Source organism: Engystomops pustulosus, chromosome 7 (genome assembly GCF_040894005.1).
Source record: "Engystomops pustulosus chromosome 7, aEngPut4.maternal, whole genome shotgun sequence".
NCBI lineage: Eukaryota > Metazoa > Chordata > Amphibia > Anura > Leptodactylidae > Engystomops > Engystomops pustulosus.
In genome coordinates this window covers 180782529-180854617 of record NC_092417.1, presented here as the reverse complement: position 1 = coordinate 180854617, position 72089 = coordinate 180782529, and the positions used below count along the sequence as shown (strand labels likewise).

General features: G+C 49.3%; 1 protein-coding gene across 1 annotated transcript; it reads left to right on the top strand.

Annotated features, from left to right (window-relative positions):
* Positions 1-30455: 30455 nt before the first annotated feature.
* Positions 30456-51120, top strand: LOC140070287 (vomeronasal type-2 receptor 26-like). The gene is made up of 4 exons (XM_072116640.1): positions 30456-30899; positions 33572-33766; positions 42362-42485; positions 50056-51120. The coding sequence occupies exons 1-4, from the start codon at positions 30456-30458 to the stop codon at positions 50973-50975; spliced, it is 1683 nt and encodes a 560-aa protein (XP_071972741.1). The 3' UTR covers positions 50976-51120.
* The last annotated feature ends 20969 nt before the right edge of the window (positions 51121-72089 follow it).

The following is a 72089-nucleotide window of genomic DNA, read 5'->3' as shown; positions in this document are numbered from 1 at the left end:
GAGGAGGAGGCATAGTAGGCCTGAAACACCTGGACCGAGGTAGGCCCCGCAATCCTCGGCGTCGGCAGTATATGAGCAGCCCCAGGGTCAGACTCGGTCCCAGCCTCCACCAAGTTAACCCAATGTGCCGTCAGCGATATATAGTGGCCCTGCCCGGCAGCACTCGTCCACGTGTCCGTGGTCAGGTGGACCTTGTCAGAAACGGCGTTGGTCAGGGCACGGATGATGTTGTCTGACACGTGCTGGTGCAGGGCTGGGACGGCACATCGGGAAAAGTAGTGGCGGCTGGGGACCGAATACCGAGGGGCGGCCGCCGCCATGAGGTTGCGAAAGGCCTCGGTCTCTACTAGCCTATAGGGCAGCATCTCCAGGCTAAGCAATCTGGAGATGTGCACATTAAGGGCTTGGGCGTGCGGGTGGGTTGCACTATATTTGCGTTTCCGCTCCAGCGTCTGGGGTATGGAGAGCTGAACGCTGGTGGATGCTGTGGAGGATCGTGGAGGCGACGATGGGGTTTTTGTGGCAGGGTCCTGGGCAGGGGGCTGACTAGCAGCTGACACAGGGGAAGGAGCAGTGGTGTGCACGGCCGGAGGTGAACGGGCTTGTTGCCACTGAGTGGGGTGCTTAGCATTCATATGCCTGCGCATACTGGTGGTAGTTAAGCTAGTAGTGGTGGAACCCCTGCTGAGCCTGGTTTGGCAAATGTTGCACACCACAGTCCGTCGGTCATCCGGTGTTTCCTTAAAGAACCTCCACACTTCTGAAGATCTAGCCCTCGCCGCAAGAGCCCTCACCACGGGAGCTTCACTAGTTGACAGTGGCGCTGATGCACCAGCTCTGGCCCTGCCTCTCCGTCTGGCCCCACCACTGCCTCTTCCAACCTGTTCAGGTCGAGGACTCTCCTCCGTCTCAGAAGCACTGTGTTCACCCGGCCTCTCAACCCAGCTTGGGTCTGTCACCTCATCATCCTCCGATCCCTCAGTCTGCTCCCCCCTCGGACTTCCTGCCCTGACAACAACTTCCCCACTGTCTGACAACCGTGTCTCCTCATCGTCGGACACCTCTTTACACACTTCCACTACGTCAAGAAGGTCATCATCACCCACAGACTGTGACTGGTGGAAAACCTGGGCATCGGAAAATTGCTCAGCAGCAACCGGACAAGTGGTTTGTGACTGTGGGAAGGGTCCAGAAAACAGTTCCTCAGAGTATGCCGGTTCAAATGGCAAATTTTCCTGGGAGGGGGCAGACTGGGGGGGAGGAGGCTGAGGTGCAGGAGCTGGAGGAGTGGGGATTTCGGTGACATGGGTGGACTGCGTGGAAGACTGACTGGTGGTGGACAAATTGCTCGAAGCATTGTCAGCAATCCACGACATCACCTGTTCGCACTGTTCTGGCCTCAACAGTGCTCTACCACGAGTCCCAGTAACTTCAGACATGAACCTAGGGAGTGTAGCTCTGCGGCGTTCCCCTGCTCCCTCATCAGCAGGTGGTGTCTCACCCCGCCCAGGACCACGGCCTCTGACCCCTGCAGTAGTTGGACGCCCACGTCCCCGCCCTCGTCCTCTACCCCTAGCCCTGGGGTTAAACATTTTTAAAATGAGAGTTATAACTTTTTTTTTTTTTTTACTTTTTTTTTTTTTTTGTTTGTGTTTTTTTGTGTTTTTTGTTTTTTTTTGTGTTTTTTGTTTTTACTAGCTTAACTACTAGCTTAACTACCACCAGTATGCGCAGGCATATGAATGCTAAACACCCCACTCAGTGGCAACAAGCCCGTTCACCTCCGGCCGTGCACACCACTGCTCCTTCCCCTGTGTCAGCTGCTAGTCAGCCCCCTGCCCAGGACCCTGCCACAAAAACCCCATCGTCGCCTCCACGATCCTCCACAGCATCCACCAGCGTTCAGCTCTCCATACCCCAGACGCTGGAGCGGAAACGCAAATATAGTGCAACCCACCCGCACGCCCAAGCCCTTAATGTGCACATCTCCAGATTGCTTAGCCTGGAGATGCTGCCCTATAGGCTAGTAGAGACCGAGGCCTTTCGCAACCTCATGGCGGCGGCCGCCCCTCGGTATTCGGTCCCCAGCCGCCACTACTTTTCCCGATGTGCCGTCCCAGCCCTGCACCAGCACGTGTCAGACAACATCATCCGTGCCCTGACCAACGCCGTTTCTGACAAGGTCCACCTGACCACGGACACGTGGACGAGTGCTGCCGGGCAGGGCCACTATATATCGCTGACGGCACATTGGGTTAACTTGGTGGAGGCTGGGACCGAGTCTGACCCTGGGGCTGCTCATATACTGCCGACGCCGAGGATTGCGGGGCCTACCTCGGTCCAGGTGTTTCAGGCCTACTATGCCTCCTCCTCCTCCCACCCCTCCTCCACCTCCTCCTCCGAACTACCATCCGTGGGCACGGCGCCATCAGTCGGTAGCTCTAGGCACAGCAGCAGTGCCGTCGCTAAGCGACAGCAGGCGGTGCTCAAACTGCTGAGCCTAGGCGACAAAAGGCACACCGCCCAAGAGCTATTACAGGGCATCACGGCGCAGACTGATCTGTGGCTGGCACCGCTGAACCTCAAGCCGGGAATGGTTGTGTGTGACAACGGCCATAACCTGGTGGCGGCTCTGCAACTCGGCAGACTGACACATGTGCCATGCCTGGCCCATGTGTTAAATCTGATAGTGCAGCGTTTCCTCAAGACATACCCCAATCTGTCTGATTTGCTCACGAAGGTGCGCCGCATCTGTGCGCATTTCAGGAAGTCCAGCCCAGATGCTGCCACTCTCAGGGCAGCGCAGCGCCGCCTCCAACTGCCCGCTCACCGACTGTTGTGCGACGTGCCCACGAGGTGGAATTCAACACTGACCATGTTATCCAGAGTTTACCAGCAGCGCAGAGCGATTGTAGACTGCCAGATGTCAACTTCCACCAGAACTGGTAGTCAGGTCAGTCAGCTTCCTCAAGTCTACAATGAGGAGTGGACGTGGATGTCTGATATCTGTCAGGTGCTGAGTAACTTTGAGGAGTCAACACAGATGGTCAGTGGCGATGCCGCCATCATCAGCCTCACCATCCCGCTGCTTGGCCTGTTGAAAAACTCTCTGGTCAGCATGAAGTCGGAAGCTTTGCGCTCGTCACAAGAGACGGGGGAAGAATATTCCCTTGTTGATAGCCAAAGCACCCTGAGGTCTGTTTCTCAGCGCATATCGGAGGAGGTGGAGGTGGAGGAGGATGAGGAGGAAGAGGAGGAGAATGTTGGCGAGACACAAGAGGGGACCATTGTTGAGTCCTTCACTGTTCAGCGTGTATGGGCAGAAGAAGAGGAGTTGGAGCAGTTGGAGGAGGAGGAAATGGACAGTCAGGCCAGTGAGGGGAGTGAATTCTTACGCGTTGGTACTCTGGCGCATATGGCAGATTTCATGCTAGGCTGCCTATCCCGTGACCCTCGCGTTCAAAGAATTTATTCCAGCACCGATTACTGGGTGTTCACTCTCCTGGACCCACGGTACAAGCAAAATCTTTCCACTCTCATCCCTGCAGAGGAAAGGAGTGTGAGAATGCATGAATACCAGCAGGCCCTGGTGCACAAGCTGAAACAGTATTTCCCTTCTGACAGCGCTAGCGGCAGAGTGCGTAGTTCTGCGGGACAAGTAGCGAGGGAGAGTAGGCGAGCAGGCAGCTTGTCCAGCACTGGCAAGGGTACGCTTTACAAGGCTTTTGCCAGCTTTATGTCACCCCAGCAAGACACTGTCACCTGTCCCCAGTCTCGGCAGAGTAGGGCTGATCTTTACAGAAAGATGGTGAGGGAGTACGTAGCTGACCATACCATCGTCCTAAATGATCACACAGCTCCCTACAACTACTGGGTTTCAAAGCTGGACATGTGGCACGAACTGGCGCTGTACGCCTTGGAGGTTCTTGCCTGCCCTGCCGCTAGCGTCTTGTCCGAGCGGGTTTTCAGTGCAGCTGGTGGCATCATCACCGATAAGCGTACACGCCTGTCGACTGACAGCGCTGACAGGCTGACGCTTATTAAAATGAATAAAGGCTGGATTTCTCAGAATTTCCAATCTCCACCAGGTGAAGGAAGCTCAACCTGAATAATTGATCCACTCCTCCTCCTCCTCCTCATTTTCCTCCTTCTCCTCCTCTTTGTACAGTAAAGCAGAGGAAAATGGCTATTTTTTGACAGGGCCCACTGGCTCTTGCTATAGTACTTCATGCATTTAATTTTTCTGGAGGGCCACCTACCCGGTCCTCTGTTTGAAACAATTTTTGTGAGTGCCACATACAGGCACTCAATCTATTCCATTTTTCTGGAGGGCCACCTACCCGGTCCTCTGTTTTAAAAAATTTTTGGGACTGCCACATACAGGCACTCAATCTATTCCATTTTACTGGAGGGCCACCTACCTGCTCCTCTGGTTTGAAGAATTTTTGGGACTGCCACATACAGGCACTCAATCTATTCCATTTTACTGGAGGGCCACCTACCTGCTCCTCTGGTTTGAAACATTTTTGGGACTGCCACATACAGGCACTCAATCTATTCCATTTTACTGGAGGGCCACCTACCTGCTCCTCTGGTTTGAAACATTTTTGGGACTGCCACATACAGGCACTCAATCTATTCCATTTTACTGCAGGGCCACCTACCTGCTCCTCTGGTTTGAACAATTTTTGGGACTGCCACATACAGGCACTCAATCTATTCCATTTTACTGGAGGGCCACCTACCTGCTCCTCTGGTTTGAAACATTTTTGGGACTGCCACATACAGGCACTCAATCTATTCCATTTTACTGCAGGGCCACCTACCTGCTCCTCTGGTTTGAACAATTTTTGGGACTGCCACATACAGGCACTCAATCTATTCCATTTTACTGGAGGGCCACCTACCTGCTCCTCTGGTTTGAAACGTTTTTGGGACTGCCACATACAGGCACTCAATCTATTCCATTTTACTGCAGGGCCACCTACCTGCTCCTCTGGTTTGAAGAATTTTTGGGACTGCCACATACAGGCACTCAATCTATTCCATTTTACTGGAGGGCCACCTACCTGCTCCTCTGGTTTGAAACATTTTTGGGACTGCCACATACAGGCACTCAATCTATTCCATTTTACTGGAGGGCCACCTACCTGCTCCTCTGGTTTGAAAAATGTTTGGGACTGCCACATACAGGCACTATCCAAATTAAATTGTCTCCATAGCAGCCTCCACACGTTGTCTCCATTGCTACCTCCAAAAGTCGTCCATATAGCTGCCTCCATACATCGTCCCTTTATCAAACGAGGTGTGTCAGGCAGAAATTTGGGTTGTTTTCATGGATTCCACATCAAAGTTGTTAACTTTGTCGCCACCCTGCTGTGTTATCCACAAAATATACTGGCAAACTTTTACCATTTAGGGATATTATTTCAGCGCTTCTTGCGCATCTGTTTACATTCCCCTCACCCGCCATATCCTAAACTTATAAGAACGCTACTACACTTGATCTTATACAAAAGGTTCTTAGAAGTGCTGTTTGGGGAGTAGCCTAGAGACAGGGGCTTGGATTGGCGAAAGCTCGCCTGGCAGCGGAGCGCCAGCTCCATGCGCATCATGCGCTTCTTGCGCATCTGTTTACATTCCCCTCACCCGCCATATCCCAAACTTATAAGAACGCTACTACACTTAACTTGGTGCAGGCTGGGACCGAGTCTGACCCTGGGGCTGCTCATATACTGGCGACGCAGAGAATTGCGGGGCCTACCTCGGTCCAGGTCTCAAAGGCCTACTATACCTCCTCCCACCCCTCCTCCACCTCCTCCTCCTCCGAATTACCATCCGTGGGCATGGCGCCATCAGTCGGTAGCTCTAGGCACAGCAGCAGTGCCGTCGCTAAGCGACAGCAGGCGGTGCTCAAACTGCTGAGCCTAGGCGATAAAAGGCACACCGCCCAAGAGCTATTACAGGGCATTCCACATCAAAGTTGTTAACTTTGTCGCCACTCTGCTGTGTAATCCACAAAATATACTGGCAAACTTTTACCATTTAGGGATATTATTTCAGCGCTTCTTGCGCATCTGTTTACATTCCCCTCACCCGGCATATCCTAAACTTATAAGAACGCTACTACACTTGATCTTATACAAAAGGTTCTTAGAAGTGCTGTTTGGGGAGTAGCCTAGAAACAGGGGCTTGGATTGGCGAAAGCTCGCCTGGCTGCAGAGCGCCAGCTCCATCACAAGATCCAACTAACATAGTTGCAGCACCTTTAATCTACTACTAGTTCACTGCCTCCATAATAATAATAATCTTTATTTATATAGCGTCATCATATTCTGCAGCGCTTTACAAATCATAGGAAACAAATACAAATGTAATGTAACAGAGCACAACATTTGTATGGAACAACAGGAGTGAGGTCCCTGCTCGCCAGAGCTTACGGTTTATGAAGATGATGGGGTAACACGAGGTAAAAGAATATTTAATGGTCAAGCCATTCTTCTTAGGGAATAGAACAAAATATAATAAATGGATTTGCTGTCGCTTGAACCACTCAGCCGTCATCTTATATACCAGGTCCAGGGTGAATGGGACTGCAGAGAAGTCTGGTGCCTGTTGGTTGCTGGATAACAGATGGGAGGACGACACAGGACGGGTTAGTAGAAGAGTTAAAACTTCATGCAGTTAATGAGTGTTATAGGCTTGCCTAAAGAAATGGGTTTTAAGAGCACGTTTGAAACTTTGGAGGTTAGGTATTAGTCTGATGATAGTCCGGGGCAGAGCATTCCATAGAATTGGTGCAGCTCTAGAGAAGTCTTGGAGACGCGAGTGGGAGGTCCGCACTAGGGTAGAGGTTAATCTAAGATCACTGGCGGATCTAAGAGCACGGGTTGGGCGATAGACTGAGATAAGAGAGGAGAGGTAGGGGGGTGCAGCATTATACAGAGCTTTATGGATGAGGGTTATTATTATTTTAAACTGTATTCGAAAGGAGACTGGCAGCCAGTGCAGCGACTGGCATGAACTGTAAGCATACATGGTCCCCTTATCAAACGAGCTGTGTCAGGCAGAATTTTGGGTTGTTTTCATGGCTTCCACAACAAACTTGTTAACTTTGTCGCCACCCTGCTGTGTAATCCACAAAATATACTGGCAAACTTTTATCATGTACCGATATTATTTGAGCGCTTCTTGCTCACCTCCTTTGGTTCCTCTCTGCCACCCATTGGTTTGAAGCCTGAGTCCATTTAGGGTATGTCGCCATGACACTCTCTAGCCTGCTGCCGCTGCCTCTGCATGCCGTCCCCTATAGTGTCAGGGTCAATTATTAGATGTTTTAGATGCTATCTAGCTTCATTCTGTCACTCTGTCATGGCCATGCTGTTGCCCATAATTTTGGCATAATGGTGCGATTAAGCAGCCTCAGAGGCATCCATGCATGCTGCCCCTGCTGTTTCCTGTCCATTTCCGTGGTGTTTCCATCCTTTTCTGAGGTTCCCAGGTGTTTGGCCAAGCTTCCCTGTGCAGAGCCTTGGTCCCCTTGAAAAATGCTCGAGTCTCCCATTGACTTCAATGGGGTTCGTTATTCGAGACGAGCACTCGAGCATCGGGAAAAGTTCGTCTCGAATAACGAGTACCCGAGCATTTTAGTGTTCGCTCATCTCTAGTTATAGGGTTTTATTCATCATCTCTCCAATAGGTGATCAATATCCGATTGGAAAACCTCCAAAACATCCACCAATTAACTGATTATAGCCAGAGCCAGTACTCAAAGGAGTGATGGGGATTTCTCCCTGTAGATCCTGATGTGGATGTGTGTAAACTTTATTCCATTAGTCTCTGCACCTTAGCTGCTTTCATGGCCTGGTACCTACAATCTCACACCTCTGTGTGTCACTTAGGCCCTTTGCTGCTAGATCCATTCCTGGTGGATAACCAAAGAGTTTAAAGTGTCTCTCTGAGCCGCCCCGTTTCTATACCCTGATAGCGCCGTAAAAGGGATATCCTCACAAAGACAAGATTCCTAAATGTACTCAGGATAACAAAATAACATATTCCCTAATTCACTGTTATTAACAAAAATACAGCAATTCACAGATATAAGTCCAACCTGTCTCTTTCAGTCCTGGGGCACACAATTTTGGTTGCTCCTGGACCCGACCCTGTATCTTCTGAGTTTAGAGTGAGTACACATTTCTCTGCTGTCTTACTCTTAACTGAGCTGCTCTCTGCCTCTAGCCCTTTCCTCTGCATTCCAGGATGAGCTCAGACAGACACTGACTTCCTGCTGGCAAACAACAGCAGCATCATGAGGAGAGTAAAGCTACAGGCAGATAAGATCTTTATCCAGGGGAGGGGGAGGGAGGCACATCAGATCTGACAGTGTGCAGCTGAGATGTAGCAGAGCTAAGAATGTTATGGACATCTCATGGATCTCATCATCTCATCTCTGATCTGTCTCATCTCTCTTTCTATGTGTCAGATGTGTCAGGAGCTCACCCATGCTCCTCTGTACAAGCCAGTGCGGCGCTCGCACTGCTTACCTCTCCCCACTCCTGGTCCTTGGCCCACCCTAGGGGATGGCCATTTCCCAGAAATCTATATAAACCTGCCTCTCCCTGCACACCCTGCCGGATCTTCATGCCTTGAGCCCTGAAGAAAGTTGTATTCCATGCCCTTTGCTGGTTTTGTGTGATTTCCCATTGTGACCCTGGTTCCTTTCCTGCCTACGCTCCTGCCTTGCCTGCCTTGACCTATTGCTACGTCCCCAACTCATATCCCTCCTTTTCTAAGTTGTGGACTCTGCACCCTTCAGAGGTGACTTGTGCCACAGCAAGATGGAAAGTTCCAAGCCAAATTTTTTTTTTCCAGAAAGGCAGTGCCAGCCCTTCACAAATATGTGAGGTGGGCCAGTCCTTGAGTTTCAACCAAGGTGCACGGCGCAGACCTGTGGAGCTGTAACAATGGTCAGGGCCAGTACATGTCCTTTACGGCCCACTGGGTGAATGTGCTTCCCGCCCAGCCACACCAACAACTTGAACAAAAGACGCCGCTTTCTCCTCCACATTGTCAAACTGCTGCTCATACGCCAGTGCCTGCCTCCTCTTCCTTCTCCACCACCACCTCAGCCTCCACAAGTGCTGCTCCATCATACCACATGTGCAGGGCACAGCGGTGTCACACAGTTCTGCAACTGGTTTGCTTGGGCGAACGAAGTCACACAGGGGAGGAAATGGTCCTCGTCATGCAACAAGAAATCAATGTGTGGCTTTCTCCACAACAACTCTAAATCAGAAACCATGCTAACAGACAATAGGAGCAACATGGTGTCCGCGCTGCACTGAGGAGGGATGGTCCACGCGCCCTGCAAGGCGCACATGTTCAATCTGGTAGATAACAAGTTCCTGAAGTCTTCCACCCATCTGCAAGACATTCTAAAAATGGCCAGGACACTGTGCACGCACTTCAGCCATTCTTACAAAGCCAAGCACACCCTCCTCGAGTTGCAGAGGCAGAACGGCCTCCCCCAACATAGTCTGATATGCGATGTTTCCACCCGTTGGAATTCCAGCCTCCATATGTTAGACCGCCTGTATGAACAGAGAAAAGCCATTAATGATTTTTGGATGATGCAAGCGGACCGTAGTACTCCCCTGTGTAACTTTGATGTCAGCCACTGGCAGCTCATGCGTGACACCTGCCGTTTGCTCAGGCCCTTTGAAGAGGCCACGTTATTTGTCAGTCTCCAGGACTGCGGGATGAATAACGTCATTCCACTGCTTCATGTCCTGGAACTGATTCTGCAAAATCTGTCTGGTCAGGGCACTGGAGAAGTGGCGACTACATCTCATGGCCACATGAGTCCGGTGGGGGCTGAACTGGAGGAGGAAGACATTGGAGCACAAGCAGAGTCTAGTGAAATCAGTAATTTTTCTACTCAGGTGATAAGAGAGGAGGAGCAGGAGCACCCGGAGGAGGTAGAAGATGAGGCAGATGACCCAGAAGCACCGTGGCAGTGGAAATGTAGGCCGGGAGTTCCTCAGAGTTACTTGCACAGATGGCCTGCAGCATGCTGCTTTGCTTAACTAGTGACAGCCGAATAGTCAACACCCGACATAGGAATGACTTTTGGCTCTCCACCCTCTTGGACCCTTGCTACAAAAATGGGTGACTTTTTTCCAGCTGCCAAGAGTGAGGAACAACTGGCGTACTATAGAGAAATATTGTGTAGAGAGTTGGCCGCCCCCATTGTCCATCCTCTGTCTGACCAGGGGATTGCTGGCAGTGATTGCTCACGTACTAGTGCCACGGCTGCTGTGGGGAGCTGGGGGGGGGGGAGCAGTAGCAGCTTCATCAGCAGTAGCTTAAGTCTGGAGTCCTTAATGAGCAACTTCCTTCACCCGCCTAATGGGGAGGGTGGCTGCCACCACCAGCAGCAGGACATGGAGCAGACCCTGAACCAGCAGGTGGTTCAGCACTTTACAGCACTTTACCACCCCAGGTAGAGGATACCCTGGACTACTGGGCAGCCAATCTTGATGCGTGGCTGCAACTTGTGGAGTTTGCAGTAGAAAAGCTGTCCTGCCCGGCCAGTGGTGTGGCATCAGATCGGGTGTTCAGTGTGGCGGGGGCCATCGTTACCCCAAGGAGAACCAGCTTGTCCACCTGTAATGTGGAGAGGCTGACCTTTGTCAAGATGAATCAGGCTTGGATCGGCCAGGATTTCAACACACCAATGCCTAATGCATCAGATTAGATCAGTTATGACACATCCCCCAAATGTTGAGAAATGAGTCTAGATTCTAACTACCTACCTCAGCCACTAGTCTGATGCTGCCACCCGCCTGATGCCACACATCTGCTGCCAGTTGCTCCATCTGTCCTCCACCATATTTACCAGGGACTGGAATTGTCCACCACCTCCACACTCTATCATTGTGCCATGCTGTGACTTACCAGGTTGCTGCCACCTCCACACTCTACCATTGTAGCAATCTATGTGCTCCTGTTGTTGCTGACACCACCTCAACACTTTATCATTGTGCCACTCTGTGGCTTTCCATGTTGCTGCCACCTCCACACTCTATCATTGTGACTCTCTGTGGGCTCCTGCTGCTGACGCCACCTCCACACTCTATTATTGTGCTACTCCGTGGCTTTCCATGTTGCTGACACCTCCACACTCTGTCATTGTGACACTCTGTGGCTTTCCATATTGCTGCCACCTCCACAATCTGTCATTGTGACAATCTGTGGGCTCCTGCTGCTGACGCCACCTCCATACTCTTATCATTATGCCACTCTGTGGCCTACCATGTTCCTGCCACCTCCACACTCTGTCATTGTGACACTCTGTGGGCTCCTTCTGCTGCTGACGCCATCTCAACACTCTGTCCTTGTGCCACTCTCTGACCTCATTCTGCTGCCGCCACCTCCACACTCTGTCATTGATCCACTCTGTGGTCTACCATGTGGCCGCCACCTCCATACTGTCATTAAGCCACTCTGTGGCCTACCAAGTTATTGCCACCTCCACTCTTTGTCATTGTGCCACTCTGTGGCCTCCTGCTGCTGCTGCCAACACCTCCACACTCTGTCATTGTCCAATTCTGTAGCCTAAAAGATTGCTGCCACCTCCACACCCAGTCTTTTTGCCACTCTGTGGCCTACCATGTTGCTGCCACCTCTACTCTGTCATTGTGCCACTCTGTGGCCTACCATGTTGCTTCCACCTCTACTGTGTCATTGTGCCACTTCCTGACCTCTTTCTGCTACTGCCACCTCCACACTTATGTTTCCACCGACTCCATACTGTCGTTGTGCCACTCTGTGGCCTACCATGTTGCTGCCACCTCCACACTGTGTCATTGTGCTACTCTGTGGCCTACCATGTTGCTGCCACCTCCGCTCTGTCATTGTGCCACTTTCTGACCTCCTGCTGCTGCTGGCACCTCCACACTCTGTCATTCTGCCATTCTGTGGCCTACCAGGTTGCTGCCACCTCCACACTCTGTCATTGTGCCACTCTGTGGCCTCTTGCTGCTGCTGCTGACGCCACCTCCGCACTCTGTCCTTGTGCCACTCTGTAGCTTAAAAGGTTGCTGCAACCTCCACACCCTGTAATTCTGCCACTCTGCGGCATACCATGTTGCTGCCACCTCCACACTATGTCATTGGGGCAGATTTACTTACCCGGTCCATTCACGATCCAGCGGCGCGTTCTCTGCGCTGGATTCGGTCCGGCTGGGATTTATTAAGGTAGTTCCTCTGCCATCCACCAGGTGGCGCTGCTGCGCTGAAAAGCATCGGAACGAGCTGGAGTTCACCGGCTCGGGCTGAGTGAAGGTAAGTGCAAGCTTTTTCCGAATCCGTCGGGTTTTCGTTCGGGAATCCGTCGGGTTTTCCGCCGGCACCGATGCGCCAAAATCCGATCACGTGCGCCAAAATCCCGGGGCAATTCAGGGGAAATCGGCGCAAATCGGAAATATTCGGGTAACACGTCGGGAAAACGTGAATCGGACCCTTAGTAAATGACGCCCAATGTGTCACTCTGTGGCCTACCATGTTTTCGCCACTTCCATAATTTGTCATTGTGCCACTCTGCAGACTACTCATGCTGCTGCCAACTTACCGCTGTCTCCCTGGAACACCCTGTGATTTCCATACTGCTGTTTTCACACTCCATCGCTCTATGACATTGCCACTATGTTTGGTTTTCCCCTTCATTTCATCTGTCAGAAGGAATGAAAAACCTCAGGATTGATAACCAAAAGCAGCAGGGGATACAGAACACAGAGGACATGCAAGTATCCCATTTACTGGTCATCTCTCTTTTGGATCCTATCCTGTTTGTTTTTGGCTTTAGCAATACTGATGGATTATTGATGGATGAAAAGAAGGGCAAAATAATCAGTGACGTCAATGCAAAATTACTGCCGACCCCCTCTCCACTCTTTTGGGGGGTTTCTAAATGTATCCGCGTTTAACAGAACAGGTTCTGTCTTTATCTATGGAATCATCTGATGTCAGTGTAGAAAAAGTGCACTCTCTGATGTTATAGTGGGATCTTGGCCCTCCGTTCAGTCCTTCAAGCTGGCACAGGCATTGGGGCACATTCACTAAGGGTCTGTCAGACGCATTTCCCTCGGGTTTAGAGTTTTTTTCCGATTTGCCTTGAATTTCCCCGGATTTCTGGCGCACACAATCAGATTGTGGCACATCGGCGCCGGCTTGCATGCGACACAAATCGGGGGGCATGGACGTCAGACAACCCGACTGATTCGGACGAACCGCGGAATTTAAAAACCAAATTGTGTCCCAAGATCAGCACTCACATGCACCGGGAAGAAGAAGGTGAACTCCAGCGGACCTCAGCGGGGGAAGCGACACAAGCAGGAAATTGGACACACGATCTTAGTGACTCGCAGCAGCTTCGACTCCTCGTCGGACATTCCGGATCAGCTGCGTCAACGGGACGGGTAAGTAAATGTGGCCCATTACCTTGTCAGGCTGCGTTCCTGCTTCGCTTTTTTGGTGAAGTTGGCCTCTGTAAGTGCACATGGAAGTAAAGAATGAAGCGATTCTAAGATCGGCATTAGAGATGGGCGAATTTGTTAAAATTTGTTTCGTCCCGATTCGAATTTAAAGAATCACGTTAAAAAACAGGCATTTCCTGGCTGCAGAGAGCCTGTAGGGTGTGGTAGAAGGTTGTGCCATGCTTAAATATGCATAGGGAGCGTGGTTTGCTCTTCAAACAATGCTGTGTGTTAGTATGACACGCACATGACAGCCGCGGCTCTTAGAATCGCTTCACTTTACACTTCCATGTGCACTTACATAGGCCAACTTCCCCAAATAAGCGAAGCGGGAACGCAGCCTGACAAGGTAACGTCTGTGCCAGCTCTAAAGGACCGAGCTGAGGGCCAAGATCCCACTGTAACATCACAGAGTGCACTCTTTTTACATCAGATGAATCCATAGATTACGACAGAACCTGTTCTGTTAAACGCGGATACGTGTAGAAACCCCACAAAAGAGTGCAGAGGATGTCTGCAGTAATATTGCATTGACATCACTGATCATTTTGCCCTTCTTTTCACTCGTCAGTGTCCTCTTTCAATTGGTCAATAATCCATCAGTATTGCTAAAGCCAAATTCAAACAGGAATTGATCCAGAATAGAGATAAGCAGCAAATGTAATACTTGCATGTCCTCTGTGTTCTGTATCCCCTGCTGCTTTTGGCTATCGATCCTGAAGCTTTTCATCCTTCTGACAGATGAAATGAAGGGTAAAACCAAACATAGTGGAAACTTCATAGAGTGATGGAGGGTGAAAACAGCATTATGGAAATCACAAGGTGTTCCAGGGAGACAGCGGTCAGTTGGCAGCAGCATGAGTAGGCTGCAGAGTGGCACAATGACAAATTATGGAGGTGTCGGAAACATGGTAGGCCACAAAGTGGCACAATGATAAGAGTGTGGAGGTGGCGGCAGCAGAACAGCAGCAGGAGCCCACAGGTGGCAGCAACATGGTGGCAGCAACAGGGATAGCCACAGAGTGGCACAATGATTTAGTGTGGAGGTGTCATCAGCAGCAGGATCCCACAGGTGGCAGCAACATGGTGGCAGCAACAGTGAAAGCCACAGAGTGGCACAATCATATAGTGTGGAGGGGGCATCAGCAGCAGCAGCAGCAGCAACAGGAGGCCGCAAAGTGGCACAATGATATAGTGTGAAGGTGGCATCAGAAGCAGCAGGAGCCCGCAGTGTGGCACAATGATATAGTGTGAAGCTGGCATCAGTAGCAGCAGCAGCAGGAGTAGCACAATGATATAGTGTGAAGGTGGCATCAGAAGCAGCAGGAGCCTGCTGAGTGGCACAATGATATAGTGTGAAGCTGGCATTAGTAGCAAAAGCAGCAGCAGGAGCCCACAGAGTGGCACAATAATAAAGTGTGAAGCTGGCATCAGTAGCAGCAGCAGCAGGAGCCCGCAGAGTGGCACAATGATATAGTGTGAAGGTAGCATTAGTAGCAAAAGCAGCAGCAGGAGCCCACAGAGTGGCACAATCATAAAGTGTGAAGGTGGCATCAGATGCAGCAGGAGCCCGCAAAGTGGCACAATGATATAGTGTGAAGGTGGCATCAGAAGCAGCAGTAGCCCGCAGTGTGGCACAATGATATAGTGTGAAGGTGGCATCAGTAGCAGCAGGAGTAGCACAATGATATAGTATGAAGGTGGCATCAGAAGCAGCAGCAACAGGAGCCCAAAGAATGGCACAATGATATAGTATGAAGGTGGCATTAGTAGCAAAAGCAGCAGCAGGAGCCCACGGAGTGGCACAATGATATAGTGTGTTGGTGGCATCAGAAGCAGCAGGAGCCCGCAGAGTGGCACAATGATATAATGTGAAGGTGGCATCAGAAGCAGCAGCAGGAGCGGCAGAGTGGCACAATGATATAGTGTGGAGGTGGCATCAAAAGCAGCAGCAGGAACCCGCAGAGTGGCACAATGATATAGTGTGAAGGTGGCATCAGAAGCAGCAGCAGGAACCCGCAGAGTGGCACAATGATATAGTGTGAAGGTGGCATCAGAAGCAGCAGCAGCAGGAGCCCGCAGAGTGACACAATGATATAGTGTGATGGTGGCATCAGAAGCAGCAGCAGGAACCCGCAGAGTGGCACAATGATATAGTGTGAAGGTGGCATCAGTAGCAGCAGCAGCAGGAGGAGCCCACAGAGTGGCACAATGATATAGTGTGTAGGAGGCATCAGAAGCAGCAGCAGCAGGAGCCCGCAGAGTGGCACAATAATATAGTGTGAAGGCGGCATCAGAAGCAGCAGCAACAGGAGCCCGCAGAGTGGCACAATGATTTAGTGTGAAGGTGGCATCACAAGCAACAGGAGCCCGCAGAGTGGCACAATGATTTAGTGTGAAGGTGGCATCACAAGCAGCAGGAGCCTGCAGAGTGGCACCATGATATAGTGTGGAGGTGGCAGACAATTCCAGTCCCTGGTAAAGATGGTAGGAGGCACATGGTGCAACTAGCAGCACATGTGTGCCATCAAGCGGGTGGCAGCATCAGAATAGTAGCTGAGGCAGGTTAGAACCCTGACTCATTTCTCAACATTTGGAGGAGGCATCATGGCTGATCTAATCTGATGCATTAGGCATTGGTGAGTTGAAATCCTGGTCGATCCAAGCCTGATTCATCTTGACAAAGGTCATTCTCTCCACATTACGGGTGGACAAGCGGGTTCTCCTTGGGGTAACGATGGCCCCCGCTGCACTGAACACCCGCTCTGATACCACACTACTGTCCGGGCAGGACAGCTTCTCTACTGCAAACTCCGCAAGTTGCGGCCACGATTATATAGTGTGGAGGGGGCATCAGCAGCAGCAGCAACAGGAGGCCGCAAAGTGGCACAATGATATAGTGTGAAGGCGGCATCAGAAGCAGCAGGAGCCCGCAGTGTGGCACAATGATATAGTGTGAAGCTGGCATCAGTAGCAGCAGCAGCAGGAGTAGCACAATGATATAGTATGAAGGTGGCATCAGAAGCAGCAGGAGCCCGCAGAGTGGCACAATGATATAGTGTGAAGGTGGCATCAGAAGCAGCAGGAGCAGGAGCCCGCAGAGTGGCACAATGATAAAGTGTGAAGGTGGCATTAGTAGCAAAAGCAGCAGCAGGAGCCCACTGAGTGGCACAATCATAAAGTGTGAAGGTGGCATCAGATGCAGCAGGAGCCCGCAGAGTGGCACAATGATATAGTGTGAAGGTGGCATCAGTAGCAGCAGCAGCAGGAGCCCGCAGAGTGGCACAATGATATAGTGTGAAGGTGGCATTAGTAGCAAAAGCAGCAGCAGGAGCCCACAGAGTGGCACAATCATAAAGTGTGAAGGTGGCATCAGATGCAGCAGGAGCCCGCAAAGTGGCACAATGATATAGTGTGAAGGTGGCATCAGAAGCAGCAGTAGCCCGCAGTGTGGCACAATGATATAGTGTGAAGGTGGCATCAGTAGCAGCAGCAGCAGGAGTAGCACAATGATAAAGTATGAAGGTGGCATCAGAAGCAGCAGCAACAGGAGCCCGCAGAGTGGCACAATGATATAGTGTGAAGGTATCATCAGTAGCAGCAGTAGCAGGAGGAGCCCACAGAGTGGCACAATGATATAGTGTGTTGGTGGCATCAGAAGCAGCAGGAGCCCGCAGAGTGGCACAATGATATAATGTGAAGGTGGCATCAGAAGCAGCAGCAAGAGCGGCAGAGTGGCACAATGATATAGTGTGGAGGAGGCATCAGAAGCAGCAGCAGGAACCCGCAGAGTGGCACAATGATATAGTGTGAAGGTGGCATCAGAAGCAGCAGCAGGAGCCCGCAGAGTGGCACAATAATATAGTGTGAAGGCGGCATCGGAAGCAGCAGCAACAGGAGCCCGCAGAGTGGCACAATGATTTAGTGTGAAGGTGGCATCACAAGCAGCAGGAGCCTGCAGAGTGGCACCATGATATAGTGTGGAGGTGGCAGACAATTCCAGTCCCTGGTAAAGATGGTAGGAGGCAGATGGTGCAACTAGCAGCACATGTGTGCCATCAAGCGGGTGGCAGCATCAGAATAGTAGCTGAGGCAGGTTAGAACCCTGACTCATTTCTCAACATTTGGAGGAGGTGTCATGGCTGATCTAATCTGATGCATTAGGCATTGGTGAGTTGAAATCCTGGTCGATTCAAGCCTGATTCATCTTGACACAGGTCAGTCTCTCCACATTACGGGTGGACAAGCGGGTTCTCCTGGGGGTAATGATGGCCCCCACTGCACTGAACACCCGCTCTGATGCCAGACTACTGTCCGGGCAGGACAGCTTCTCTACTGCAAACTCCGCAAGTTGCGGCCACGCATCATGTTTGGCTGCCCAGTGGTCCATGGGATCCCCTACCTCAGGTGGTAAAGTGCTGTCCAAGTAGGCCACCACCTGCTGGTGCAGGGTCTGCTTCATGTCCTGCTGCTGCTGGTGGTGGTGGCTACCCTCCTCCACCCTCTAGGCGGCTACCCTCCTAGGCTGGTGAAGGAAATTGCTCCTTAAGGAGTCCAGACTTAAGCGACTGTTGATGGAACTGCTACTGCTCCTACCCCCCCCCCCCCAGGTCCCCACAGCAGCCGTGGTAGTAGTACGTGAGCAATGACTGCCAGGAATCTCCCGGTCAGACCTGACAGAGGATGGACAATGGCGCACATAGGCAGCGGCCAACTGTTTGCTCAGTATTTCTACTTCCAATACTTTTTATTGAAGTTTTTTCATTTTTATAAACAAACAAAAGCATAGGAACATGTTATAGCAAAGTATGTCAATTTGAGCCGTGCATGGGTACATAGGTAGAGCAGTAAAAATATTACATCATGTTATGAGGTTCCAAAATTGAATACAGTTGTTAATGTACACTATGTTCCAGAGAAGGCAAGGTAAACAAGTAAACAAAACAAGTAAACAAAACAAGTCAGGCATCCACACTGAGGTTATGATAGCGTCCTGTGTGGCTTGGGCAAGGGGGGGGGGGGCGGAGGGGCTCTAGAGTGCTTATGAAAGGGGGGGGATGGGTTGAGTCTACGTTCATGGGGGACGAAATCGGTTAGGGTGAAGTTCTAGCCATCTATGCCAATTCCGCTCAAACTTTTTGAGGGTGTGATTTTTATGCGCCCACATGCATTTGTATATACAGGTTTGATGCATTAATGATAAAATCTCATCAAAGGGTGGGGTAACTGTAGATTTCCAATATCTGGTGATAACCACCTTAGTGGCTATGAATAGAAAGGATGTTAGAGTCCTGAAGTCTGGGGGGAATTGGTTCAAATCAAGAAAAAGTATGGCCTGAGCAGGGGAAGGGGCAGTCTGGAAGCCCAAGATGTTACTAAGCGTTTCAAAGACTTTCTCCCAAAGGTCAGTGATATGTGGGCACTGCCAAAGGACATGGTAAAGTGTACCCCTCCCTCCACATTGCCTCCAACATAAATGGGAAGTGCCTGGGAACATCACGCTCAGCTTCTCAGGGGTAAGATACCAACGTAGAGTGGTTTTCATTGCTGCTTCAAAAAAAGTCATACATTTAAATGAGGAGTTTATCTCTGGGAAGGCGTTTTTCCAAGCCAGGGGGGTAAACTCTCTGCCCAACTCTCTTTCCCACGTCAGCATGGGTGTAGACTTCACCAGAGAATCCTTGGAGCCTAATGCTCTATAAATGCTGCGTAGTTCTGATTATGGGATCCCTGGGGAGGACCAGAGTTCAAAAATGTGCTTGTTAGCTTCTATATTGTGGATGTTATGTTGTTGCAATACATGTCTGATCCTAAGATATTTGAAGTGGTCTCTGTGGGATATGTTATACTTTCGGGTTATTTCCGCGAAGGGCAGCAAGGTTCCCTCCCGCATTAAGTCTCCCAGGTAATTGATACCCTTATCTATCCATGAGGCCAGGTCTAGATTGTCCGTGAAGGATTCCAAAGCAGTCAGGGGATACAGCTTTTCCATGGACAGGTTAGTAGTTTTGCAACTGCTGTGGAATTTCTTTCACAAAGCCACATAAGCTGTGAGTAGGGTGGGCAAGGGCGGGGGTGCACGACTGGGACTAAGGGCCCCTAGTAAGAGGGTTCTAAGGTTTTTTGTTGGGGCAGAGCAATTTTCTATGTGGGTCCAATGTTTAGTTAAGTCTCCGATCCACCATTCTTTCAGTTGTTTAACCTGTGTGGCGATAAAATAGTCTTGAATGTTAGGGACTCCCATGCCTCCTAGGAGGTGGGGTTTATACATAATAGAGCGGGCTATTCTGGGCTTATTCTTACCACAAATATATTTCATAATTAAACCTTGCATTTCTCTAAAGTATGATGTAGGCACGTAAACGGGGAGGATGCAAAATAAGTATAAAAGCTTGGGGAGAGTCATCAACTGAAAGGTGGCGATGCGACCCACCCAGGAAGAGTCAGTTTTCGAGAGTCTCTGGAGTTCCTCGCCAATATCTTTCAGTGACCCAGGGTAGTTGGCCTTGTAAAGTAGCGTCGTTTTGGCAGTTATGTTAATCCCTAAATATTTGACTTGGTTCACTTGCCAATCTAGTTGGAATTTCTCTTTTAGTCTTTTGGTGGGGGCTGGGGGGATGTTTATGGGCATAATTTGGGACTTCTGCAGATTCAATTTATAATAAGAGATCTTACCATATTCTGATATAACTGATAAAACATGATCTAAGGAGGTGGGTGGGTTGGACAGGGTTAGGGCTATATCGTCCGCATAGAGAGAAATTAGGTGCTCTCTATCTCCTATTTTAATTCCGGTGACCCTATCGTGGGACCTTAAAAGTTGAGCGAGAGGTTCGATAGAAAGGATAAATATGAGGGGGGAAAGGGGGCAGCCCTGTCTCGTCCCATTAGTCAAAATTAGGTCGTCAGAAAGTGTTCCATTTGCTAAGATATTAGCCGAGGGGCAGGAGTATAGGGCTTTTATAGCTTGTAGTATTGAGCCCGAAAATCCCATCTTTTCTAGTACCGAGAAGGCGAATGACCAGTTAATGCGGTCAAACGCCTTCTCGGCATCCAATGTAACTACGACCGCCTCCTCTCCAGATCTGTTCAAGTGGTCTATGATATTAATGAGTCTTCTGGAGTTGTCTGTTATTTGTCTGGATTGTACGAAACCCGACTGGTCAAGGTTGACCAAAGAGGGGATGACCGTAGCCATGCGGAGAGCGAGTATTTTCGCGTATATATTTTTAAATCAATATTGAGAAATGAAATGGGGCGAAAATTTTGAGGGGAGGTGGGGGGCTTACCGGGTTTTGGAATTGTTACGATGGTGGCTTGCAACATATCTTTAGGGAAGGAGCCCAGGGAGGCCGCTTCAGAGAAGACGGCTGTGAGGTTGGGGAGGAGGGTATCTTGGAAGGTTTTGTAATATTGGTTCGTGAAGCCATCTGGCCCTGGGGCTTTCCTAGCAGGAAGGTAATTTATTATTTTTTGGATTTCCTCCTGAGAGGGTGCTTTGTTTAGGCAAGATAGTTGAGTCTCTGTTAGCGATGGAAGGTTTATGGAGGCTAAGAAATTTTGAATATCTGCCTCAGATGGTTGTGGAGTATCTGGATTAGCACTTAAAGGAGACCTACCATTTAGAATGGCAGGGGTAAGCTGTAAGTACCGAGCACCAGCTCAGGGTGAGCTGGTGCCGGTACTTACTTTTGTTAGTGTTATAAACCACGGTATCGCGGTTTTAACACTTTTTATACTCTAGACCAGAACAGGCTTCGGCACGCGCAACATCTCCGCTATCTCCTATGTAGGCGCGCGCACGATCGTGCGCACGCAGCGACAAAGCTTGTTCTGGTCTAGAGTTTAAAAAGTGTTAAAACCGCGATACCGCGGTTTATAACACTAACGAAAGTAAGTACCGGCACCATTATAAAGGGAGCTATAATAGTCTCTAAATAGGTTTGCGATCTTTTTAGGGTCCCGTTGTTAAGATTGGGTAACACAAAAGACAGGGGATGATGTGCCCTGAGCTTTCCCCAACCTCTGTCCCTTCCTATAGCCCCCCCACGCTAAACCGTGGGGCGACTACTTGAAGACTCGAAATACACTGGATAAGTGTGGGAAGGGAAACACAAACAGACTGACAAACATAAAACACAAAGGAATGGTAAACAAGCCGGAGTCACAACGGGAGGGTACGTCAATAGCAAAATCAGTAGACAAGAGTCAATGTCAAAAACGAGCCGAGGTCACAACGATACAGATACAGATACAGATACAGAGAAGTCAAACCTAATGCTGAGAGCGAGTGGAGAAGGGATTTCAAACACTGGCACAGGTGACTAGTGAAGCTGCAATTTATGCAGCCAAAACTCCACCTCCAGAACCTGATAGGAGCTGGACAGCTTCTGGGAATTAACCCCTCATGGTGCAGAACAACCAGGCATCATGCAGAGGTACACAAGTCCCAGCAGTTCCGAAAACAACTCCTAGACAGCGTGAGATCTTAGAAGCCGCTGCCCGGGACGAGAGGTGGAGTTTGCGCGGATATGCGCCGGGGTTCGGAGAACGCTGCTGGCACCACCAGAAGAACCAGAAGTCCCAGCATTCTCCCTAGCGACCCTGACACCCGTATTTTGGCTGCAGGGTTATCTGGGGGGAGAGGAAGGGGATTCTTGATCTGGTTTCTAAATGTTTAACTCTACTTGCTAGCAGTTTCCCTGCTTTATTATTCTGTGAGTAAAAGAGGGCTTTAGTTTTTTGGAGATTTTGTTCATATTTATATAAGAAACAGTTTCTAAGTTCCTGTCTTGCCTCTGTTATTTGTGCAGTGGTAAGTAGCGAGGGTTGGGCCTTATTAGTAGTCTCTAGGTTCCGTATCTGCGCGAGCAGCGAATCAACCTTCTTTTCCCTTTCTCTTTTCATTCTACTGCCTAGTTGCATAAAAAGACCTCTAATAAATACCTTGTGACCGTTCCAGGTTTGAAAGGGATTTTCTTCCACTTTTTGCATGAAATGAAAATATTCTTGTAAGGCTACAGTGAACTTCTCAATCGTTTTTGGGTTTGCTAACAAAAAATCATTGCATCTCCAGATGCGGCAATTAGTGCGGTTGTAGGATTCCTCTATTTCTAAGGTAACTGCACCATTTAATATCTATGTCACATTTTTTGGTGAGGTAGAGAAGGGAACGGGAAGTTAGGAAGAGGTCTATGCTGGAATATGAATTATGTTTGCTAGAGAAGAACGAGTAATCCATCTCAGTATCATGAAGTAGTCTCCAGCTATCGTATAGGTCATGGTCACATAGAGTATTATATAGGGATTGTGATGCTAATCTATTGGTAGAGGTGGAGTCTATGGAAGGATCTGAGACCGTGTTGAAGTCTCCGCACCATATAATATGGTTATTTCTGGAGGTGTCTACTATGCGAAGGAGCTTATGGAAGCTTACGTTTGTTGGGGGCGTAAACACCTATCAACGTGTATTCCACATCATTAATTAGAGCATTCAGAATTATATATCTACCCATCGGGTCAGCTTTGCAGGAGATCAGGGAGAAGGCCACAGTATTTTTAATAGCTAACATCACCCCTCTTTGTTTTTTATTAAAATGGCTGTGGAATATGTGGGGAAAGAGAGGGTGTTTGATTCTGTGAGCATCTGACTCAAGTAGGTGAGTTTCTTGGGCATAAAAGATGTCGCATTTCAGGGACATAGCCTCTTTCCACATGTAAGATCTTTTACAAGGGTTGTTTAGGCCCTTCACATTTAAGGTGGCTAATTTAAGCACCATGGTAACCGTGGGGGATGATGTTCAATGATGCTATTATGTCCATCACGGTGCTTACCCTGTATGGTGTCAGGTTGGCCCTCTCCCTGCTCCCTTCTCCACCGTGCCCGGCCCCAAATTGGTTGATGTCAAGAGGTTGGATGGATGCCTTAAAAACACAAGAAAACTGTATAGCCAAAACCATAAACAGATAACAACATATATCAAAAAAAAGAAAAAGAAAAATTTTGTCTCCCGCTTGGGAGTTCAGCTAGGGAAGCTAATATAGCTAACCACTTGTGGGGGGAAAGGTAAGGATACAGCCGGGACCGGATCAACGCAAAACCGGCTTCACCTTGAGTCCAGCAGAATGTGAGTCAGTGCTTGGTAGTCTTCCAGTCCTGTGGAAGGAAGCTGGATCGAGTTCCGAAATTGTCTGGCAGCTGTGTGGCTATGTTCCAATCTCGGAGGAGACGCTGACCCTCTTCTAAGGAGTTGATGGTATGGAAAAGACCCTCCTTGTGGATGATGATCTTGACAGGGAATCCCCATCTGTATGGGATTTTATGTTCTCTCAGGGCGAGAGTGATTGGCAGGAGCTCTCTTCTCTGGCGGAGTGTGGCAGCGGAGAGGTCAGCGAATACTTTTATCTGCTGGAAAGGAGAGGGCAGAGTGCCTACCTTTCTAATAGCTGCCATGACTCTGTCTTTGGTATGGAAGAAGTGTATCCAGGCTAGGACATCTCTGGGAGTCGTGTCAGGAAGATGTTGCGGTCGTGGGACCCTGTGGGCCCTGTCTATAACAAGATCCTGTGCTGAGCACTCCGGTAACAGAAGTTTCATCAAACCTTGAATGTAGCTAGGAAGTCCTTGCGCCTGAATGTCCTCAAGTATGCTCCTGAATTTCAAGTTTTTGCACCTGGAGCGATCTTCAAGGTGCGTTAATTTAGCTTTAAGGTCCTCAAATTCGTCAGATAACTGATTAAATGTGTTGGCAGAGTCACTCATTTTGTTTTCGACATGGGTTACCCTTGAGTCTATCTCTTTGACTTCTGCCCGGATTGGTGTTAGCAAGTTGGTAAGGTTACTTTGCATAGTGGTGCCCAGGGTCAGAAGCATCTCTCTCAGGAGGTTTCCCGAAGCAGGCTCATCAGTAGTGTGAAAGCCTGAGAAGGCCTCTGTTATATGGGCATTATTGTGGGTTTCTAGGGGCCCGTCACTTACTGCATCTGCCGCCACGTGCTGGGTCTTCTGGCGCTGTTTCGCGGGGCTTCTGGTCTCTGAAGATGGCGGGCGTCCATTACCTCTTTTCTCCAAGGGGCTCTGTGACTCTACCCGCTGAGGCAGGGAAGTCTCTCCCGAATCGGATCGCTCCGGAGTGGCGCCACCGCTAGTGCCGATGCTCCGGTGAAGAGGTAAGTAAGCTGCCTGAATGTGGCAAGGCCGCGTGTGGCGGGGAGTCACAGCCATCTTTGCCGCGCTCCTTGTCAAAATAAAACTCGAGCTTACACTGCTTCTGCAGCTTTCTTTTGGCCCGGTTCCTCGTCATAGGTGGTTGGGACATCGATATGTACCCGAAAAGTTAAGTTAATTGCGTGCTTGATAGCGTTTTCTAGTTGCTTTATTCTGGGATCAGCGGTGCTCTGCACTCAAGCGTCCATTCAGCTCGGCAGCTAAGCCACGCCCCCCCTGTGCTCAGTATTTCTCTATAGTATGCTAGTTGTACCTTCCTCTCAGCAGCAGGAAAAAAGTCACCCATTTTGGACCGGTAGCGAGGGTCCAAGAGGGTGGAGAGCCAAAAGTCATCCCTATGCCGGATGTTGACTATTTGGCTGTCACTAGTTAGGCAAAGCAGCAAGCTGCAGGCCATCTGCGCAAGTGAGTCTGAGGGACTCACGGTCTCCATATCCACAGTATACAGCCACGGTGCTTCTGGGTCATCTGCCTCGTCTTCTACCTCCACCGGATGCTCCTGCTCCTCCTCTCCTTTCACCTGAGTAGTGAGGAATTTGTAAAAAAATTCACAAATTGCACTAGACTCTGCTTGTGCTCCAATGTCTTCCTCCTCCTCCTCCAGTTCAGCCCCCACCGGACTCATGTGGCCATGAGATGTAGTCGCCACTTCTCCAGTGCCCTGACCAGACAGATTTTGCAGCATCAGTTCCAAGACATGAAGCAGTGGAATGACGTTATTCATCCCGCAGTCCTGGCGACTGACAAATAACGTGGCCTCTTCAAAAGGCCTTAGCAAACGGCAGGTGTCACACATGAGCTGCCAGTGGCTGACATCAAAGTTACACAGGGGAGTACTCCGATCTGCTTGCATCATCCAAAAATCATTAATGGCTTTTCTCTGTTCATACAGGCGGTCTAACATATGGAGGCTGGAATTCCAACGGGTGGAAACATCTCATATCAGACTATGTTGGGGGAGGCCTTTCTGGTGCTGCAACTCGAGGAGGGTGTGCTTGGCTTTGTAAGAATGGCTGAAGTGTGTGCACAGTGTCCTGGCCATTTTTAGAATGTCTTGCAGATGGGTGTAAGACTTCAGGAACTTGTTGACTACCAGATTGAACACGTGCGCCATGCAGGGCGCTTGGACCATCCCTCCTCGGTGCAGCGCAGACACCATGTTCCTCCCATTGTCTGTCACCATGGTTCCGATTTTTATTTGTCGCGGAGAAAGCCACACATTGATTTCTTCTTGCATGACGCGGAGCAGTTCCTCCCCTGTGTGACTTCGTTCGCCCAGGCAAACCAGGTGTAGAACTGCGTGACACCGCTGTGCCCTGCACATGTGGTATGATAAAGCAGCACTTGTGGAGGCTGAGGTGGTGGTGGAGAAGGAGGTGGAGGAGGCAGACACTGGCGCAGGAGCAGCAGTTTGACAACGTGGAGGACAAAGCGCCGTCTCTTGTGGAAGTTGTTGGTGTGGCTGGGCGGGAAGCACATTCACCCAGTGGGCCATATACCATATACCCAAAGGACATATACCGTGCACCCTGGAAAAAACTGATAAGCTCAAGGACTGTCCCACCTTCTGTCGTACATATTGGTGAAGGGCTGGCACAGCCTTTTTGGAAAAAAAAATTGCGGGGAACTCTCCACCTCGGTTCGGCACAAGCCATTAGTTCTCTGAAGGGTGCAGAGCCCACGACTTGGAAAGGGAGAGACTGCAGTACCCACAATTTCGACAAGAGCACGGTCAGCTTCTGCACCTTAGGATGGCTGGACACATAGAGTTGTCTTTTTGTAATCGCCTCGCTCAACGACTGCTGGTGCCATGCGGAGCGAGGAGCAGGAGCATCTGGACCGGAAGATGATGTCAAAGACAAAAAGCTCCCTTCGGAGCCTTGACTTGCTGAAGCAGCATGTGTGCCACTAGGTGCTGCTGCTGTTGCTGCGCCTGCAGGATGGACCGCATCTGACACCCGTTTCTCCCAGGCCATTGGATGGTGATGCTGCATGTGTTGAGGCAGGGCCATGGTGCCAAGGTTAGCTCCCTGGCCAGCCACAGTAGCGACTTGCTGCCTGCTCCGCAAGCTGACACTCTCTTCGTCCGACGATGATGAATCCCCTGCTACACCCGGCTCCCAAGTGCTACATCATCGTCAATTTGCGTATCCCGGTCACTGCTACTCTCCTCACTGGTGTCATTATGCACAGCCTGCCTACTGCAGGAAGCAGCGGAAGTCTGCCCCACCTCTTCACTGCCAAGCAGCTGCTGACTGTCCTCAAACACTTCGTCCTCGCTGAATAGTGGCGCTGAGCCCACACCACCTAGTAGCTCTCTGGCTGCGAGAAAGGAACAGGACAGAGCCTGGTTGAGGACAGGTGAGGGCCGCTGACCTGCTCCTGGGCCATGCCAACTAATTGTTGTATCAGAGGAACCCACGGACTCTTGGCTGGGGTTGTCAGATGTTATATTTGAGGAATTTGATGGCCTAGTCAACCATTCAACAACCTTTGGGTTTTTGATCAACACACTGCCGCTAGTTGACAACGGCAGTTCTGGCCTCACAGAGTCACCCCTGCTGCGACATCCCCTTACTGTGTTGCCACCTCTGCCTGCTCCACCTTTCTGTCTGACATAGTGGTTTATAAACTATGTGGATTTGACACGTAAATCTGGCTGTAAACTAGAGCCCCCAAAAGATATTGCAATGTGCGTTATACAGATACCCCACAACTGACAGTGTAATTTCAGCGAAAATCACTGTATAAACAATGTGGATTTGACACATAAATATGGCTGTAAACTAGAACCCCCAAAAGGTATTTCAGTGAAAATCACTGTATAAACTGTGTGGATTTCACACATAAATATGGCTGTAAATTAGAGCCCCCAAAAGGTATTGCAATGTGCGTTATACAGATACCCCAAAACTGACAGTGTAATTTCAGCAAAAATCACTGTATAAACTACGTGGATTTGACACGTAAATCTGGCTGTAAACTAGAGCCACAATAAGGTATTGCAATGTGCGTTATACAGATAACCCACAACTGACAGTGTAATTTCAGTGAAAATCACTGTATAAACTACGTGGATTTGACACGTAAATCTGGCTATAAACTAGAGCCCCCAAAAGGTATTGCAATGTGCGTTATACTGATAACCCACAACTGACAGCTCACTACTTCAGATGCATGAATGTCAAACAGATTTCTTCCTATTCGATTTTGTCACTAAATAGAACTGCTATTTGGGGTATACAGATCCCCCTTAGAGAACAGCGAGGGATTGCAGCAAGAATCGCACAGCACAATAGCAGCAGCTGGACGCTACAAAATGAAGTGTGAAGTGCTGAGATAGAAAATGGCTGGGTTTATAGGGCTGTGTGACATCACATAAGCCTGCCGGTCGCTGATTGGCTTACAGGTCTGTGGTTGTCATCGGGGGTGTTCCTTTCTCCTTCCCAGAGTTCTCTGCCCCATGTAACACGTTGTTCTCACGCCCATTTAGCAGAAACATGAGGGGGAAAAAAACAACTTAGTTCCCGCGAATCAGCATAAACTTCGGCTTCGGGACGAATCAAATTTTTCCTGAAATTCTAACCGAAGTTAGAATCATTAGAATCGATTCGCCCATCTCTAATCGGCATCTGTCATGTGCGTATCATACTAAAACACAAAATTGTTTGAAGACCAAACCACGATTCCTATGCATATTTAAGCATGGCACAACGTTCACAAAATTTGGCGCATTGGGATGAACCGTATTTCAACAAATTCGCCCATCTCTAATTCCGACCCAAAGAATAAAGAGAAAGTGTCATTTGGAGCACAGAATAAAATCCATTTGTCACTGGTGCTACCGCGACCCACGTCTCTCAGGCATGTCCCTATGTGTGCCACAGCGCCTTACTGCTCTCTCTTACCTCTCGTTCACGATTCCCATCAGACAGCCGTGCACACGCGCTCCCATCTCCCAGGGTGCAACATATCGCTGATTGGTGTTGACCCATTTCAGGAAATAGATAAAAGCCGGCATCTCCCAGCATTCCCTGCTGGATCTTTGCGCTATATGCTATTGAAAAAACTGTTACCTGTGACCTGTGTTTTGACCTCCTTTGTGACCCCGGACCTGTTCCCGACTTCGCTCCTTCTCTGCCAGCCCACACCTCCTGCTCCATCCCTGACCGTGAATCGTTGTCGCCTGCCTTAACTATCTGCCTGTCCCCGAGATTGCCTGCTGATTCTATATTTCAACCTTGGCTGCCACCGCGGACAAGTGGAACAACCTGGTGGCACCACTCCGCGGCATGACCAACCCGCTTTACCAAGTTACCGCCATGCTGCAACAATTGATTGCCACTCAGCATCAGCGTCAGATTCCAGCAACTTCTCCTGCTTCCCTGGCTTGTCTACCTGCAGCTGAACCTAGGCTGAGACTTTCTATGACTATGAAGTATGAAATTCCGGTCCGTTTTTGAGGAACCTGTACAAGCCTCCTCAACTGAGACTGCGCTGCTGAACCTGCGCCATGGGGACTCGTGCGTGGGAGACTATATGGTTCAGTTCTGTACCCTGACCTCCGAACTCACCTGGAATGATGCGGCCCTGACTGCGACCTTTAAAAAAGGACTTTTGGCTCAAGTTAAGGATGCATTGGCTGCACGTGACCTGCCGTCTACTCTGAGTGGTCTCATCACACTGGCCACACGGATTGATGTGCGGTTTATGGAGCACGCCTTTGGGGCAATTTTCTCTACGCCAAGCTCGAGAAATGTGAGTTTCACCAATGGAGCCTTCCTTTCCTCGGCTATATAATCTCCAACAGAGGCCTCTAGATGTATCCATCTAAACCATCTGCAGTTCTACAGTGGGCGCATCCAGAAGGTCTACGTGCCATACAGAGTTTCCTGGGCTTTGCAAACCTATTACTGGCAGTTTATCCCGCATTTCTCCACTCTTGTATCCCCTATTGTGGCACTCACCAAGAAGGGTGCCAATCCCTGCCTCTGGCGGCTGAAGAAGCCTTCTCAAGGTTGAAATCCGCTTTTGCCTCGGCTCCAAACTCCGGTATCTCCAGACAACCCAACGTCTCAACCCTAGGTAAGCCCGTTGGTCGCTATTCTTCTGATGTTTCAACCTTCTGATCGACTTCCGTCCTGCCAAGAAGACCAACCTGCTTTGTGGCGGGCTCCGGTGAAAAACGGGTGTCATTGTCCGAGGTGGTCAAGGGGCATCACTACCCCAGAAGCCTGACAACGTTTTTCCTATTGTAACAGAAAAACAGAATTTTTTTGGCCCTGTAAAATAAATGTAGATACACTGCTGGTATTTTCTTGTTGGTGTCTCTCTCATAGATCAGTTATGGAGCCTCAGACCCGTTCTTATCCAGCCAACAACATTTCCCATCATTTTATCGGACAATTCTCAACGATAATGAAACATTGTATTCTGTAGCCAGACTTATCCAATACTTTGGATGGACTTTTGTTGGAATTATAACATCTAATAATGAGAGTGGACTTCGGGAGTCACAGTTATTATACTACTATCTGAACAAACATCACATCTGTGTGGCCTTTATAGTATATAACAGTCTTGCATCATCTCAGACCAGATATTCAGAGTATAAAATACATTTTAGCAATGTGGTACAGTCAGTCCAGGTTGTGATCCTCTGTGGGACTTATCATGATATAATATTTGAGTCCATGACTGAGTGGCTCCAAAATGTCACCTTGATCTTGTCTCCTTCCTTTGCTCCAAACATCGTTCTCATGGAAAAATATCCAAAGATCTTCAATTGCAGTTTGTCTCTTGAGCCTCCATCATTGATTACCTCCGAATTCAAAGATTTTTATGATGATTTTTACCCTTTAAAATACCCTGATGATAAATTGCTTCAGAATTTGTGGATGACAACATTTCACTGCCTATCAGGGGACAGAGGAAAAGATGAAATATATGAGAAGATTTATGGGTCACCTCTACACAACTGCACTGGTCGGGAACGTATTGGAGGGATCCGGAGTGACCTGTCTCAGGACATGGATGATCCGGTGTACAATGCTGTAGAACTTATGGCCAATGCTCTGAACCCAATAAACTTGTCCCTACATGACTGGTTCAGTAATGAAGCATCTTATAGATACCAGGTGAGCCATGATCAGCTAATTATAACTCATCTTTACATTTGTTACTTTAGATTAGAAAAAAAATAGAAAATGGTGGTGTGATAGGACCAGATAGTGAAGAGCAGTGGTCTCTCTCATGTAGCAGCATGTATGTAGCCGTGAAGTGCAGTTGGCATATCCTGATTCCACCAACTTTTCATAGTTTGGTGTATGAACTTAATTTTTTTCCAAAATTAGCTGACATTACCAGGGCTACCATTGTGGGGACCAATTTTCATCCGAAAATGGTAAAAAAGCGGTGACTCAGACATTTTCTTGCTATTCAATTACAGAGTGCACTGCTGGGAATAAGCATTTTGGGAATCGACTAAAGCTAATGTATATTTGAGAATAAGCCAAGGCACCTCATTTTGCCACAAAATTCTAGGAGAACTTTGACTCAAGTGAAAAATGCATTGGTCACAGCCTCCCCTAGTAAAGAAATGCCCCATGCAGCCTCCCCCTGTAATTATATGCCCCATGCAGCCTCCCCCTGTAATTATATGCCCCATGCAGCCTCCCCCTGTAATCATATGCCCCATGCTGCCTCCCCCAGTAATGATAAGTCCCAAGCAGTCTCCTCCAGTAATGGTATTCCCAGTGCAGCCTCCCCCAGTAATTATATGCCCCATGCTGCCTCCCCCAGTAATGATAAGCCCCAAGTAGTCTCCTTCAGTAATGGTATTCCCAGTGCAGCCTCCCCCAGTAATTATATGCCACATGCAGCCTCCCCCTAAAATGACATGCCACATGCAGCCTCCCCCAGTAATTATATGCTACATGCAGCCTCCCCCTGTAATTATATGCCCCATGCAGCCTCCCCCTGTAATCATATGCCCCATGCTGCCTCCCCCAGTAATGATAAGCCCCAAGCAGTCTCCTCCAGTAATGGTATTCCCAGTGCAGCCTCCCCCTGTAATCATATGCCCCATGCTGCCTCCCCCAGTAATGATAAGCCCCAAGCAGTCTCCTCCAGTAATGGTATTCCCAGTGCAGCCTCCCCCAGTAATTATATTCCCCATGCTGCCTCCCCCAGTAATGATAAGCCCCAAGTAGTCTCCTTCAGTAATGGTATTCCCAGTGCAGCCTCCCCCAGTAATTATATGCCACATGCAGCCTCCCCCTAAAATGACATGCCACATGCAGCCTCCCCTAGTAATTATATGCCACATGCAGCCTCCCCCTAAAATGACATGCCACATGCAGCCTCCCCTAGTAATTATATGCCACATGCAGCCTCCCCCTAAAATGACATGCCACATGCAGCCTCCCCTAGTAATTATATGCTACATGCAGCCTCCCCTAGTAATTATATGCTACATGCAGCCTACCCCAGAAATCATATGCCCTATGTAGCCTCCCCCTGTAATTAGATTCAACATGCGGTCTCCCCCAGAAATTATATGCCCTATGCAGCCTCCCCCAGTAATTACATGCAACATGCAGCCTTCCCCAGTAATTTAATGCTAAATGCGGCCTCCCCCAGAAATTATATGCCCTATGCAACCCCCCCAGTAATTACATGCCACATGCAGCCCCCCCCCCCCAGTAATTATATGCTAAATGCAGCCTCCCCCAGAAATTTTATGCCCTATGCAGCCTCCCCTAGTAATTATATGCCACATGCAGCCTCCCCAACCAATTAATTGCCAAGTCAGCCTCCCCTAGTAATGTAATTCCCAGCAGCCCCTACAAGTAATAAAATATCCAGCAGCCTCCCGCAGTAATGATATACCCCATGTATCTTCCTTCTGTAATGAAATGCATTATGCAGCCCCCCCAGTAATGAAATGTCCAGCAGCCTCCCACAGTAATGATATGCCCCATGCAGCCTCCCACAGTAATGATATGCCACATGCAGCCCCCCCCAGTAATTATATGCTAAATGCAGCCTCCCCCAGAAATTTTATGCCCTATGCTGCCTCCCCTAGTAATTATATGCCACATGCAGCCTCCCCAACTAATTAATTGCCAAGTCAGCCTCCCCTAGTAATGTAATTCCCAGCAGCCCCTACAAGTAATAAAATATCCAGCAGCCTCCCGCAGTAATGATATACCCCATGTATCTTCCTTCTGTAATGAAATGCATTATGCAGCCCCCCCAGTAATGAAATGTCCAGCAGCCTCCCACAGTAATGATATGCCCCATGCAGCCTCCCACAGTAATGATATGCCCCATGCAGCCTCCCACAGTAATGATATGCCCCATGCAGCCTCTCACAGTAACGATATGCCCCATGCAGCCTCCCTCAGTTATTAAATACACTGCAGCCTCTCCCAGTATGGAAATGCCCCATGCAGCCCTCCAGTAAAGAAATACCCTGCCTCTCCCATTAATTAACGCAGCCCCAGGGTTATGCCGTCATAGAGTGCACGAGCAGAGGATGTGGAGGTGGGTGTTTACTACATTTGGCAGCAAATACCCACCCAGCCTGCAAGTTGTCTCCATGTACCATAGTACAAACTGTATTGAGGTCTGCCACCACTGTCAGATTGCTGGTGACCGTCTTCTGTAGCCCGTCCTGTACTTGGATACTTTGTTTTCTGCCATTTACAATGTGGTTTTTGCCTTTGGGTGGATGAACGAGTGTTTGTAAGTATAAAACAACTGAAATAACTTTGGACTTTTGAAACCCGTTAAATCTAATTAATAGATAAACCGAAAGATGAAACTTGCTGATATCAATAAGTGCGGAGATCTGGCAACAGACTATTCCATACATAACCATGTAATCGTAAACGGAACTTGGCATAAAATTCCTGTGGGCAAACTCTGGTCTTGTAAGACAGAGTATTTTACCGGAATAATCTATAACACTTTAATCACATGGAAAACCATCAACAATGAGGTGAGTAGATCTTTCCCTAATGCAGGAAAAATGTGCTAATTTTAGGTTTACACTTCCTCATGATTAAGGATGACCTTCCGGTTTGCTTTTGCCAGGTGTCACGGAACCGGATTGTGAAATTTAGTTTTTTTGGTCAGGATTTGTGTACCTGAACATGAATACTACCACCACTGTTAACCATGGGGATTGGTTCTGGCACTGATCTTGGGTAATACCCTTCAAAAGCCAATTGATGTGTGTGCAGCCATTTTCCTTGGGTCAATGATGTCATTAGGATCGTTGCCTAAGAAAAATGGGGGCTTTGCCAATAGCTTTTGAAAAGGTAACACTGATGCAGGGCCAGCATCCATTTCGCCATTCCTGGGGACACTTAGGGGCTCTCCTCTTCTCAAAACCGTAATGTGGCACTTTTGGTCCCTACTGAATAAAGTATAGGTAAATTTTGATTTATTAGTTATTGTCATATTGGGGCAAATTTACTTACCTGGTCCTGTCGCGATCCCCGATTCGGATGGTCTGACAAAGATGAAGTCCGGCGTGATTCATGAAGCTCGTACACCCGAGTTCCTGCATCCGTCGCTTCCCCGCCGAGGTCCCCCGGAGTTCACTTTCTTCTTCCAGGTGCTTGTAAGTGCATGTCTTGCGACACAATTCAAAATGTTAAATCCCACACGTTATCCGTCAGGTTGTCCAACAGTCATGCCAGTGCATGCCAGTGCTGATGCGCCAAAATCCGATCGCGTGCACCAAAATCCCCTGTTAAATGCGGCGCAAAACGGAAATCGTTGGAAAACTGACAGAAATACGCTCCGCGGACCCTTAGTGAATGTGCCCCATTGTTTATTCAAGCTCGTCTGACTTTGCGTAACTTTATTAGTTTTAGTGGCGCCTGCAGTAATTTATATATATTGGGGCACATTTACTTACCCGGCCCATTCGCGATCCAGCGGCGCGTTCTCTGCACAGGATTCGGGTCCGGCTGGTATTTAAGATGGTAGTTCCTCCGCCGTCCACCAGGTGGCGCTGCAGCGCCGAAAATAATCTTAACGCCCCGGAATGCACCATCCCATAGAAGGTGAAGGTGAGCGCTCCCCAAGCGACACATTTTCGGTTTTTAAATGCGGCGTTTTTTCCGAATACGTCGGGTTTTCGTTCGGCCACGCCCCCCGATTTCTGTCGCGCGCATGCCGGCCCCAATGCGCCACAATCCGATCGCGTGCGCCACAATCCCGGGGCAATTCATTTACAAGCGGCGCAAATCGGAAATATTCGGGTAACACGTCGGGAAAACGCGAATCGGGCCCTTAGTAAATGACCCCCATTGAGTCAAGGATTGGAGGCGGAACAAGTCTCTCCTCTAGGACCAACTTGGTTTAGATGAACTCCACCCTAGACCATAACTATGGCCAATTATCTCCCTGACCCCAAAGTAAAGTTGGAAACCATTAAAGGAAACCTTCCACTCAATAAAAGCAAAAAAAAATAATAATAATAATCCTCTTCATCTTGATCCTAGTGCTTGTCTTGATCGGTGATCCAGGCTACTAAATATTCACACCTCTCGTATGACATCATCTGGTTGTGAGAGGAGTGAATAATCAGCAGACATCATTACCCGGCGATTCTCGCTGCTTTTTATAAGTCTTTTTTTTTTAAGTGATCCCGGCGTTTCAAGATTAAAGAGGACAAATGCCAGGACCAAGGGCTAAATTCATCAGGGCCAAGTGCTCCCTTACTGGTTAGCTGCTGATGGGTGCTAGATCACTGTTCCCCAGGTTATGTAAAGCCACACAATCTCATTCCATTTCTGATTGGGTCACTGAGATTTTCACTCTTCAAAGAATGGAGGAACTCACAGGAGAAACTGACCTGGGGACATTAAAAGATCTTCTGGTGCTCTGCTGCCTATTCTTCCCTTATCAGTATTGTGACTGTATGCGCGCCTGCGTGCACTTGATTGTGTACTGTAAAATCCTTTAGCTAGCACTGTGTTTCAATAAAATAATGATACATGGTCATAGGTGCTCCTGCAGGTGCACCGTGTGCCTGTCTGTGCCCCAGGCTGACTCACCTTCCTGCAGTCCTGCACTGCTTCCTGTATTCTGGTGCGTGCATACCCGCCTCCTAAGGCGTGCACGCTCCGGCTTACGGAGGTTTAAAAGGCCAGCCCACCGCCAATTGGCGCTGGCAATTCGCTGTTTTATAAATGCCCTGCTGCTTCCTTTGTGGCTTGTGCCTTTGATGTATGTTATCTCATTCTGCTTGTCTTCCTGTGTGTGACACTGGCTCGTCTTTTGAGTCTGTTTCTACTCTGTGTTCCCTGGTATCTGACCCCGGCTTGTTACCTGAACATGTGCTGATTGCCACGACCCTTTGCTTGTCTATGTTTCTGCTTGTATGCTGCCTGCCTTGACTCTGAACTGACTCTGACCTCCCGCTCTGCCTGATCCCTTGGCACGTACCAGTGTCTCTGTGCCCGCTGGGCCAGCTGCTATTCACACCATAAGAGCTAGAGGCCTTGCAATAAAAGGGTGGATACCAGAAAGGTCCAGAGATAATGCCCTTAGTCTGTGGCCTAAAGCCAAACCAGTTGGATAGCACAGTGGGTTCACAACTAGAGATGAGCGAGCACTAAAATGCTCGGGTGCTCGTTATTCGAGACGAACTTTTCCAGATGCTCGAGTGCTCGTCTCGAATAACGAGTCCCATTGAAGTCAATGGGAGACTCGAGCATTTTTCAAAGGGACCATGGTTCAGGAATAAAATGTGTTATTTAATTGAAAAAGAATGTCTTCTGATAAGTTAGCAGATGTATGCAAACATCTGCAATCTATTCTTCACTGTTCCGTGCGTATATTATCTCCCGACAAGTTAACAGATGTGAAGAACAGTGAAGAATAGAATAAAAACAGTGAACACAGGATGATTTAAGTGAAAACGCAGTGAAAAACACAGTGAAGAATAGATTACAGATGTTCTGCACATCTGCTTACTTGTCGGGGTGATTCGCTGTCCCGGGATCCGCTCCTCTTCTTCCACTGAAGTCTCCCCGTGCTGCCCGATGTCTGTCTCCCCCGTGCTGCCCGATGTCTGTCTCCCCCGTGCTGCCCGATGTCTGTCTCCCCCGTGCTGCCCGATGTCTGTCTCCCCCGTGCTGCCCGATGTCTGTCTCCCCCGTGCTGCCCGATGGCTGTCTCCCCCGTGCTGCCCGATGTCTGTATCCCCCGTGCTGCCCGATGGCTGTCTCCCCCGTGCTGCCCGATGTCTGTGTCCCCCATGCTGCCCGATGTCTGTGTCCCCCGTGCTGCCCGATGTCTGTGTCCCCCGTGCTGCCCGATGTCTGTGTCCCCCGTGCTGCCCGATGTCTGTGTCCCCCGTGCTGCCCGATGTCTGTGTCCCCCGTGCTGCCCGATGTCTGTGTCCCCCGTGCTGCCCGATGTCTGTCTCCCCCGTGCTGCCCGATGTCTGTCTCCCTCGTGCTTCCCGATGTCTGTCTCCCCCGTGCTGCCCGATGTATGTCTCCCTCGTGCTGCCCGATGTCTGTCTCCCCCGTGCTGCCCGATGTCTGTCTCCCCCGTGCTGCCCGATGTCTGTGTCCCCCGTGCTGCCCGATGTCTGTGTCCCCCGGGCGCCCCGATGTCTGTCTCCCCCGTGCTGCCCGATGTCTGTCTCCCCCGTGCTGCCCGATGTCTGTCTCCCCCGTGCTTCCCGATGTCTGTCTCCCCCGTGCTGCCCGATGTCTGTCTCCCCCGTGCTGCCCGATGTCTGTCTCCCCCGTGCTGCCCGATGTCTGTCTCCCCCGTGCTGCCCGATGTCTGTCTCCCCCGTGCTGCCCGATGTCTGTCTCCCCCGTGCTGCCCGATGTCTGTATCCCCCGTGCTGCCCGATGGCTGTCTCCCCCGTGCTGCCCGATGTCTGTGTCCCCCATGCTGCCCGATGTCTGTGTCCCCCGTGCTGCCCGATGTCTGTGTCCCCCGTGCTGCCCGATGTCTGTGTCCCCCGTGCTGCCCGATGTCTGTGTCCCCCGTGCTGCCCGATGTCTGTGTCCCCCGTGCTGCCCGATGTCTGTGTCCCCCGTGCTGCCCGATGTCTGTCTCCCCCGTGCTGCCCGATGTCTGTCTCCCCCGTGCTTCCCGATGTCTGTCTCCCCCGTGCTGCCCGATGTATGTCTCCCTCGTGCTGCCCGATGTCTGTCTCCCCCGTGCTGCCCGATGTCTGTCTCCCCCGTGCTGCCCGATGTCTGTGTCCCCCGTGCTGCCCGATGTCTGTGTCCCCCGGGCGCCCCGATGTCTGTCTCCCCCGTGCTGCCCGATGTCTGTCTCCCCCGTGCTGCCCGATGTCTGTCTCCCCCGTGCTTCCCGATGTCTGTCTCCCCCGTGCTGCCCGATGTCTGTCTCCCCCGTGCTGCCCGATGTCTGTCTCCCCCGTGCTGCCCGATGTCTGTCTCCCCCGTGCTGCCCGATGTCTGTGTCCCCCGTGCTGCCCGATGTCTGTGTCCCCCGGGCGCCCCGATGTCTGTCTCCCCCGTGCTGCCCGATGTCTGTCTCCCCCGTGCTGCCCGATGTCTGTCTCCCCCGTGCTGCCCGATGTCTGTCTCCCCCGTGCTGCCCGATGTCTCCCTGCTGCTTGATGTCTCCCCGCTGCTTGATGTCTCCCTGCTGCCGTTCCGCGCGTATCTTCCGACAAGTAAGCAGATGTGCCGAACATCTGTAATCTATTCTTCACTGTGTTCTTCACTGTCTTTTTCACTTAAATGATCCTGTGGTCACTGTTTTTATTCTATTCTTCATTGTTCTTCACTGTGTTTTTTTAATTAAATGCTCGATCTCGAGCAGGGGAAATACTCGTCCGAGCAACGAGCCGTTTCGAGTACCTTAATACTCGAACGAGCATCAAGCTCGGACGAGTATACTCGCTCATCTCTATTCACAACCCAATGCTCTAACACTCCCTGAAGCTACTTGTGGCTCCTCCAGGCAGTGTGGGCAAAGCTTGTGTATTATTCCTTTTTTGTAATGCATATCCCCTGGAAGTATAAAGAAAAAGAGTGCAGGAGCTTCTGGCAAGGCACGCTCCCACAAATGCCAACAATCCACTATAAAAACCGTTTAAAAATCAGTGCGCCACTCGTACATCAAGACGCCAATCATACTGGGGAAAATTTACTTAACCAGGTCTGTTGCGATCCCCGATCCAAACGGTCTGACGAGGATGAAGTCCGGCCCGATTCACGTAGCTCGCCCGCCCAATTTCCTGCATCTGTCGCTTCCCCGCCGAAGTCCGCTGGAGTCCACCTTCTTCTTCCCAGTGACACAATTTGAATTTTAAATCCTGCGCATAGTCCAAATCCGTCGGGTTGTCCGACGGCCATGACCCCCGATTTGCATCGCATGAAAGTCGGACAAAATCTGATCGCGTGCGCCAAAATCCCCTATTAAATGCAGCGCAAAAAGTTAATCGTTGAAACGGGGAAAATGCGGTCCGCGGACCCTTAGTAAATGAGCCCCAATGTTCCAAAGAACAATCTCACCAACCCCTTCAGGACAGCAATAGAAGAATCGTTGGTGATCCCTTTTTCCTTTTCTCGTTCCTCAAAAAGAGTCCAAAAGTCAGTTATAGAGCCGGCATAGAGAAGTGGACGGATAGTTCTGATCACCCAAGTATGGCACTATACTCACGATACAACCTTTAAAATGTGCATATAGTTATAAAAAAAACGTCAAACACTTCACCCGACCAAGGTTTGCCTCTTCCGGCTTCTTCCGATGCGTGATGTTGACATAATCCCCGGCGTTTAAATCCACGTACATTATTATTTCACGCAATGCATTAAAATATATAAAAGTTACAAAAACATTCAACCACCAGGCCCTTATTGGGTCTTACGCATTATTCTCCTGATCTTATCTTCATTTTATGACCCATCTTTTTCAGGTTTCCACAAAGGAAAAGATAAAATTTGCATCCCATATAAAATTAATTTCTCCTTCCATAAATTTCATATACAGTGCACAAAGTCATTAGTAATGTTCATAATTCCATTGATCGCTTCATTCCAGAGTTATATGGAGGACATGTCAATATATTTTCATTATAGATTTTAAATCCAATCCCCAAAAAGGATTGGAACGCACCCACATTCCTGACGTAATTTTTTAGCCAAAAACAGAGCAAGGTAGCCACTCCTAGTTATCTGACCAAAGGGTTTTGATTCAGGTCCGACAAGATTGTATGCACCAATCAGAAAATGTGAGGTCCCATATTTCTCCATTTTCAGTTCTCTATCAGATAAATTTAAAAAAATGAGATTCTGCTCTTATCCACAGTTAATGTGAATCAAAAAGCTCTTCATTTCGAAGTCTATCAGATATTTATCATACGCCGGCGCTCGTGCATTTTTGCATCGGGATACATCAAGAGGCTTCCGCCTTTTGATGTATCGGGCAGGCTGCTGCGCAGTGTTTATTCTACGCCAGGCAGGGCTACTTCATGCACCACCGGCGAGAAGGTGCCGGATTAGGGCAAATAATCGCAAGTGCTAGCAATGAGGGTCTGATAAATATGCCGCTATGTTTAGACCTTGCGGCTGTAAAGTACGAAGGTGATAAATCCAGATCAATCCAGTGCGCGGTCCACACTACCGTTGGAAAACCCAACGATTAAAGATGTGCGCCGCATTTAGAAAGGGGTTTTTGCGCACGCAATCGGATTTTGCCTAAACAAATCGGGGGCGGGCCATTGGACGATCCAACGTATTTGGACAACGCACAGGATTTAACATCGCAAATTGTGTTGCAAGCCAAGCACTTACATGCACCAGGAAGAAGAAGGTGAACTCCGGGGACCTGAGCGGGGAAGCGACACATGCAGGATATCAGGAGCAGCATCTTAGTGACTCCTCGCACAGCGCATTATACACGGACAATGCACTTACATGCACCAGGAAGAAGAAGGTAAACTCCGGGGACCTGAGCGGGGAAGCGACACATGCAGGATATCGGGTGCAGGATCTTAGTGAATGGCGGCAGAGTGCATTATACACAGACAATGCACTTACATGCACCAGGAAGAAGAAGGCAAACTCCAGGGACCTGAGCGGGGAAGCGACACATGCAGGATATCGGACGCACGCTCTTAGTGACTCCCCGCACTGCACATTATACACGCACAATGTACTTACATGCACCAGGAAGAAGAAGGTGAACTCTGGGGACCTGAGCGGGGAAGCCACACATGCAGGATATCGGGCGCAGGATCTTAGTGACTCCTCGCACAGCGCATTATACATGGACAATGCACTTACATGCACCAGGAAGAAGGTGAACTCCGGGGACCTGAGCGGGGAAGAGACACATGCAGGATATCGGGGCACGATCTTAGTGACTCCCCGCACAGCGCATTATACATGGACAATGCACTTACATGCACCAGGAAGAAGAAGGTGAACTCCAGGGACCTGAGCGGGGAAGTGACACATGCAGGATATCGGGCGCAGGATCTTAGTGACTCCCCGCACAGCGCATTATACACGGACAATGCACTTACATGCACCAGGAAGAAGAAGGTGAACTCCAGGGACCTGAGCGGGGAAGCGACACATGCAGGATATCGGGCGCAGGATCATAGTGACTCCCCGCACAGCGCATTATACACGGACACTGCACTTACATGCACCAGGAAGAAGAAGGTGAACTCCGAGGACCTGAGCAGGGAAGTGACACATGCAGGATATTGGATGCAGGATCTTAGTGACTCCCCGCACAGCACATTATACACGGACAATGCACTTACATGCACCACGAAGAAGAAGGTGAACTCCGGGGACCTGAGCGGGGAAGTGACACATGCAGGATATCGGGCGCAGGATCTTAGTGACTCCCCGCACAGCGCATTATACACGGACAATGCACTTAGATAAACCAGGAAGAAGAAGGTGAACTCCGGGGACCTGAGCGGGGAAGCGACACATGCAGAAAATTGGACACACGATCTTCGTGACTCCCCGCAGAGCGCATTATACGCAGACAATGCACTTACATGCAGCAGGAGGAAAAAGGTGAACTCCGGGGACCTGAGCGGGGAAGCGACACATGCAGTATGTCGGACCCTTGATCTTAGTGACTCCCCTCACAGCGCATTATACACAGACAATGTACTTACATGCACCAGGAAGAAGAAGATGAACTCCAGGAATGGGGACCTGAACGGGGAAGCGACACATGCCAGATATCGGCGCACAATGTTGGTGAATCGCGCTGGACTTCATTTTCGTCGGACCATCCGAATCGGGGATCGCGACAGGACCGGGTAAGTAAATAGGCCCCAATGTATATAAATATATATTTCACAATAAAATGATGTAAAATCGAATTTTTACAATAGTATTTCTTTATTTCACCATGATAAGCTTGATGATGCCTTCATAGAGAGGGCGAAACGTCGCTTTTTTATAATGGTGGAATAAAGAAATCATTTGTAAGGAGTGCTGCCTGGCTACTGTGTTTTTCTGGTGAAATGAACTGACGAGAGCCCTGCAGCTGATTGAAATCGTTAGAGGAAGGTTTTGTAACTTTTTTCTATATTTTTTATTATCAGATCCCAAAGTCTCATTGTTCTGAAAGTTGTCAACCAGGAAACCGAAAGGTCCGGGGAACTACAATATATCCCTGCTGTTACCATTGTGCACCATGTCCAGAAGGAGAGATATCCAATGAAACAGGTAGATTTTCTCAAAGATATCATGCCGGCTGGTTTGGAGCCAGCACGTCACTAGTTTAGTTTCCAAAATTCCGAACATTCTCTTTTTTCTGTCTCTCCCACCCTTAGGAAATGGTGAGTGGGTGGGGTTATGCAGTAGGCTCCTCCCTCTCTGCTCAGTGATAACAGGAAGCAGCTCCATCATGTCTGCTCTGTCCAGTCTACATTCTGCTCTTATGCTCCCACAAACAGTGCACCTTCCCCCTGCACACTACACTGGGGTAAAGGGGAATCAAGACCATTTACTTCACAGGGTGAATCGGCCCGAGAAGATGGGTCAGGAGTAGAGATGAGCGAGCACTAAAATGCTCGGGTACTCGTTATTCAAGACGAACTTTTCCCGATGCTCGAGTGCTCGTCTCGAATAACGAACCCCATTGAAGTCAATGGGAGACTCGAGCATTTTTCAAGGGGACCAAGGCTCTGCACAGGGAAGCTTGGCCAAACACCTGGGAACCTCAGAAAAGGATGGAAACACCACGGAAATGGACAGGAAACAGCAGGGGCAGCATGCATGGATGCCTCTGAGGCTGCATAATCGCACCATTATGCCAAAATTATGGGCAACAGCATGGCCATGACAGAGTGACCGAATGAAGCTAGATAGCATCTAAAACATGCAAAAATTGACCCTGACACTATAGGGGACGGCATGCAGAGGCAGCGGCAGCAGGCTAGAGAGTGGCATGGCGACATACCCTAAATGGACTCAGGCTTCAAACCAATGGGTGGCAGAGAGGAACCAAAGGAGGTGAGCAAGAAGCGCTCAAATAATATCGGTACATGATAAAAGTTTGCCAGTATATTTTGTGGATTACACAGCAGGGTGGCGACAAAGTTAACATGGAAGCCATGAAAACAACCCAAAATTCTGCCTGACACAGCTCGTTTGATAAGGGGACCATGTATGGAGGCAGTGAACTAGTAGTAGATTAAAGGTGCTGCAGTTAAAACTATGTTAGTTGGATCTTGGCATGGAGCTGGCGCTCCGCTGCCAGGCGAGCTTTCGCCAATCCAAGCCCCTGTCTCTAGGCTACTCCCCAAACAGCACTTCTAAGAACCTTTTGTATAAGATCAAGTGTAGTAGCGTTCTTATAAGTTTAGGATATGCCGGGTGAGGGGAATGTAAACAGATGCGCAAGAAGCGCTGAAATAATATCGGTAAATGATAAAAGTTTGCAAGTATATTTTGTGGATTACACAGCAGGGTGGCGACAAAGTTAACAAGTTTGATGTGGAATGCCCTGTAATAGCTCTTGGGCGGTGTGCCTTTTATCGCCTAGGCTCAGCAGTTTGAGCACCGCCTGCTGTCGCTTAGCGACGGCACTGCTGCTGTGCCTAGAGCTACCGACTGATGGCGCCATGCCCACGGATGGTAATTCGGAGGAGGAGGAGGGTTGGGAGGAGGTATAGTAGGCCTTTGAGACCTGGACCGAGGTAGGCCCCGCAATTCTCTGCGTCGCCAGTATATGACCAGCCCCAGGGTCAGACTCGGTCCCAGCCTGCACCAAGTTAAGTGTAGTAGCGTTCTTATAAGTTTGGGATATGGCGGGTGAGGGGAATGTAAACAGATGCGCAAGAAGCGGCTGATGCGCATGGAGCTGGCGCTCCGCTGCCAGGCGAGCTTTCGCCAATCCAAGCCCCTGTCTCTAGGCTACTCCCCAAACAGCACTTCTAAGAACCTTTTGTATAAGATCAAGTGTAGTAGCGTTCTTATAAGTTTAGGATATGCCAGGTGAGGGGAATGTAAACAGATGCGCAAGAAGCGCTGAAATAATATTGGTAAATGATAAAAGTTTGCCAGTATATTTTGTGGATAACACAGCAGGGTGGCGACAAAGTTAACAACTTTGATGTGGAATCCATGAAAACAACCCAAATTTCTGCCTGACACACCTCGTTTGATAAAGGGACGATGTATGGAGGCAGCTATATGGACGACTTTTGGAGGTAGCAATGGAGACAACGTGTTGAGGCTGCTATGGAGACAATTTAATTTGGATAGTGCCTGTATGTGGCAGTCCCAAAAAATTTTCAAACCAGAGGAGCAGGTAGGTGGCCCTCCAGTAAAATGGAATAGATTGAGTGCCTGTATGTGGCAGTCCAAAAAAATTTTCAAACCAGAGGAGCAGGTAGGTGGCCCTCCAGAAAAATTGAATAGATTGAGTGCCTGTATGTGGCACTCCCAAAAATTGTTTAAAACAGAGGACCGGGTAGGTGGCCCTCCAGAAAAATTAAATGCATAAAGTACTATAGCTAGAGCCAGTGGGCCCTGTCAAAAAATAGCCAGTTTCCTCTGCTTTACTGTACAAAGAGGAGGAGAAGGAGGAAAATGAGGAGGAGGAGGAGTGGATCAATTATTCAGGTTGAGCTTCCTTCACCTGGTGGAGATTGGAAATTATGAGAAATCCAGGCTTTATTCATCTTAATAAGCGTCAGCCTGTCAGTGCTGTCAGTCGACAGGCGTGTACGCTTATCGGTGATGATGCCACCAGCTGCACTGAAAACCCGCTCGGACAAGACGCTAGTGGCAGGGCAGGCAAGAACCTCCAAGGCGTACAGCGCCAGTTCGTGCCACATGTCCAGCTTTGAAACCCAGTAGTTGTAGGGAGCTGTGTGATCATTTAGGACGATGGTATGGTCAGCTACGTACTCCCTCACCATCTTTCTGTAAAGATCAGCCCTACTCTGCCGAGACTGGGGACAGGTGACAGTGTCTTGCTGGGGTGACATAAAGCTGGCAAAAGCCTTGTAAAGCGTACCCTTGCCAGTGCTGGACAAGCTGCCTGCTCGCCTACTCTCCCTCGCTACTTGTCCCGCTGAACTACGCACTCTGCCGCTAGCGCTGTCAGAAGGGAAATACTGTTTCAGCTTGTGCACCAGGGCCTGCTGGTATTCATGCATTCTCACACTCCTTTCCTCTGCAGGGATGAGAGTGGAAAGATTTTGCTTGTACCGTGGGTCCAGGAGAGTGAACACCCAGTAATCGGTGCTGGAATAAATTCTTTGAACGCGAGGGTCACGGGATAGGCAGCCTAGCATGAAATCGCCATATGCGCCAGAGTACCAACGCGTAAGAATTCACTCCCCTCACTGGCCTGACTGTCCATTTCCTCCTCCTCCAACTCCTCCAACTCCTCTTCTTCTGCCCATACACGCTGAACAGTGAAGGACTCAACAATGGTCCCCTCTTGTGTCTCGCCAACATTCTCCTCCTCTTCCTCCTCATCCTCCTCCACCTCCACCTCCTCCGATATGCGCTGAGAAACAGACCTGAGGGTGCTTTGGCTATCAACAAGGGAATCTTCTTCCCCCGTCTCTTGTGACGAGCGCAAAGCTTCCGACTTCATGCTGATCAGAGAGTTTTTCAACAGGCCAAGCAGCGGGATGGTGAGGCTGATGATGGCGGCATCGCCACTGACCATCTGTGTTGACTCCTCAAAGTTACTCAGCACCTGACAGATATCAGACATCCACGTCCACTCCTCATTGTAGACTTGAGGAAGCTGACTGACCTGACTACCAGTTCTGGTGGAAGTTGACATCTGGCAGTCTACAATGGCTCGGCGCTGCTGGTAAACTCTGGATAACATGGTCAGTGTTGAATTCCACCTCGTGGGCACGTCGCACAACAGTCGGTGAGCGGGCAGTTGGAGGCGGCGCTGCGCTGCCCTGAGAGTGGCAGCATCTTTGCTGGACTTCCTGAAATGCGCACAGATGCGGCGCACCTTCGTGAGCAAATCAGACAGATTGGGGTATGTCTTGAGGAAACGCTGAACTATAAGATTTAACACATGGGCCAGGCATGGCACATGTGTCAGTCTGCCGAGTTGCAGAGCCGCCACCAGGTTACGGCCGTTGTCACACACAACCATGCCTGGCTTCAGGTTCAGCGGTGCCAGCCACAGATCAGTCTGCGCCGTGATGCCCTGTAATAGCTCTTGGGCGGTGTGCCTTTTATCGCCTAGGCTCAGCAGTTTGAGCACCGCCTGCTGTCGCTTAGCGACGGCACTGCTGCTGTGCCTAGAGCTACCGACTGATGGCGCCGTGCCCACGGATGGTAGTTCGGAGGAGGAGGTGGAGGAGGGGTGGGAGGAGGCATACTAGGCCTGAAACACCTGGACCGAGGTAGGCCCCGCAATCCTCGGCGTCGGCAGTATATGACCAGCCGCAGGGTCAGACTCGCTCCCAGCCTCCACCAAGTTAACCCAATGTGCCGTCAGCGATATATAGTGGCCCTGCCCGGCAGCACTCGTCCACGTGTCCGTGGTCAGGTGGACCTTGTCAGAAACGGCGTTGGTCAGGGCACGGATGATGTTGTCTGACACGTGCTGGTGCAGGGCTGGGACGGCACATCGGGAAAAGTAGTGGCGGCTGGGGACCGAATACCGAGGGGCGGCCGCCGCCATGAGGTTGCGAAAGGCCTCGGTTTCTACTAGCCTATAGGGCAGCATCTCCAGGCTAAGCAATCTGGAGATGTGCACATTAAGGGCTTGGGCGTGCGGGTGGGTTGCACTATATTTGCGTTTCCGCTCCAGCGTCTGGGGTATGGAGAGCTGAACGCTGGTGGATGCTGTGGAGGATCGTGGAGGCGACGATGGGGTTTTTGTGGCAGGGTCCTGGGCAGGGGGCTGACTATCAGCTGACACAGGGGAAGGAGCAGTGGTGTGCACGGCCGGAGGTGAACGGGCTTGTTGCCACTGAGTGGGGTGTTTAGCATTCATATGCCTGCGCATACTGGTGGTAGTTAAGCTAGTAGTGGTGGAACCCCTGCTGAGCCTGGTTTGGCAAATGTTACACACCACAGTCCGTCGGTCATCCGGTGTTTCCCTAAAGAACCTCCAGACTTCTGAAGATCTAGCCCTCGCCGCAAGAGCCCTCGCCACGGGAGCTTCACTAGTTGACACATTTGGCGCTGATGCACCAGCTCTGGTCCTGCCTCTCCGTCTGGCCCCACCACTGCCTCTTCCAACCTGTTCTGGTCGAGGACTCTCCTCCGTCTCAGAAGCACTGTGTTCACCCGGCCTCTCAACCCAGCTTGGGTCTGTCACCTCATCATCCTCCGATCCCTCAGTCTGCTCCCCCCTCGGACTTCCTGCCCTGACAACAACTTCCCCACTGTCTGACAACCGTGTCTCCTCATCGTCGGACACCTCTTTACACACTTCCACTACGTCAAGAAGGTCATCATCACCCACAGACTGTGACTGGTGGAAAACCTGGGCATCTGAAAATTGCTCAGCAGCAACCGGACAAGTGGTTTGTGAGTGTGGGAAGGGTCCAGAAAACAGTTCCTCAGAGTATGCCGGTTCAAATGCCAAATTTTCCTGGGAGGGGGCAGACTGGGGGGGAGGAGGCTGAGGTGCAGGAGCTGGAGGAGTGGCGAATTCGGTGACATGAGTGGACTGCGTGGAAGACTGACTGGTGGACAAATTGCTCGAAGCATTGTCAGCAATCCACGACATCACCTGTTCGCACTGTTCTGGCCTCAACAGTGCTCTACCACGAGTCCCAGTAACTTCAGACATGAACCTAGGGAGTGTAGCTCTGCGGCGTTCCCCTGCTCCCTCATAAGCAGGTGGTGTCTCACCCCGGCAAGGACCACGGCCTCTGACCCCTGCAGTAGTTGGACGCCCACGTCCCCGCCCTCGTCCTCTACCCCTAGCCCTCGGGTTAAACATTTTTAAAATGAGAGTTATAGCTTTAATTTTTTTTTAACTTTTTTTTGTGTTTTTGAGTTTTTAAAACCAAACGATGCTATCCTATTGCTATGGCTATTTTCTAGCCAAGTATGAAAGCACACTACTATGCCAGATGAGATGACGCTGAGTTATTAAACAAAATAAACGTAAAATAAAAAAGGACAAATGGCAGACTGTGCCGAATTGAAATCCAACCCCTACTAAATTTTCCCACTTCGGTCTTTGCAATGGATATGTGCGTCACTAAGCGCAAAACACAGCGGTCGCAAGTCTCACTACAAATTGCTCACAATTGGCTAGTAGATGCACTGCAGCAAGTACAGCCACCAGCAGATCAACCAGAAATCAAATATATAACGCTACTGTAGGCGTAAGTAAGCCGTTTGGATTCTCCTATGGCTATTTTCTAGCCAAGTATGAAAGCACACTACTATGCCAGATGAGATGACGCTGAGTTATTAAACAAAATAAACGTAAAATAAAAAAGGACAAATGGCAGACTGTGCCTAATTGAAATCCAACCCCTACTAAATTTTCCCACTTCGGTCTTTGCAATGGATATGTGCGTCACTAAGCGCAAAACACAGCGGTCGCAAGTCTCACTACAAATTGCTCACAATTCGCTAGTAGATGCACTGCAGCAAGTACAGCCACCAGCAGATCAACCAGAAATCAAATATATAACGCTACTGTAGGCATAAGTAAGCCGTTTGGATTCTCCTATGGCTATTTTCTAGCCAAGTATGAAAGCACACTACTATGCCAGATGAGATGACGCTGAGTTATTAAACAAAATAAACGTAAAATAAAAAAGGACAAATGGCAGACTGTGCCTAATTGAAATCCAACCCCTACTAAATTTTCCCACTTCGGTCTTTGCAATGGATATGTGCGTCACTAAGCGCAAAACACAGCGGTCGCAAGTCTCACTACAAATTGCTCACAATTGGCTAGTAGATGCACTGCAGCAAGTACAGCCACCAGCAGATCAACCAGAAATCAAATATATAACGCTACTGTAGGCGCAAGTAAGCCGTTTGGATTCTCCTATGGCTATTTTCTAGCCAAGTATGAAAGCACACTACTATGCCAGATGAGATGACACTGAGTTATTAAACAAAATAAACGTAAAATAAAAAAGGAAAAATGGCAGACTGTGCCTAATTGAAATCCAACCCCTACTAAATTTTCCCACTTTGGTGTTTGAGGTGGATATGTGTGCCACTAAGAGCTAAACACAACGGTAGCAAGTCCCCCTGCTAATTCCTCACAAAATGGTACTAGATGCAAATAAAAAAAAAAAAAAGTAGAACGTTATTGTAGCCCTAAGAAGGGCTGTTGGGTTCTTGTTGAATCACTCCTGCCTAACACTATTCTAATAGAACAGCCTAACGCTTTCCCTGACCAGCAGCAGCTCTCTCCCTAGCGGCATCCAGACACAGAATGATCCGAGCAGCGCGGGCAGCGGCTAGTCTATCCCAGGGTCACCTGATCTGGCCAGCCAACCACTGCTATCGACGTGTAAGGGTACCACGTCATGCTGGGTGGAGTGCAGAGTCTCCTGGCTTGTGATTGGCTCTGTTTCTGGCCGCCAAAAAGCAAAACGGCGGGAGCTGCCATTTTCTCGAGCGGGCGAAGTATTCGTCCGAGCAACGAGCAGTTTCGAGTACGCTAATGCTCGACCGAGCATCAAGCTCGGACGAGCATGTTCGCTCATCTCTAGTCAGGAGGCTTGCACCACAGCAAACAAAAACTGTTTGTTCCACCGATTCAGGGGCTGCATTATTGTTACCATTATTATTGAATAACACTTGTTTTTTTCTTCCATAGACAGTAAAAACTGCAGGAGTTGTCTTGACCATGAGTGGCCAAATCAGAACAAGACTCAATGCATCTCCAAACTGGTGGAATTTCTCTCATTTTGTAATGATGTCATATCAGTGATTGTTCTGTCAGGATCCATCTTACTTCTCACATCAGCTGCAGTAATATTGGGGATTTTTATTAGATATAAAGATACCCCAGTAGTAAAGTCCAATAACAAGAACCTGAGCTTTGTTCTCCTGGTCTCCATCATGCTGAGCTTCCTCTGTGTCTTCTTCTTCCTCGGTCGTCCTGTGGATATAACCTGCATGTTACGTCAGATCTCTACTGGAATATTCCTCTCAGTGTCCATCTCCTCATTGTTGGCCAAGACCATCATGGTTTACATCGCCTTCAAAGCCACCAGGCCTGGAAGTGTGTGGAGAACATGGACTGGAGTGAGACTCCCTAATTGTGTGCTCCTGATCTGCTCCTCGGTCCAGGTTGTCCTCTGTATGAGTTGGGTGACCCTCTCTCCTCCCTTCCAGGAGCTGGACACACACTCTTATAAGGAGAAGGTCGTAGTTCAGTGTAATGAAGGGTCAGATCTTTGGTTCTACTCTGTCCTGGGTTATATGGGGGTTCTGGCTGCGGTTAGTTTTATTACAGCTTTCTTAGCCAGGACATTACCGGACAGTTTTAATGAGGCCAAGTACATCACCTTCAGCATGCTGGTGTTCTGCAGTGTCTGGATCGCCATGATCCCGGCTTATCTCAGCACCAGAGGGAAATACATGGTGGCTGTGGAGATATTTGCCATCCTGACCTCTAACGCTGGACTGCTGGGATGTATATTCCTCCCAAAATGTTATATAATTCTGTTCAAGCCTGAGCTAAATACAAGAAAATATATACTAGAACATAAACATCCTATATCACATCACTGATCCGGAGGAGCCTCGGGATTTATCTCACTTTTTGTGTAGGTTTGTGTTATTTCCTGTAATAATCGGATATTATTCATGTATTTCAGAGCAGTGATTTGTTTTCACTTAGAAAAAGATTTTTCTCTTTTATTGTGAATAAATTATTCCCCTGTAAATGACAATCTCCATCATTGTGTCCTATGTCCTCAAAGGCTAAGTTCACATTTGAGCTTAAGAATTAGGCTTCATGCACACAATGTAGCATACGATAGGCTGAAGAAGGGGAGGGAGGAGCACTGCTCACCACGCCGCTTTCCAAGAGAGGAGTTTGTACAGGAAAAGAGAAAGCTCGATGTCTTACCCGTTGATAGCACAGTACAGTGAATTCATACGGATGGACATACTGCCCGTTGCAATGAATTTGGCTATATACTACCTGTATGCACCCGGTACAGTATGGGTTGAATACAGCTGAAATTTCCCATTCATGTGCATGGGGCCTTAGATGGAAAACTAAGTTGTAGAAAGTTTGCAGGATGTTTTGGGCCAGTAAATCAATTGACATCCCAACAGAACCACAATAGTCCCAAAGACATCACGTACACCCACAATCAGTGCTGACATTGTTCATGGTTGTTAAATGTCAAAGTCGTTGACGCTGTTTAAATCCTTCCCGCGCGTGTACACCTCCATTTTCCCTAGAATCATTGATCCCCATGATTTAAAGGTTTAAGACCCGTGATCAGTGCCAGCACCGACACAGGTGTTACCAGTGGGTGGGAAAAGCTGGATGGTGGACTGTCCTGCAGGCCTTCAATCACATTTTCTGGGTGACTCCAAATGCCAAGCGCAAATCCAAAACTTCCGGCTGAAAAAAGCGGACCAGGACCACACATCACTGCTCTTTGGGGTTCTACCATTGCACTTAAATGGTGTGTAGTAGAGTAGACAACCAGCTTGATGGGAGCAACCTCATCTGCATACAAAACCCTTCAGGTTTCTTAAAAAATCTGAGCCTCCTCTCTTCAGATAGTGCAGGGGGGTCATTTATAGCCACTTGGCCAGCAATGTCTATTTCGCTGCTTGTACCAAATGGGTAGAGAGTAGAGATGAGCGAACACTAAAATGCTCGGGTACTCGTTATTCGAGACGAACTTTTCCCGATGCTCGAGTGCTCGTCTCGAATAACGAACCCCATTGAAGTCAATGGGAGACTCGAGCATTTTTCAAGGGGACCAAGGCTCTGCACAGGGAAGCTTGGCCAAACACCTGGGAACCTCAGAAAAGGATGGAAACACCACGGAAATGGACAGGAAACAGCAGGGGCAGCATGCATGGATGCCTCTGAGGCTGCCTAATCGCACCATTATGCCAAAATTATGGGCAACAGCATGGCCATGACAGAGTGACAGAATGAAGCTAGATAGCATCTAAAACATCCAATAATTGACCCTGACACTATAGGGGACGGCATGCAGAGGCAGCGGCAGCAGCGGCAGGCTAGAGAGTGGCATGGCGACATACCCTAAATGGACTCAGGCTTCAAACCAATGGGTGGCAGAGAGGAACCAAAGGAGGTGAGCAAGAAGCGCTCAAATAATATCGCTACATGATAAAAGTTTGCCAGTATATTTTGTGGATTACACAGCAGGGTGGCGACAAAGTTAACATGGAAGCCATGAAAACAACCCCAAATTCTGCCTGACACAGCTCGTTTGATAAGGGGACCATGTATGCTTACAGTTCATGCCAGTCGCTGCACTTGCTGCCAGTCTCCTTTCGAATAGTTTAAAATAATAATAACCCTCATCCATAAAGCTCTGTATAATGCTGCACCCCCCTACCTCTCCTCTCTTATCTCAGTCTATCGCCCAACCCGTGCTCTTAGATCCGCCAGTGATCTTAGATTAACCTCTACCCTAGTGCGGACCTCCCACTCGCGTCTCCAAGACTTCTCTAGAGCTGCACCAATTCTATGGAATGCTCTGCCCCGGACTATCAGACTAATACCTAACCTCCAAAGTTTCAAACGTGCTCTTAAAACCCATTTCTTTAGGCAAGCCTATAACACTCATTAACTGCATGAAGTTTTAACTCTTCTACTAACCCGTCCTGTGTCGTCCTCCCATCTGTTATCCAGCAACCAACAGGCACCAGACTTCTCTGCAGTCCCATTCACCCTGGACCTGGTATATAAGATGACGGCTGAGTGTTTCAAGCGACAGCAATTCCATTTATTATATTTTTTTCTATTCCCTAAGAAGAATGGCTTGACCATTAAATATTCTTTTACCTCGTGTTACCCCATCATCTTCATAAACCGTAAGCTCTGGCGAGCAGGGACCTCACTCCTGTTGTTCCATACAAATGTTGTGCTCTGTTACATTACATTTGTATTTGTTTCCTATGATTTGTAAAGCGCTGCAGAATATGATGACGCTATATAAATAAAGATTATTATTATTATGGAGGCAGTGAACTAGTAGTAGATTAAAGGTGCTGCAACTATGTTAGTTGGATCTTGTGATGGAGCTGGCGCTCTGCAGCCAGGCGAGCTTTCGCCAATCCAAGCCCCTGTCTCTAGGCTACTCCCCAAACAGCACTTCTAAGAACCTTTTGTATAAGATCAAGTGTAGTAGCGTTCTTATAAGTTTAGGATATGCCGGGTGAGGGGAATGTAAACAGATGCGCAAGAAGCGCTGAAATAATATCCCTAAATGGTAAAAGTTTGCCAGTATATTTTGTGGATTACACAGCAGGGTGGCGACAAAGTTAACAACTTTGATGTGGAATGCCCTGTAATAGCTCTTGGGCGGTGTGCCTTTTATCGCCTAGACTCAGCAGTTTCAGCACCGCCTGCTGTCGCTTAGCGACGGCACTGCTGCTGTGCCTAGAGCTACCGACTGATGGCGCCATGCCCACGGATGGTAATTCGGAGGAGGAGGAGGTGGAGGAGGGGTGGGAGGAGGTATAGTAGGCCTTTGAGACCTGGACCGAGGTAGGCCCCGCAATTCTCTGCGTCGCCAGTATATGAGCAGCCCCAGGGTCAGACTCGGTCCCAGCCTGCACCAAGTTAAGTGTAGTAGCGTTCTTATAAGTTTGGGATATGGCGGGTGAGGGGAATGTAAACAGATGCGCAAGAAGCGCATGATGCGCATGGAGCTGGCGCTCCGCTGCCAGGCGAGCTTTCGCCAATCCAAGCCCCTGTCTCTAGGCTACTCCCCAAACAGCACTTCTAAGAACCTTTTGTATAAGATCAAGTGTAGTAGCGTTCTTATAAGTTTAGGATATGCCGGGTGAGGGGAATGTAAACAGATGGGCAAGAAGCGCTGAAATAATATCCCTAAATGGTAAAAGTTTGCCAGTATATTTTGTGGATAACACAGCAGGGTGGCGACAAAGTTAACAACTTTGATGTGGAATCCATGAAAACAACCCAAATTTCTGCCTGACACACCTCGTTTGATAAAGGGACGATGTATGGAGGCAGCTATATGGACGACTTTTGGAGGTAGCAATGGAGACAACGTGTGGAGGCTGCTATGGAGACAATTTAATTTGGATAGTGCCTGTATGTGGCAGTCCCAAACATTTTTCAAACCAGAGGAGCAGGTAGGTGGCCCTCCAGTAAAATGGAATAGATTGAGTGCCTGTATGTGGCAGTCCCAAAAATGTTTCAAACCAGAGGAGCAGGTAGGTGGCCCTCCAGTAAAATGGAATAGATTGAGTGCCTGTATGTGGCAGTCCCAAAAATTCTTCAAACCAGAGGAGCAGGTAGGTGGCCCTCCAGTAAAATGGAATAGATTGAGTGCCTGTATGTGGCAGTCCCAAAAATTCTTCAAACCAGAGGAGCAGGTAGGTGGCCCTGCAGTAAAATGGAATAGATTGAGTGCCTGTATGTGGCAGTCCCAAAAATGTTTCAAACCAGAGGAGCAGGTAGGTGGCCCTCCAGTAAAATGGAATAGATTGAGTGCCTGTATGTGGCAGTCCCAAAAATTGTTCAAACCAGAGGAGCAGGTAGGTGGCCCTGCAGTAAAATGGAATAGATTGAGTGCCTGTATGTGGCAGTCCCAAAAATGTTTCAAACCAGAGGAGCAGGTAGGTGGCCCTCCAGTAAAATGGAATAGATTGAGTGCCTGTATGTGGCAGTCCCAAAAATTGTTCAAACCAGAGGAGCAGGTAGGTGGCCCTGCAGTAAAATGGAATAGATTGAGTGCCTGTATGTGGCAGTCCCAAAAATGTTTCAAACCAGAGGAGCAGGTAGGTGGCCCTCCAGTAAAATGGAATAGATTGAGTGCCTGTATGTGGCAGTCCCAAAAATTTTTTAAAACAGAGGACCGGGTAGGTGGCCCTCCAGAAAAATGGAATAGATTGAGTGCCTGTATGTGGCACTCACAAAAATTGTTTCAAACAGAGGACCGGGTAGGTGGCCCTCCAGAAAAATTAAATGCATGAAGTACTATAGCAAGAGCCAGTGGGCCCTGTCAAAAAATAGCCATTTTCCTCTGCTTTACTGTACAAAGAGGAGGAGAAGGAGGAAAATGAGGAGGAGGAGGAGGAGTGGATCAATTATTCAGGTTGAGCTTCCTTCACCTGGTGGAGATTGGAAATTCTGAGAAATCCAGCCTTTATTCATTTTAATAAGCGTCAGCCTGTCAGCGCTGTCAGTCGACAGGCGTGTACGCTTATCGGTGATGATGCCACCAGCTGCACTGAAAACCCGCTCGGACAAGACGCTAGCGGCAGGGCAGGCAAGAACCTCCAAGGCGTACAGCGCCAGTTCGTGCCACATGTCCAGCTTTGAAACCCAGTAGTTGTAGGGAGCTGTGTGATCATTTAGGACGATGGTATGGTCAGCTACGTACTCCCTCACCATCTTTCTGTAAAGATCAGCCCTACTCTGCCGAGACTGGGGACAGGTGACAGTGTCTTGCTGGGGTGACATAAAGCTGGCAAAAGCCTTGTAAAGCGTACCCTTGCCAGTGCTGGACAAGCTGCCTGCTCGCCTACTCTCCCTCGCTACTTGTCCCGCAGAACTACGCACTCTGCCGCTAGCGCTGTCAGAAGGGAAATACTGTTTCAGCTTGTGCACCAGGGCCTGCTGGTATTCATGCATTCTCACACTCCTTTCCTCTGCAGGGATGAGAGTGGAAAGATTTTGCTTGTACCGTGGGTCCAGGAGAGTGAACACCCAGTAATCGGTGCTGGAATAAATTCTTTGAACGCGAGGGTCACGGGATAGGCAGCCTAGCATGAAATCTGCCATATGCGCCAGAGTACCAACGCGTAAGAATTCACTCCCCTCATTGGCCTGACTGTCCATTTCCTCCTCCTCCAACTCCTCCAACTCCTCTTCTTCTGCCCATACACGCTGAACAGTGAAGGACTCAACAATGGTCCCCTCTTGTGTCTCGCCAACATTCTCCTCCTCTTCCTCCTCATCCTCCTCCACCTCAACCTCCTCCGATATGCGCTGAGAAACAGACCTCAGGGTGCTTTGGCTATCAACAAGGGAATATTCTTCCCCCGTCTCTTGTGACGAGCGCAAAGCTTCCGACTTCATGCTGACCAGAGAGTTTTTCAACAGGCCAAGCAGCGGGATGGTGAGGCTGATGATGGCGGCATCGCCACTGACCATCTGTGTTGACTCCTCAAAGTTACTCAGCACCTGACAGATATCAGACATCCACGTCCACTCCTCATTGTAGACTTGAGGAGGCTGACTGACCTGACTACCAGTTCTGGTGGAAGTTGACATCTGGCAGTCTACAATCGCTCTGCGCTGCTGGTAAACTCTGGATAACATGGTCAGTGTTGAATTCCACCTCGTGGGCACGTCGCACAACAGTCGGTGAGCGGGCAGTTGGAGGCGGCGCTGCGCTGCCCTGAGAGTGGCAGCATCTGGGCTGGACTTCCTGAAATGCGCACAGATGCGGCGCACCTTCGTGAGCAAATCAGACAGATTGGGGTATGTCTTGAGGAAACGCTGCACTATCAGATTTAACACATGGGCCAGGCATGGCACATGTGTCAGTCTGCCGAGTTGCAGAGCCGCCACCAGGTTACGGCCGTTGTCACACACAACCATTCCCGGCTTGAGGTTCAGCGGTGCCAGCCACAGATCAGTCTGCGCCGTGATGCCCTGTAATAGCTCTTGGGCGGTGTGCCTTTTGTCGCCTAGGCTCAGCAGTTTGAGCACCGCCTGCTGTCGCTTAGCGACGGCACTGCTGCTGTGCCTAGAGCTACCGACTGATGGCGCCGTGCCCACGGATGGTAGTTCGGAGGAGGAGGTGGAGGAGGGGTGGGAGGAGGAGGAGGCATAGTAGGCCTGAAACACCTGGACCGAGGTAGGCCCCGCAATCCTCGGCGTCGGCAGTATATGAGCAGCCCCAGGGTCAGACTCGGTCCCAGCCTCCACCAAGTTAACCCAATGTGCCGTCAGCGATATATAGTGGCCCTGCCCGGCAGCACTCGTCCACGTGTCCGTGGTCAGGTGGACCTTGTCAGAAACGGCGTTGGTCAGGGCACGGATGATGTTGTCTGACACGTGCTGGTGCAGGGCTGGGACGGCACATCGGGAAAAGTAGTGGCGGCTGGGGACCGAATACCGAGGGGCGGCCGCCGCCATGAGGTTGCGAAAGGCCTCGGTCTCTACTAGCCTATAGGGCAGCATCTCCAGGCTAAGCAATCTGGAGATGTGCACATTAAGGGCTTGGGCGTGCGGGTGGGTTGCACTATATTTGCGTTTCCGCTCCAGCGTCTGGGGTATGGAGAGCTGAACGCTGGTGGATGCTGTGGAGGATCGTGGAGGCGACGATGGGGTTTTTGTGCCAGGGTCCTGGGCAGGGGGCTGACTAGCAGCTGACACAGGGGAAGGAGCAGTGGTGTGCACGGCCGGAGGTGAACGGGCTTGTTGCCACTGAGTGGGGTGCTTAGCATTCATATGCCTGCGCATACTGGTGGTAGTTAAGCTAGTAGTGGTGGAACCCCTGCTGAGCCTGGTTTGGCAAATGTTGCACACCACAGTCCGTCGGTCATCCGGTGTTTCCTTAAAGAACCACCTCCACACTTCTGAAGATCTAGCCCTCGCCGCAAGAGCCCTCACCACGGGAGCTTCACTAGTTGACAGTGGCGCTGATGCACCAGCTCTGGCCCTGCCTCTCCGTCTGGCCCCACCACTGCCTCTTCCAACCTGTTCAGGTCGAGGACTCTCCTCCGTCTCAGAAGCACTGTGTTCACCCGGCCTCTCAACCCAGCTTGGGTCTGTCACCTCATCATCCTCCGATCCCTCAGTCTGCTCCCCCCTCGGACTTCCTGCCCTGACAACAACTTCCCCACTGTCTGACAACCGTGTCTCCTCATCGTCGGACACCTCTTTACACACTTCCACTACGTCAAGAAGGTCATCATCACCCACAGACTGTGACTGGTGGAAAACCTGGGCATCGGAAAATTGCTCAGCAGCAACCGGACAAGTGGTTTGTGACTGTGGGAAGGGTCCAGAAAACAGTTCCTCAGAGTATGCCGGTTCAAATGGCAAATTTTCCTGGGAGGGGGCAGACTGGGGGGGAGGAGGCTGAGGTGCAGGAGCTGGAGGAGTGGGGATTTCGGTGACATGGGTGGACTGCGTGGAAGACTGACTGGTGGTGGACAAATTGCTCGAAGCATTGTCAGCAATCCACGACATCACCTGTTCGCACTGTTCTGGCCTCAACAGTGCTCTACCACGAGTCCCAGTAACTTCAGACATGAACCTAGGGAGTGTAGCTCTGCGGCGTTCCCCTGCTCCCTCATCAGCAGGTGGTGTCTCACCCCGCCCAGGACCACGGCCTCTGACCCCTGCAGTAGTTGGACGCCCACGTCCCCGCCCTCGTCCTCTACCCCTAGCCCTCGGGTTAAACATTTTTAAAATGAGAGTTATAACTTTTTTTTTTTTTTTACTTCTTTTTGGTTTTTTTTGTGTTTTTTTGTGTTTTTTTTTTTTTGTGTGTTTTTTGTTTTTTTTTGAGTTTTTAAAACCAAACAATCCTATCCTATTGCTATGGCTATTTTCTAGCCAAGTATCAAAGGAAGCACACTACTATGCCAGATGAGATGACACTGAGTTAGTGCCTAATAGAAATCCAACCCCTACTGAATTTTGCCACTTCGGCCTTTGCTATGGATATGTGCGCCACTAAGCGCAGAACACAGCGGTCGCAAGTCTCACTACAAATTGCTCAGAATTGGCAAGTACATGCACTGCAGAAACTACAGCCACCAGCAGATCAACCAGAAATCAAATATATAGAACGCTACTGTAGGCTTCAAGAAGCTGTTTGTATTCTCCTTTGGCTATTTTCTAGCCAAGTATCAAAGGAAGCACACTACTATGCCAGATGAGATGACACTGAGTTATTGCCTAATAGAAATCCAACCCCTACTGAATTTTGCCACTTCGGCCTTTGCTATGGATATGTGCGCCACTAAGCGCAGAACACAGCGGTCGCAAGTCTCACTACAAATTGCTCAGAATTGGCAAGTACATGCACTGCAGAAACTACAGCCACCAGCAGATCAACCAGAAATCAAATATATAGAACGCTACTGTAGGCTTCAAGAAGCTGTTTGTATTCTCCTATGGCTATTTTCTAGCCAAGTATCAAAGGAAGCACACTACTATGCCAGATGAGATGACACTGAGTTATTGCCTAATAGAAATCCAACCCCTACTGAATTTTCCCACTTCGGTCTTTGCTATGGATATGTGTGCCACTAAGAGCTAAACACAACGGTAGCAAGTCCCCCTGCTAATTCCTCACAAAATGGTAATAGATGCAAATTAAAATAAAAAAAGTAGAACGTTATTGTAGCCCTAAGAAGGGCTGTTGGGTTCTTTGAGAATCACTCCTGCCTAACAGTAAGCTAATAGAACACCCTAACGCTTTCCCTGACCAGCAGCAGCTCTCTCCCTAGCGGCATCCAGACAGAGAATGATCCGAGCAGCGCGGGCAGCGGCTAGTCTATCCCAGGGTCACCTGATCTGGCCAGCCAACCACTGCTATCCACGTGTAAGGGTACCACGTCATGCTGGGTGGAGTGCAGAGTCTCCTGGCTTGTGATTGGCTCTGTTTCTGGCCGCCAAAAAGCAAAACGGCGGGAGCTGCCATTTTCTCGAGCGGGCGAAGTATTCGTCCGAGTAACGAGCAGTTTCGAGTACCCTAATGCTCGACCGAGCATCAAGCTCGGACGAGCATGTTCGCTCATCTCTAATATCAATAAAAACATGAGCTCATCCTGCAGAACTTAGCTCCATGCAGCCAAGTATGGGGGGAGGGGGGGGGCAGATAATGTTGCCACATGTATTTTTGTGTTGCAAAGTTCTTTCCATTCTTTACAATCTAACTTTGATATTTTTGTGATTGTACTAACCGAAAGTATAAAGGGGATACTTGAAAGCCGTAAAAACAAAGCTCACAACCTCATTTCGTGTGGAATTTTTTCCAGCTTTCCTGTACATTGCATAGAAGAGTAAATGGCGCCACTAAAAAGTACAACGTGCCCCACAGAAAACAAACCCTCATACAGATCTGTAAACATGAAAGTAAAATTACAGTTTTTTGGAAAGAGAGGAGTTAAAAACAGAAATGCAAAGTTCAAAAAGGGCCGAAAGGGAAATCATAGACCTCATGTTAGTCTCCTCTGTATGGTGTCTACCATTGACATACAGCCCCGGTGCTTACTCTCGTAATCTGTAGCCTATTCTCTGCACATTACTTTGTATAGTGGGTTCTGTGTTAGGCCTTACTATCCCTTTCCCATCCTACGATCACAGAGGAATCTTCATTGAAGAGTAGATAAAGGATCGGCACTCACCAAGAAAGTTACTTGAATTATGATCCTATATTATTTACATACTCAAGGTCCAAAAAGACGGTAGGAAGGACGAGTACTACTGTTATGACGATACCATGGCGGAAATGGAGATATCCTGGGTTGATGTCTGTTAATAACCAAAAAACAAGAAGTTCAGTCTTACAGTGATTACATTTCAGAGAGAGATATTAGAGAGATGACAAGATGTAAGAGACAGCAGAGAGACAGTCACTGGTTGGGATGACGTTTCATGTAGAAGTATATAGTTGGGTGCAGTTGGCTAAGGAAAGGAGCCTGGAAATTTCTTCCGCTGTGACCGGCACATAGGAGGAGAGTGAACAGGGAGAAGCACTGGAGGGAGGGGGATTGCATGAATCTTAGAGGTATAAAAGTCAGAAACAATTCATTTTGTCTTTAAAGCAGGTGGAAAGGTCCCCAGCCCCGAGGTCCATGACTGGTGGCTGCAGTTTGGACGTTATTAGAAAGTGAAGAGTCAATGAGAATTATTAGCAATAAAGGAGATTGGTGAATTGGACCAATTTAGGCAGAGTAATTGGTTCTGAGTAGTGTTGAGCCATGCCAAACTTTTGGGTTTGGTTTCCGAAATAAAAACGCTTCAGTCAAAAGTTTGGGTTTGGATTTGGCTCAACCACTTGCCAATAACACCACTATTTGAGACAAGGGGAAAAAAAAAAAAAAACTTCGCAACAGTGCAAATTAAAATCTTTTCTTTTTTGGAAGAGCCTTTATTTCAGTTAAGTCCAATAAAACATGTCAAGCATTTTCCCCACAAGTGCAAACTAGGTAACAAAAAAGCCAACGCGTTTCTAGTGCTCGATGCACCCTTAGTAGAGATGAGCGAACATGCTCGTCCGAGCTTGATGCTCGGTCGAGCATTAGGGTACTCGAAACTGCTCGTTACTCGGACGAATACTTCGCCCGCTCGAGAAAATGGCAGCTCCCGCCGTTTTGCTTTTTGGTGGCCAGAAACAGAGCCAATCACAAGCCAGGAGACTCTGCACTCCACCCAGCATGACGTGGTACCCTTACACGTCGATAGCAGTGGTTGGCTGGCCAGATCAGGTGACCCTGGGATAGACTAGCCGCTGCCCGCGCTGCTCGGATCATTCTGTCTCTGGATGCCGCTAGGGAGAGAGCTGCTGCTGGTCAGGGACAGCGTTAGGGTGCTAGTAGATTACTGTTAGGCAGGAGTGATTCAACAAGAACCCAACAGCCCTTCTTAGGGCTACAATAACGTTCTACTTTTTTTATTTTAATTTGCATCTATTACCATTTTGTGAGGAATTAGCAGGGGGACTTGCTACCGTTGTGTTTAGCTCTTAGTGGCACACATATCCATAGCAAAGGCCGAAGTGGGAAAATTCAGTAGGGGTTGGATTTCTATTAGGCACTAACTCAGTGTCATCTCATCTGGCATAGTAGTGTGCTTCCTTTGATACTTGGCTAGAAAATAGCCATAGGAGAATACAAACAGCTTCTTGAAGCCTACAGAAGCGTTCTATATATTTGATTTCTGGTTGATCTGCTGGTGGCTTTAGTTTCTGCAGTGCATGTACTTGCCAATTCTGAGCAATTTGTAGTGAGACTTGCGACCGCTGTGTTCTGCGCTTAGTGGCGCACATATCCATAGCAAAGGCCGAAGTGGGAAAATTCAGTAGGGGTTGGATTTCTATTAGGCACTAACTCAGTGTCATCTCATCTGGCATAGTAGTGTGCTTCCTTTGATACTTGGCTAGAAAATAGCCATAGGAGAATACAAATAGCTTCTTGAAGCCTACAGTAGCGTTCTATATATTTGATTTCTGGTTGATCTGCTGGTGGCTGTAGTTTCTGCAGTGCATGTACTTGCCAATTCTGAGCAATTTGTAGTGAGACTTGCGACCGCTGTGTTCTGCGCTTAGTGGCGCACATATCCATAGCAAAGGCTGAAGTGGGAAAATTCAGTAGGGGTTGGATTTCTATTAGGCACTAACTCAGTGTCATCTCATCTGGCATAGTAGTGTGCTTCCTTTGATACTTGGCTAGAAAATAGCCATAGCAATAGGATAGGATTGTTTGGTTCTAAAAACTCAAAAAAAAACAAAAAACACAAAAAAAAACAAAAAACACAAAAAAACACAAAAAAAAACAAAAAAAAGTAAAAAAAAAAAAAAGTTATAACTCTCATTTTAAAAATGTTTAACCCCAGGGCTAGGGGTAGAGGACGAGGGCGGGGACGTGGGCGTCCAACTACTGCAGGGGTCAGAGGCCGTGGTCCTGGGCGGGGTGAGACACCACCTGCTGATGAGGGAGCAGGGGAACGCCGCAGAGCTACACTCCCTAGGTTCATGTCTGAAGTTACTGGGACTCGTGGTAGAGCACTGTTGAGGCCAGAACAGTGCGAACAGGTGATGTCGTGGATTGCTGACAATGCTTCGAGCAATTTGTCCACCACCAGTCAGTCTTCCACGCAGTCCACCCATGTCACCGAAATCCCCACTCCTCCAGCTCCTGCACCTCAGCCTCCTCCCCCCCAGTCTGCCCCCTCCCAGGAAAATTTGCCATTTGAACCGGCATACTCTGAGGAACTGTTTTCTGGACCCTTCCCACAGTCACAAACCACTTGTCCGGTTGCTGCTGAGCAATTTTCCGATGCCCAGGTTTTCCACCAGTCACAGTCTGTGGGTGATGATGACCTTCTTGACGTAGTGGAAGTGTGTAAAGAGGTGTCCGACGATGAGGAGACACGGTTGTCAGACAGTGGGGAAGTTGTTGTCAGGGCAGGAAGTCCGAGGGGGGAGCAGACTGAGGGATCGGAGGATGATGAGGTGACAGACCCAAGCTGGGTTGAGAGGCCGGGTGAACACAGTGCTTCTGAGACGGAGGAGAGTCCTCGACCTGAACAGGTTGGAAGAGGCAGTGGTGGGGCCAGACGGAGAGGCAGGGCCAGAGCTGGTGCATCAGCGCCACTGTCAACTAGTGAAGCTCCCGTGGTGAGGGCTCTTGCGGCGAGGGCTAGATCTTCAGAAGTGTGGAGGTTCTTTAAGGAAACACCGGATGACCGACGGACTGTGGTGTGCAACATTTGCCAAACCAGGCTCAGCAGGGGTTCCACCACTACTAGCTTAACTACCACCAGTATGCGCAGGCATATGAATGCTAAACACCCCACTCAGTGGCAACAAGCCCGTTCACCTCCGGCCGTGCACACCACTGCTCCTTCCCCTGTGTCAGCTGCTAGTCAGCCCCCTGCCCAGGACCCTGGCACAAAAACCCCATCGTCGCCTCCACGATCCTCCACAGCATCCACCAGCGTTCAGCTCTCCATACCCCAGACGCTGGAGCGGAAACGCAAATATAGTGCAACCCACCCGCACGCCCAAGCCCTTAATGTGCACATCTCCAGATTGCTTAGCCTGGAGATGCTGCCCTATAGGCTAGTAGAGACCGAGGCCTTTCGCAACCTCATGGCGGCGGCCGCCCCTCGGTATTCGGTCCCCAGCCGCCACTACTTTTCCCGATGTGCCGTCCCAGCCCTGCACCAGCACGTGTCAGACAACATCATCCGTGCCCTGACCAACGCCGTTTCTGACAAGGTCCACCTGACCACGGACACGTGGACGAGTGCTGCCGGGCAGGGCCACTATATATCGCTGACGGCACATTGGGTTAACTTGGTGGAGGCTGGGACCGAGTCTGACCCTGGGGCTGCTCATATACTGCCGACGCCGAGGATTGCGGGGCCTACCTCGGTCCAGGTGTTTCAGGCCTACTATGCCTCCTCCTCCTCCCACCCCTCCTCCACCTCCTCCTCCGAACTACCATCCGTGGGCACGGCGCCATCAGTCGGTAGCTCTAGGCACAGCAGCAGTGCCGTCGCTAAGCGACAGCAGGCGGTGCTCAAACTGCTGAGCCTAGGCGACAAAAGGCACACCGCCCAAGAGCTATTACAGGGCATCACGGCGCAGACTGATCTGTGGCTGGCACCGCTGAACCTCAAGCCGGGAATGGTTGTGTGTGACAACGGCCGTAACCTGGTGGCGGCTCTGCAACTCGGCAGACTGACACATGTGCCATGCCTGGCCCATGTGTTAAATCTGATAGTGCAGCGTTTCCTCAAGACATACCCCAATCTGTCTGATTTGCTCACGAAGGTGCGCCGCATCTGTGCGCATTTCAGGAAGTCCAGCCCAGATGCTGCCACTCTCAGGGCAGCGCAGCGCCGCCTCCAACTGCCCGCTCACCGACTGTTGTGCGACGTGCCCACGAGGTGGAATTCAACACTGACCATGTTATCCAGAGTTTACCAGCAGCGCAGAGCGATTGTAGACTGCCAGATGTCAACTTCCACCAGAACTGGTAGTCAGGTCAGTCAGCTTCCTCAAGTCTACAATGAGGAGTGGACGTGGATGTCTGATATCTGTCAGGTGCTGAGTAACTTTGAGGAGTCAACACAGATGGTCAGTGGCGATGCCGCCATCATCAGCCTCACCATCCCGCTGCTTGGCCTGTTGAAAAACTCTCTGGTCAGCATGAAGTCGGAAGCTTTGCGCTCGTCACAAGAGACGGGGGAAGAATATTCCCTTGTTGATAGCCAAAGCACCCTGAGGTCTGTTTCTCAGCGCATATCGGAGGAGGTGGAGGTGGAGGAGGATGAGGAGGAAGAGGAGGAGAATGTTGGCGAGACACAAGAGGGGACCATTGTTGAGTCCTTCACTGTTCAGCGTGTATGGGCAGAAGAAGAGGAGTTGGAGGAGTTGGAGGAGGAGGAAATGGACAGTCAGGCCAGTGAGGGGAGTGAATTCTTACGCGTTGGTACTCTGGCGCATATGGCAGATTTCATGCTAGGCTGCCTATCCCGTGACCCTCGCGTTCAAAGAATTTATTCCAGCACCGATTACTGGGTGTTCACTCTCCTGGACCCACGGTACAAGCAAAATCTTTCCACTCTCATCCCTGCAGAGGAAAGGAGTGTGAGAATGCATGAATACCAGCAGGCCCTGGTGCACAAGCTGAAACAGTATTTCCCTTCTGACAGCGCTAGCGGCAGAGTGCGTAGTTCTGCGGGACAAGTAGCGAGGGAGAGTAGGCGAGCAGGCAGCTTGTCCAGCACTGGCAAGGGTACGCTTTACAAGGCTTTTGCCAGCTTTATGTCACCCCAGCAAGACACTGTCACCTGTCCCCAGTCTCGGCAGAGTAGGGCTGATCTTTACAGAAAGATGGTGAGGGAGTACGTAGCTGACCATACCATCGTCCTAAATGATCACACAGCTCCCTACAACTACTGGGTTTCAAAGCTGGACATGTGGCACGAACTGGCGCTGTACGCCTTGGAGGTTCTTGCCTGCCCTGCCGCTAGCGTCTTGTCCGAGCGGGTTTTCAGTGCAGCTGGTGGCATCATCACCGATAAGCGTACACGCCTGTCGACTGACAGCGCTGACAGGCTGACGCTTATTAAAATGAATAAAGGCTGGATTTCTCAGAATTTCCAATCTCCACCAGGTGAAGGAAGCTCAACCTGAATAATTGATCCACTCCTCCTCCTCCTCCTCATTTTCCTCCTTCTCCTCCTCTTTGTACAGTAAAGCAGAGGAAAATGGCTATTTTTTGACAGGGCCCACTGGCTCTTGCTATAGTACTTCATGCATTTAATTTTTCTGGAGGGCCACCTACCCGGTCCTCTGTTTGAAACAATTTTTGTGAGTGCCACATACAGGCACTCAATCTATTCCATTTTTCTGGAGGGCCACCTACCCGGTCCTCTGTTTTAAAAAATTTTTGGGACTGCCACATACAGGCACTCAATCTATTCCATTTTACTGGAGGGCCACCTACCTGCTCCTCTGGTTTGAAGAATTTTTGGGACTGCCACATACAGGCACTCAATCTATTCCATTTTACTGGAGGGCCACCTACCTGCTCCTCTGGTTTGAAACATTTTTGGGACTGCCACATACAGGCACTCAATCTATTCCATTTTACTGGAGGGCCACCTACCTGCTCCTCTGGTTTGAAACATTTTTGGGACTGCCACATACAGGCACTCAATCTATTCCATTTTACTGCAGGGCCACCTACCTGCTCCTCTGGTTTGAACAATTTTTGGGACTGCCACATACAGGCACTCAATCTATTCCATTTTACTGGAGGGCCACCTACCTGCTCCTCTGGTTTGAAACATTTTTGGGACTGCCACATACAGGCACTCAATCTATTCCATTTTACTGCAGGGCCACCTACCTGCTCCTCTGGTTTGAACAATTTTTGGGACTGCCACATACAGGCACTCAATCTATTCCATTTTACTGGAGGGCCACCTACCTGCTCCTCTGGTTTGAAACATTTTTGGGACTGCCACATACAGGCACTCAATCTATTCCATTTTACTGGAGGGCCACCTACCTGCTCCTCTGGTTTGAAAAATGTTTGGGACTGCCACATACAGGCACTATCCAAATTAAATTGTCTCCATAGCAGCCTCCACACGTTGTCTCCATTGCTACCTCCAAAAGTCGTCCATATAGCTGCCTCCATACATCGTCCCTTTATCAAACGAGGTGTGTCAGGCAGAAATTTGGGTTGTTTTCATGGATTCCACATCAAAGTTGTTAACTTTGTCGCCACCCTGCTGTGTTATCCACAAAATATACTGGCAAACTTTTACCATTTAGGGATATTATTTCAGCGCTTCTTGCGCATCTGTTTACATTCCCCTCACCCGGCATATCCTAAACTTATAAGAACGCTACTACACTTGATCTTATACAAAAGGTTCTTAGAAGTGCTGTTTGGGGAGTAGCCTAGAGACAGGGGCTTGGATTGGCGAAAGCTCGCTTGGCAGCGGAGCGCCAGCTCCATGCGCATCATGCGCTTCTTGCGCATCTGTTTACATTCCCCTCACCCGCCATATCCCAAACTTATAAGAACGCTACTACACTTAACTTGGTGCAGGCTGGGACCGAGTCTGACCCTGGGGCTGCTCATATACTGGCGACGCAGAGAATTGCGGGGCCTACCTCGGTCCAGGTCTCAAAGGCCTACTATACCTCCTCCCACCCCTCCTCCACCTCCTCCTCCTCCGAATTACCATCCGTGGGCATGGCGCCATCAGTCGGTAGCTCTAGGCACAGCAGCAGTGCCGTCGCTAAGCGACAGCAGGCGGTGCTCAAACTGCTGAGCCTAGGCGATAAAAGGCACACCGCCCAAGAGCTATTACAGGGCATTCCACATCAAAGTTGTTAACTTTGTCGCCACCCTGCTGTGTAATCCACAAAATATACTGGCAAACTTTTACCATTTAGGGATATTATTTCAGCGCTTCTTGCGCATCTGTTTACATTCCCCTCACCCGGCATATCCTAAACTTATAAGAACGCTACTACACTTGATCTTATACAAAAGGTTCTTAGAAGTGCTGTTTGGGGAGTAGCCTAGAGACAGGGGCTTGGATTGGCGAAAGCTCGCCTGGCTGCAGAGCGCCAGCTCCATCACAAGATCCAACTAACATAGTTGCAGCACCTTTAATCTACTACTAGTTCACTGCCTCCATAATAATAATAATCTTTATTTATATAGCGTCATCATATTCTGCAGCGCTTTACAAATCATAGGAAACAAATACAAATGTAATGTAACAGAGCACAACATTTGTATGGAACAACAGGAGTGAGGTCCCTGCTCGCCAGAGCTTACGGTTTATGAAGATGATGGGGTAACACGAGGTAAAAGAATATTTAATGGTCAAGCCATTCTTCTTAGGGAATAGAAAAAAATATAATAAATGGAATTGCTGTCGCTTGAACCACTCAGCCGTCATCTTATATACCAGGTCCAGGGTGAATGGGACTGCAGAGAAGTCTGGTGCCTGTTGGTTGCTGGATAACAGATGGGAGGACGACACAGGACGGGTTAGTAGAAGAGTTAAAACTTCATGCAGTTAATGAGTGTTATAGGCTTGCCTAAAGAAATGGGTTTTAAGACCACGTTTGAAACTTTGGAGGTTAGGTATTAGTCTGATAGTCCGGGGCAGAGCATTCCATAGAATTGGTGCAGCTCTAGAGAAGTCTTGGAGACGCGAGTGGGAGGTCCGCACTAGGGTAGAGGTTAATCTAAGATCACTGGCGGATCTAAGAGCACGGGTTGGGCGATAGACTGAGATAAGAGAGGAGAGGTAGGGGGGTGCAGCATTATACAGAGCTTTATGGATGAGGGTTATTATTATTTTAAACTGTATTCGAAAGGAGACTGGCAGCCAGTGCAGCGACTGGCATGAACTGTAAGCATACATGGTCCCCTTATCAAACGAGCTGTGTCAGGCAGAATTTTGGGTTGTTTTCATGGCTTCCACAACAAACTTGTTAACTTTGTCGCCACCCTGCTGTGTAATCCACAAAATATACTGGCAAACTTTTATCATGTACCGATATTATTTGAGCGCTTCTTGCTCACCTCCTTTGGTTCCTCTCTGCCACCCATTGGTTTGAAGCCTGAGTCCATTTAGGGTATGTCGCCATGACACTCTCTAGCCTGCTGCCGCTGCCTCTGCATGCCGTCCCCTATAGTGTCAGGGTCAATTATTAGATGTTTTAGATGCTATCTAGCTTCATTCTGTCACTCTGTCATGGCCATGCTGTTGCCCATAATTTTGGCATAATGGTGCGATTAAGCAGCCTCAGAGGCATCCATGCATGCTGCCCCTGCTGTTTCCTGTCCATTTCCGTGGTGTTTCCATCCTTTTCTGAGGTTCCCAGGTGTTTGGCCAAGCTTCCCTGTGCAGAGCCTTGGTCCCCTTGAAAAATGCTCGAGTCTCCCATTGACTTCAATGGGGTTCGTTATTCGAGACGAGCACTCGAGCATCGGGAAAAGTTCGTCTCGAATAATGAGCACTCGAGCATTTTAGTGTTCGCTCATCTCTAACCCTTAGTCATGGCTCACCAGAATTTCATAAATCAACGTGGCGCATGAACACCTCAACAGGCTTAGGCAGCGGGTGCACACCAAAATTTTGGGGAGAAGCTTTGCTCCCCTATGATATCACAGGCAGTGACGATCTTCCCAAAATGACTGCATTAAGCATTTAATAGTTTAACAACCGCAATCAGTCCCAGGACAGACCTTTCAACTTCATCAGGTAAGCTCCATTGGGGTCACTAGCCATTGGGGTCACTAGCCATTGAGGTCACTCCATTGAGGTCACTAGCCATTGAGGTCACTAGCCATTGAGGTCACTAGCCATTGAGGTCACTCCATTGAGGTCACTAGCCATTGAGGTCACTAGCCATTGAGGTCACTAGCCATTGAGGTCACTCCATTGAGGTCACTAGCATAAACTTTAAATCAATAATATCTGCTAATGCCCGCAGAGTTTGGCGTACCTAGACCACTGCCACAAGAGTTTGGGGCACATGCAAAGTTACCAGCGTCTATATCAAAAAGTTCAGATGGAGGAGGTGCCACCTCATCCAGGACACTTTGAAGGCCAAGAGTAGACGGCATGTCATTGCTGAAGACATTAGTGCAAGTGCTACTGGTCTGACCTGCAATACAATAGGGACATGAATGAAGGAATAATGGGTGGAAGTTTGATAGCCCGGACCTGGAGAACTGAAGGTGAGGAAGGGGACAGGAGGAATGACCTTGAAAGTGCATCGTGGTGATAGGACTATGTCTACCCCTGACTATTCTCAGGTCTGGAGAAATTAGGTCATTGGAGCCCACGGAAGGACAAAGCTGGAGGTCAATAAATAGGTTAAAAAAAATATATACAGTGTAAATATGGACCATACAGACCATGTAGCCTCAGCTCCTGCAATGTATCTGCTGCAGGTTCACACCATCCGGTCTAAGTTTGTCAGGATTAGTAAATCGAGCGTCTGTAAATTTGTTAAACTTCTCTTTTAGCAAATACGTAAATGTTCTCTCCGACAGTCAGTGTCTCTAGATATGTTAGGAATGGTCCCAGCAGTGAGGAAGAAGAAGCATCTAAAATCAGGTTTCTTTGTAGTAAATCTCTATATAAGCCGTCAGGATTCAGGCTCCTCACACCTCAGGATCTACAGACCTTGTGAGGCATCTACTCTGTCACGTGAAGGATTCTCCATGGACACAATGGGGGTCATTTACTAAGGGCCCGATTCGCGTTTTCCTGACGTGTTACCCGAATATTTCCAATTTGCGCCGATTTCCCCTGAATTGCCCCGGGGTTTTGGCACACGTGATCGGATTGTGGCGCATCGGCGCCGGCATGTGCGCGACGGAAATCGGGGGGCATGGCCGAACGAAAACCCGTCGTATTCGGAAAAAACGCCGCATTTAAAAACGGAAAATGTGTTGCTTGGGACGCGCTTACCTTCACTTGGTCCGGCTCGGTGAATTTCAGGGCATCCGGATGCTTTTCAGCGCAGCAGCGCCACCTGGTGGACGGCGGAGGAATACTGGGGCCATGCCTGATCCTGGGGCCATGCCTGATCATGGGGCCATGCCTGATCCTGGGGCCATGCCTGATCCTGGGGCCATGCCTGATCCTGGGGACATGCCTGATCCTGGGGTCATGCCTGATCCTGGGGCCATGCCTGATACTGGGGCAGTGCCTGATCCTGTGCCTAATCCTGGGTCATGCTTGATCGTGGGGTCAGGATCTCCTGTGAGATCGGCTGTGAAGACCTCCTGGTCGTGAAGCTGCAACAAGGGAATATCACAGGATTTGGTTGTTTTCTTTAATTAAAAATCAAAAAGTTGACCTTATCCTGGAGTGTTTGGCTGAACATAGTAACAGGATAATATTCTTCTGACAGGCCTCTCCATCAGTTCTATAGGAATCTACAAATTTTTATTTATGCTGCTCAAAAAATTAACAAAGATCCAACATTTCTACCTAACATGACCCTGGGATATCACATTTATGACTCCTGTGCAGAACCAAGGAAGGTGATAAAGAGTGTCCTGCACATGTTATCAGGCCCCGGGGAGACCGTCCCTAATTACTCCTGCAGAAAGAACTGGAGATTGGTCGGTTTTATCGGGGACCAAAGCTCCACCGCCACTTTACCAATAACTGAGCTTCTCACTATATATAGATATCCGGTGGTGAGTACAATAAGTCCCCAAATTATAGTATTAATAGCGATGTCCAGAGTGTTTGAGGATGCAGCCCATTGTCAAAGAGAGACTCAGTGGTATAACTGACCCTGTATATATGCAAAGCAATGATCTGTCCAATGTTGAAGGTTTATAGGGTTTGATGTTTGCCCCGTTTGACTCCTGCCTTCCAAAGATCGCTTC

Bases quoted from the DNA above. Each gene is read 5' to 3' on its own strand.
- LOC140070287 (XM_072116640.1), top strand. From the start codon at position 30,456: ATGACTGAGTGGCTCCAAAATGTCACCTTGATCTTGTCTCCTTCCTTT. The intron at 33,767-42,361 runs GTGAGTAGATCT...TTTTATTATCAG, and splicing joins GGAAAACCATCAACAATGAG to ATCCCAAAGTCTCATTGTTC. The intron at 42,486-50,055 runs GTAGATTTTCTC...TTTCTTCCATAG, and splicing joins AGAGATATCCAATGAAACAG to ACAGTAAAAACTGCAGGAGT.